The 67,412-nt window shown below is 49.4% G+C and overlaps 9 protein-coding genes across 9 annotated transcripts in view; 3 read left to right on the top strand and 6 right to left on the bottom strand.

The window, feature by feature from the left end:
* Positions 1–24,148: 24,148 nt before the first annotated feature.
* ETH_00017315 (uncharacterized protein) lies at positions 24,149–26,004 on the bottom strand (the record flags this gene model as incomplete). The annotated part of the gene is made up of 3 exons (XM_013378175.1): positions 24,149–24,805; positions 24,911–25,708; positions 25,816–26,004. 3 exons carry the CDS (start codon positions 26,002–26,004, stop codon positions 24,149–24,151), a joined length of 1,644 nt encoding a protein of 547 aa, XP_013233629.1.
* A 23-nt stretch (positions 26,005–26,027) lies between these two features.
* On the bottom strand, positions 26,028–26,375 carry ETH_00017320 (uncharacterized protein; the record flags this gene model as incomplete). The annotated part of the gene is made up of 1 exon (XM_013378176.1): positions 26,028–26,375. One exon carries the CDS (start codon positions 26,373–26,375, stop codon positions 26,028–26,030), a length of 348 nt encoding a protein of 115 aa, XP_013233630.1.
* Positions 26,376–26,501: 126 nt separating this feature from the next.
* ETH_00017325 (uncharacterized protein) lies at positions 26,502–29,491 on the bottom strand (the record flags this gene model as incomplete). Its single annotated transcript, XM_013378177.1, has 2 exons — positions 26,502–28,864; positions 29,032–29,491. 2 exons carry the CDS (start codon positions 29,489–29,491, stop codon positions 26,502–26,504), a joined length of 2,823 nt encoding a protein of 940 aa, XP_013233631.1.
* Positions 29,492–29,696: 205 nt separating this feature from the next.
* On the bottom strand, positions 29,697–34,346 carry ETH_00017330 (uncharacterized protein; the record flags this gene model as incomplete). The annotated part of the gene is made up of 7 exons (XM_013378178.1): positions 29,697–30,221; positions 30,441–30,570; positions 30,684–30,812; positions 31,010–32,362; positions 32,643–32,880; positions 33,070–33,286; positions 33,531–34,346. 7 exons carry the CDS (start codon positions 34,344–34,346, stop codon positions 29,697–29,699), a joined length of 3,408 nt encoding a protein of 1,135 aa, XP_013233632.1.
* A 549-nt stretch (positions 34,347–34,895) lies between these two features.
* On the bottom strand, positions 34,896–42,085 carry ETH_00017335 (uncharacterized protein; the record flags this gene model as incomplete). Its single annotated transcript, XM_013378179.1, has 6 exons — positions 34,896–35,245; positions 35,654–35,779; positions 36,213–36,675; positions 36,821–36,955; positions 37,284–39,545; positions 39,887–42,085. 6 exons carry the CDS (start codon positions 42,083–42,085, stop codon positions 34,896–34,898), a joined length of 5,535 nt encoding a protein of 1,844 aa, XP_013233633.1.
* Positions 42,086–42,182: 97 nt separating this feature from the next.
* ETH_00017340 (uncharacterized protein) lies at positions 42,183–45,412 on the top strand (the record flags this gene model as incomplete). Its single annotated transcript, XM_013378180.1, has 7 exons — positions 42,183–42,449; positions 42,769–42,921; positions 43,161–43,299; positions 43,846–43,994; positions 44,348–44,447; positions 44,665–44,782; positions 44,983–45,412. 7 exons carry the CDS (start codon positions 42,183–42,185, stop codon positions 45,410–45,412), a joined length of 1,356 nt encoding a protein of 451 aa, XP_013233634.1.
* Positions 45,413–46,325: 913 nt separating this feature from the next.
* On the bottom strand, positions 46,326–54,306 carry ETH_00017345 (kinesin motor domain cointaining protein, putative; the record flags this gene model as incomplete). The annotated part of the gene is made up of 8 exons (XM_013378181.1): positions 46,326–47,746; positions 49,465–49,711; positions 49,902–50,087; positions 50,576–51,306; positions 51,531–51,698; positions 51,917–52,426; positions 53,202–53,308; positions 53,666–54,306. 8 exons carry the CDS (start codon positions 54,304–54,306, stop codon positions 46,326–46,328), a joined length of 4,011 nt encoding a protein of 1,336 aa, XP_013233635.1.
* Positions 54,307–56,768: 2,462 nt separating this feature from the next.
* On the top strand, positions 56,769–60,444 carry ETH_00017350 (uncharacterized protein; the record flags this gene model as incomplete). The annotated part of the gene is made up of 7 exons (XM_013378182.1): positions 56,769–56,929; positions 56,988–57,290; positions 57,700–57,742; positions 58,007–58,088; positions 59,175–59,658; positions 59,860–60,024; positions 60,222–60,444. 7 exons carry the CDS (start codon positions 56,769–56,771, stop codon positions 60,442–60,444), a joined length of 1,461 nt encoding a protein of 486 aa, XP_013233636.1.
* A 3,255-nt stretch (positions 60,445–63,699) lies between these two features.
* The window catches only part of ETH_00017355 (uncharacterized protein), a gene marked incomplete at both ends in the record, with an annotated part of 6,718 nt that continues 3,005 nt past the window's right edge, over positions 63,700–67,412 (top strand). The window contains 4 exons of the mRNA XM_013378183.1: positions 63,700–64,545; positions 64,625–65,214; positions 65,384–66,664; positions 66,903–67,380. Of these exons, the coding sequence (XP_013233637.1) occupies positions 63,700–64,545; positions 64,625–65,214; positions 65,384–66,664; positions 66,903–67,380 (3,195 nt within the window). The remainder of the gene's footprint in view (positions 64,546–64,624; positions 65,215–65,383; positions 66,665–66,902; positions 67,381–67,412) is intronic.

Genomic DNA, 67,412 nt, shown 5'->3' on the forward strand with positions numbered 1-67,412 from the left:
TGCCAACTTTAGATCGCCAACGAAGACAACTTGCCACTCAATAAGAATGAAAGGGCATTGGTTCTTGCATAAAGCCGATGGATCGGCTCATCGAGCGCACTTAGAAAGCCATTACTTCGACGCTGCAGAGCTCAGCAAAGCCACGCGAAAACGCTACCTCCGATGACTCGTTTATGCAAATGTCTGCAGAAGCGCTCTGTGTTCCCTCGTAATCGCACGAGAATGAGGTACCCTAGGTATTAGCCGATTTCCACGTTGAAGCTAATCCTATCCAAACGAGCAAGAACAAGCAGACAGTTCCTTTTACTTGCAACTTACAACCTACTCATTGCCAAAAAGTTTGCTGCGCTGACTGTGAGAGCCATGCCTGCACGCAGGAATGCATAGTTAGCGCTCTACATTGAAAGTTAATAATGTAACATGCTTGTACTTCGCGCCACCCAGATATTGCCTGCAAATCAGGAACTTCCTGAAAGAAAGCAGGTATCCCCTAGCGTGAATGTGTCCAAAAACTAACAACTAACCCTTCGCTCCGTCCACTTGTTGCTTACAAGTCAGGGAGGTATGCCTCACTTCCTGAACAAAGGTGGGTAACCTTAGTGCAAATGTGTCTAGCAGCTAGAATTTGTTTGTATAAAATACTGCCTCCACGTGTTATGCCTCGGAACCGGAACACTACTCAATTCACAGTTGGAAAACTACAGCTAGAGATTTTTCAGATCTCGATTTAAACACTTTCCTCCGGGGTGCAACACTACTTCTGCATTTGCTAGAAACATCACAGTGCTCTGGAAACACACGTCCTTTAAAAAGCAAAAATACAGACTTCTCAATGCACAACGGTGTTGTTTTCTGCTTACGCAAATAAATACATGCTAAACGATGTAGTGACGACCCGGATAATGGGATGACGGCGCCAGTAACAATCGTGTCGCTTGCAGTGTTTATTTGACGTACTTTCTACCCACGAAAACTCAAAGCAGAACGCTCACTGACAAATACCTTTGGCATTTACGAATGTAGATCGTGGGAACCAGAACAGCGCTAACATGAAGGCTCCTGCAGAGAGGAGCATCCTAAGCAAGTGGCTAAACAGACGCTTCTCACATGCGCCGCTGGAAGCCCACGTCGTCGCGTAGATTTGGTCCAAAGGAAACAATTCTGTTTTCTATAGGGCAATGATGCCCCAGTCTGGTAATCACCTTTGAAAAGTGTCTTATGAGACGTTTTCGTGGAGTGCGCTGAGAATAGTAGCATACCTTTAAATGGACATGACACTCCCCGCATCCAAAAGCATGGCCCTGAAACGAACCTCAGTATGCTTTGAGCAAGCAACCGATGGCTTTCCGTGCCACTGTTGGCGCCTGATTACTATGTGCCTTACACAGGAAAGGAAGGGTAAACTTTTAACAGACGCGCGTTCCGCAACATGCTCTTTTTTTATGGGCTGAAGGCAAATGCAGAATTGCCTGGCTGTATCTGGCTGTATCCGGAAAGCAATCTATCGACTTTCCCGCTTGTCCTCTTGCTTTCAAACGCCTGAGTTTCACCAGTTACTCAAATGAACGTACCAGCTTCACGATCGGTCGGAACCGTCAAAAGACTTAAAGACAAAACACCGACAAATGCCTACATCGGGTATAGATGCAAAACACTGGAAAGAAATGTTAATAGATACAAGCTGAGGAGATGCCCAAGTCTAAACGGTAAACACTACCTGTGCAAAGTTACGGCTAACAAACCATGCGGCTTCTTACTCTCCCCCTTACCAGTGACTGCTTGAAACCCGCTTCGTTGTGAAACAAATTTTAGGACACGAAGCCATTCCTTCCCCAAAAGCCACTGGCATTACGTGCTGACTCGCAGGAGAAAACTTTCATTTGTCGTACCTTCTGGAAGTTTGCAGTCACTAGAAGAGTGTCAACTAGACCCTAACAAACTTGAGGCTACCTATTGACTCCAATGGCTTAGAAAGTGCTCAACTAATATTCTGATATTTAGCATTATTCTCTGCTCATTAAATCAGGCGACCTTATGAGCAGTAATTCCTCGCTATAGCCCAGCGCCAAGTCTTTCTCACTCATCTTTCCCTTCAACTGAACAGGAAATTCGTGCTATTTGGTTCAAATAGTGCATCAACTTGTGAACCAGATTCAAAACGAAAATATGGTAACTGAAAGCTCATGGAAACACAACTAAAACGCTGCCCTGGAGTGATCCTTGATCTTCTGGGTCGAAAGGGAAAAGCTATATGTGCTTAGCCGTCGTGTTTTTATTGCCACCCACTGCCTGTAGACGCCCTGTGCTTGTTCTAATGCGTATAGTTGCATTACGTCCTGTACCACCAACCAACATGCCACTCCATTTGTCAGCTCAGGTGATTAGCCTCGCACTAGGACATCTGCCGTTCTCAATAATTTTGCCCACTAGCTGCATCATCATGTAGTAAATCATGTAGCAAGCTAATCGGAGCTACGTTATCTTATGCCTGCGTGCTTTTCCGTCCCCCACCATTCTCTCAGTTCTAGTCTACCATAGAGAACCTAAAACAAAGGGCAGAACTGTTTCTATGCATTCCCGCTGCAAGCTGAATGGGACACAGAAGAAAAACCGCGCTGTGGTTTTCCTTTTGTCATTTGCAATAAGTGTACTCACTAACTGCACCGTCAGGTAGCAAACCGGAGAGTCAGGGAGTCCTTTATGCAACTTTCTTTTTGTGTAGCGCAAAGAAACATATTATGTTAAAGCGTACCACAAGAGGCTTCACTTTTCTCGAGTGGCTGCACCTTGCATTTGTGATATCACGCGCACTTCCTAGGGGCATGGGAATTACTGCACATCTGTTTTCATGTTTGCTGCATCGGCAACAGAGGCGACAACGTAATATCATGTTGATGTTCTGTTTCTTGCCGCTCACACATTGACACACGGGATAGCCTTTAGGCCTTCACACGCAAAAGGCCACCAGAATTCGCGCTGATTAGTTAGATGCATTGGCAAAAGCAGATCACCAGAATTCGCGCTGATTAGTTAGATGCATGGGCAAAAGCAGATCTAGTCTCATGCAAGTATAACGCGTAGTTTTGGTCTGTTTATGCAGCGCGATTTTGATTAGCTTGTTTGTGACTAGCGAAGAAGACGTAATGGACTCGTCTGTGTCATGTTTAGGTTGCCTGGCCAGTAAGGCAGCATTTCCCTCACTTCCTGTACGCGTAACGGGGAAGGGACGCTCGACAACTGGTTGCATTGTATTCTCACACCAATATTCACGATGAGCTACTTATTACGTCCGTGCACAACTTGCCAAGTCCAATCAGTGTCGCTGCGCCTTTTGCACCGTACATCCTGCACGCAAAGAGGGGACGCAACGGCAAATCGCAACACTGGTCCCGATTACACGTTAACATAAAGCGCTAGCCACCACCCTCTCCGTCACCTGCATTTCAGCACACCGGCCTTTTCACAAACGCACTTCCTGCGACCAAAGCATACTTTCAATGCTGCCAAGACATTCTTGATTCTCAAAAGCATGTCTCATATGCTAGCGTTTGTTTCATATCGCACAGATACGCTCTCTCAGTAACACACCGGCTGTTCATATAAAAATAAGCGCAAATCGCCTGCTTCAAACCAGCATTTTCTTTTTCGCAACGGACATGCAGCCTCCAGCACACCATCTACTGTCTGCACACTTGGCCATTGTTACGGCAGCAGAGCAATCCCTAGCAACAATTTCTTTGAAGAAATCCTCGGAGCCATTATCCACAGTTTCCAAAGACAACACTCAGTCCAATCATGCCGGCACACCTTTGATATTTGCTTTTAAACGTGTAAAGCATAAGTGCTTTGCTTTGGAGCCGACTGTTTTGCTTGGAAAGAAGACAGACCGGTAGTTGCGTAGAACACGTAGTTTTGTAGACTTCGTCTGGAGAAGCTTGTTGTGAAAACAAGCCGAGTCAACCTGACAACAAAACATATTAGCCATCTTCGACTAACGTCAGCTCAACAACGACCGAAATTTTCTTATGAATGCAAATGCTTTTATCTTTTTGCAACGCACTTCCTACGTGTGTCCACGGCCCTTTTATCTTTTTGCAACGCACTTCCTAAGTGTGTCCACAGCCCAAAGAAGTGTCATCCGAGTACCAGCCGTGTTCGTTCAACAGCTAAAACATGCCTATGGCCCAGAAGCGAATTGCTGAGTTGAGCACGTTCTTTTTGACAGCAGTGACTCACGTCCTGGGAGCACGGGAACTGGGTTCACAAGCTAGTCACCAATCTTTACTGCACGCACAAGCCCTACGTTGTCCGCTTCTACACACGCTGTGGATGCCGAAGTTCCTATAAACGTTCAATTCTTGAAGGCTTTTATTATGAGCTCATACACAACCTACTGTGATAAACGCAAAGAACCCTGTTGAGGAATCCAAGATGCAAGTTGATAAATCACGCTTTTGTTTCTGCGCGGCTTGTCTCTGTCATTTCACGAGGCAACTCACATGCTGCAAACCGACATGCAGCAACTTACAGCAATAACAGCACCAATAAAATTTCATTTTAACCATGAAACGTCCGACCCGGTTTGTCTCCCCAGAAACGACGGTCTTCTACACGCTCAGTTATTCGGCTTGTCTTCCATCACTTTTGGTACACAAATGCAGCAGCTCTAATGTAAGGTCAACACACAGCCTGTACCAGTAGTGAGGCTACGAAGAATCGGCATAAAAGTACAACGACGACTGCTGAGTATACAATATCGCTGTATATGTACCCGCGCCAACCAGCAGTGAAGTGCTTAAGAGCCTCTTTTCGATAGCCTATCGCTTCACCCTAGAAAAATTCCGTTCATAGTGCCATTAATGTGCCCCTGTCGATCCCTATACGTTCTAAAGATTTTAAAAAGCTGATAGTCTTGTTTCCTCTGGATCCATGATAAATCTCCCACTCTCGGCAAGCTCCATGGATCACTCAGCGCACAACCTGCAAACTCGCCGACCGGTTTTATAAGCCATAATGCCACCATCGGCAATGGATAGCACAATTTCACAAGCACTCTCGACTCAAGTCGTTCGCTGAAGCCGGCAGTAATGCTTAATGCAGCACCAGCAACGCACCGGCTACACGAGAGGGCATGAAGCTGTACACAAAAGGCAATATTTCCACAGACGTATGCTTGCGAAGAATTTGTGCGTGGAGTGATCGAATCAGGCATATCGCCCTTTGGAAACGCACGGGTCCTTCTTACCCAGTATTTATCAAGTCCGCAGTGTGCTGCTGCAAACAATTGCAATTTCGAAGTCCCACGCGCCATAGTAAACGTAGCGATCTCATTTCGTAAAGCTTTTGTGGAAAGCTTTGATGCTGATGTGAAAGACGGCAGCCAGCGGACAAATGCTTACAGAACAGCCTCCTATACTCGAACGATCAATAAATAGTACCAAATGAGAACCCAGACGTGCAAGACAAGCGAACCCCCACAGCACTTTAGCGTACAAACTGCAAGGTTAAAAGAGCGAAGCAGCCACTAATGAGTAACGTAGAAACATTTCTTCTATAGCTCTCGTAGATTCTGCGTTTGATTGATCTCTGGGCCAGAGCCGAAACAGACCAAGCCATTTGGAAATTACTACATGTATGCCTGAGTATGCTCCAATTACCACTGCGCTGCGCTTTGGTTAGTGCCTGACTGACCGGCAGCGTACTCCCTGAAGGTACGAAGGTAAATATTAGAAAACTCTGTTGCAGCTGTACAATGGTGAACTTGGCGGGCCTTGACGGTGCATCTAGCATTTTGCTCATTACCTTTGCACGCATGCATTCAACTGCACGACTGGAACAAGGCGCACTGCCTGCAATTGAGCACTGGCTGGGCAGGATAATTTGAGTAGAAGAGAAAATATCATGGATTCTGCGAAGTCGAAGTTTCAGAAGCCATATTACACTGATCTGCGGTTGGATAGACTTCTGGCTGACCAGCGAAACCAGCTAGCAGCCGAAAAAAAGGTTCCCCAGATACTGCCTCAGAAGCTGCTTCAGTGAAAGTGTCGTGTTGGTTAAGAAGCAACCAACTTTCTGAGCATATGCCAAGCTACTTGAATGTAAATGGAGCTTTCTGCGATCCCTCATGATTCACCGTAGAAAACTTTGCCAACACAGTTGAAAACCCTGACGGTAAACCACCGCTCACGTCCTGGCATTCGTGCAGCCTGTAAAACCCTTGTTCGCATTTGAAGCGTGGCAAGAGCATCGCGAGCCGCCAGTGTCCTGCTCAAATTCTGTCCAAAGCACACTAACAGTCCTTTTGCCGCCACGCCTTTGGATGCACCAAACGTCGTGCCGCCGTAGATTCGTAAATTTCCTTTTCTAGCACATCTCACGGCCTGTTATCAAAAATCATTTTCCTAAACTTACCAATAGCCTGAGGTAGCATGCCCCCAGTGTGGTGGCAGCTAAGAGATTTGCACAGGCATCAGGCCAGGTTGAAAGCATTTGCAAAATACATGCTGAGCAGTAGGCGGTGCATGCAAATGTCGCACGAAAAAATTACTCGACAAGAAAAATCGTCAGAACGCTCCTATTCTCATGAAAGGTTTTATACAATTCCCTCTGGGCGCTTCTTACTGATGGACGCTGTGCAGGTGATAAGCACTCGTAAAGAGATGAACAGAGAATGCAACGCACAAGCTGCATGTATGTTCGTATGTTCACTTGGGTAACGAGCTTCAATAATTTGTCACCCATCGCAACATGATATCTAACACGCAAATGCTTGGGGTGCATGCAGTCACCTTCAAAGAACATTAACACACAAAAGTTGTACTATCTGTAAATGGGCCAAGAACCTGAACCCGCGATGCTGGCCAGCCACAGCATGCAGGGAGGACTCCATGTTGAAGATGTCAGTTCGCTTATTTTTTCAAACACACCTCCTGAGTAGCGATTAGCCACGTAAGGCAAAAACGGAAGTTTAACGGCTCCATATTTCTGTTCCGTTGCACACAGCTGATGACTTCACTACGCCTGCGTAAAACGTACAGCCTAGAAATTCCAAGAGTATCTCTAATAGTTTTCATTCAGAAGTGTTAATCAAAAGTCAGCATTGCCGACATGCATACTCAGAGATCCAGTAGGCATAGACTCAGAAACACCTTGGCCAAAGCGCTCGATCGCTCACAAGCTAGTCGTACGCAGTGTCGCAGCACCAAGTCATGGAAGATTACAAGTACTGTCTGAGAAAGGTTGAGCTTCCTACCTGCGCTGGAAACTCGCACCATGTATGCTGCGACTTTCGCCCATGTAGCACTGTATAGTGTAATACTCATCCATGACTGCACACGAGTGCTAGAGCAGCGGCAATACTCTTTCTGGCCACTGCCGACGGTTTCGCAACTCACAACCTAATGAGCAGTGACCATCGCTCAAAGTTCCCACTACTTCATCACATTCATGTCTCTTAACATGAAATATGTAGCTTTCTGGCTACGGTGCAGATGTGTGAGAAATCACCCAAAGACAAAGCAGGGAGTACCCTGAGAACCCTACTCTAGCAATATCTTCTAGCTATTCGACTTTTTACCCACAACACACATTGGATGCATGATTTGCGTGCAAGCGAATTGCCTCTAGGAACGTCCTAAACTCGCAGTGGCGCTGCTCGAGTACTAGACTCCAAATGTGCAGGTCAGGCAACAAAACGGACTCAGCGATAAGGGCATCAGTTTCTGCCAAGCAGTGCATCTGCCAAGATGTTTTCCTGCCAAATTGCTCAACCTACTGCCTGTGTATGCCTCAAAGGGCTTGCGTTGAGCTGCCATTCTGCAGTTGCACAGGTCCACCCGGGCACATTTCGTGAGGAAAAATTCCTACCAAATCTGCGGGCGGGGGGTTTTCTTGACGGCATTTATAGTGTGCTGTGCGCACTCTCTGTCGAGCAGAGTGTTGCAGCAAACATCCTAACACTGAAGCGAGGCTTTCTGGCCAGAAGGTTTCGCAATTGTGCCAACTGTGGTCGAAGCACAGCGACAGAACAATAGGTCGTTGAAATAAATGCTGCACTGCCTTCCTGAGGATCAAGTGACGCACAAACTGCAAAGCCAGCCGCATACAGTGTCAGCGGGAGCCACTCCAAGAACCCACCGAAGCACTGAAAATCTGTTGCCGTTTTCCTGATGGACCTTGAAATTTTAACGCACTGGCTGTGAAGATGCCACCCCAGTCCACAGCGAGCCAGCACACACAGGCTTAAGAACAATCATGTTACACAATGCCATCATGATGTTTATCATAGCTATGCTTTCCTAGTTAGATCTGCCAGAGCATTGCCTGTAAGGACTATGCACGGAACGACGCACTCTCTGAGTAAAATGAAGAACTCCCGTTTCTGGAGATTCAAAATAGTATACTCTGAGTCCCGCCAAGAGCACGATACGCATCCAGTGTCCCGTGTATAAATGTAGGGATATTATATGCCCTTTGGCTTATCCTACGGCCTGCGTTGCCAGCATGGCTCCGATGATGGACGCTACAATTTACGCGTGCACCGCCAATGATGCCTCGAGTACGGCAAAGGTTGCAGTATTTGGTACAAACGAAGATTAAAACAAAATGCTCCCTCATTTTATACTTGGATGCGTAACCAGAAACGTACCGCCTGCAGTTTTACACATTCTCCAATGCTCATCTTCTCAGTTGAACGCACCGCAGGCTTCCGTGGCAAACGCAGCGAACACGCAACACGATGAAGACTTCCCATTTACTCGACGTTTTTTCCCGACTACGGTCAGTCCGATTAGTTAGTACGGCTGGTTTATCTTACCAACTGCAAATTATTCGGCGTGTACCTAGATCATGCAGCTTCCATTCTGATGTATATTTCAGTCTACGAATAATACAAATGACGTCTTGCAGCTAACGCTGCCTTGAAAAGATAAAGCTTTTTCTTCACCTGAAAAACTAGTCGGGCGCACTCTCTGAATGCAGCGACATTCGCAGCCTTCGATTTTGTGGGTTGCTGCATGTCATGGAAGATATGTTGACCCCGCTTCAATCGGGTTTCTCCCAGCGTCTGTTCCAAGCGCGAGGACAACGCGCAAAATTATGGCCTTAACGTAACATTGTTTTGCATTCTTATATTAGATCACGCACATCCTGTGAGTGAGTTGCGTGAAAAGTGAAAAGAAAGCAAGGTAGGCAATCGCACTGGGCGCAAACAGCACTAGCAAGAAGCATCATTTACCTGCTTCTGCCTACAGGTACCACTGTAGCATGCGATAACCTGTCTCAGAGCTACGAAGCCGCCCACTGCTTGGCGTCCAACTAGCTAGCTCTGTGCAGGGATCACAGTAACGTACAATCTGGAGGAAAAGAACCCCATCCTCAACAGCAACAAAAACTTTGCACGCCAAACATTTTCTACGGACTGTGGCCGAGACAGAACACCTTTCAGAGACTATTCGTGATGCATCGTTTCCCGTCCAGCAAAAAGCGCACGAGCTGCAAGTTCAAACAGCCGTATTTGCCATATGCAGCACGCAAGGTGCACTCCATAACTGTAGTGGTTTGCTGAACAGGGACCCGCAGTAACAGCTTTGGCGCTACATTGCTCGAATTAATAACTTACGATCTGCAGACATGGTAGACGAACTCGTTACTTGTGCTTACGAAGTGCGCTCGATCTGTGAGTAGGTAGTGAATTCGACCTCTTGCCCAAATGGACAGCGACCTTCAGCAAGTTACCTTTCCCTCAAACGCACCCACTGCGCATCTCGATCAAATTTGTCTACTAACTATCCAGGCCTGTTACCTCGAATATTACTTTAGTAGTATGTTCTGTTGCCGTAAAACGACACTTGCGATGATCACAACGACCACTCGAACCAGCCTCCACCTGTGGCAGAGTAAATGCGACAACGCAGCCTACTCTCTGTTTATTGAAAAAGCGACAACGGCGTCAGCTCCGTTTCTTAATGCACTGTCTAGAGATTGTCGGCTGAAATGTATGGCAGACAAAATGTGATGCTGCAACGTACTTGCTGTTAATTGAATGAAACGTCGCTAAACTTTCCACTTCTTCTACTTAGCACCGCACAGAATGTGGCACTTGCTCGGCTTGGAAATAAATTTGTATGGGGCTGTATTTGAGGGAAACATGATCTCGCGAGACCTCACTGACTAAACAATCAGATTTAAAGAACAATTCTGCCTCTGAGCTATCGTTTTCTTTGTATCGTATCGTTTTCAGTTTTGATGCGGCTTCCAGCCACTGCAGCGAAGATAAGTGCCGTTTTTCTTGTGGTCATGCCCTTTTACATACATGCTGAATGGCAAGACACACAAAGGCCATTCCCTGCAGCATTCTACATCTACAACCCAAGTAGAATTAGTATGAGAGTTAACGTGTCACTGTCATGCACACGAGATTTATTCTTTTCAATTAAGTCCACCGCACATGGAAGCAACAAAGTGCTGCACAACGCTTTGAGCAAATGTAGGCGCGACAGCGAGCGGTACTAAACAAATGTGTACATCTGGCTACGAAGTGCAATATTCTCTGAAATTTGCACGCTGCTTAACGGCCTGAGTAGCGCACGCCCTAAGATAGGTGTAGGTTTGTTCTGCCCACTGGCAACGCTCTGCTTTGAATTGTATAGTTTTATCCGCCCTCGTTGTTCCTCTAGGAAGCGAGTTAAGTCCTATTTAAACGCTATTCAGACAACAGCGAAACCATGTACCAGGTGACGCACATGCTGGACATATCAGTTCGGACGCCTGGAGGCCCAATCGCACATTGGCACGTTAGGTCTCTTTGTCTTACGAGCTGCTGACAGAGAACAGTAGAGGCTGCGTACTGCAGCTGCTCGCACGGATGAATCTTCGGAGGGTGACTTGAAGCGTACTCCCTGCAAACATGCACCAAATACATTCAATATCTGCCCAGCATTGTTCACCTTGCAGCACAACTAAGGTCATATTTCAGTTTCCATTTCTAAACCGAGCCACAAGACACACAATCTTGTAAATTCAATAGTGCGCAGAACGAATGGAATTGCAGTGAAAATATAATTGCCACATTAGTAATAGTATGTACTGCGCAACTGTTTGTCAAAAATTGCAACCTATGCGCTTACTTGCTGGCAGACGAACACCTCCTTGGTCCGTGGTCCGTTATTTTTGCTTTCTGGTATTTGGCATTTTCCGATTTTGCGCCTGTATCAAGGATTCTTGCAATTGTTGTACTCAGGCTTGCTGTTTAAACGGATACGCAGTGCGAATCTCACGAACTGAAGATGCAACCACGATTTCCCGGTACCATCTCTGTGTTTCGACACCACACACTCAGATTCAAGTTTGATAGCGGCACTGGATGCTTAGCCAACTCCTGTTGAGTGGCGTTCTCGTGGTAATAACACAATCGCCAAGGGCATTCTATCCATGTGTTAAACAAAGCTTTCCCAGCGCACTGGCTGCGTAACCCGCAAGGCCATCTGCAGAGCAGCTGGGTTGCAACCCATGCTTAATGCTACGTAAGGCTAAGGGAAAACTGGTTAATTTCAACTGAGACAAAAAACCATTTTTACGGGCTAAGCGACAGTCAGGGCATCGAATAAGTCAACATGTTCAGGCTGGTACCATTCAGCTTCGACAGTGCAAGGCCTTTACCATCAAGCGCAAAAACGGCCCGACTGCGACCTGCAGCGTACCACCTTGAAAAGCGTGGCAATATTTAAGTATCAGGCCTTTAGAGCTGGAGCCCTCGGAGCATATCTTTCTATAGAAGCGACAGGCAGGCCTTTTTCTCGAAGAGCCCTACTAGGCATCGACTGTTGGACACGGAAGCTACCAGCCGTGCCCATGTTCCAGCTTTTGAGCATGCTACCAGCCAAGAGTGAACCCAGAGAATGCCAACACTTCATTCCAAATGCTAGCAGACGAGCTTAAAAAGCCAGCAGATGAGCTGTCACCATAATGCAGGGACGGGCAATGCTAAACAAGAAACACACTGTCTGTTTTTATTGACAGTTGAGACTAAAGTACGTACTATGTGTGGTAATACGTGTGATGCAACAGTTCAGGCATTGGACCGCCTCTCGAGGAACTGGGGACATACTTCCTGCAGCCCCAAAAGGTGTCTCAAATTAAGAGCGATATTAACAGAAGCTCAAACACTCATTGTCCAGCTCAGAACACCAGGTAAAGTTTAAATCATCGTTTTATGTGCCTTGAGCATCCACAAGTTCACGCATCCAAGCGTCACTTATGCCGTGTAGAGGATGGGGCGAGCTATCAGCTTCTAGCCATAAGTTTCTGCATTCCTGGGACGCACGCGCTGTACTTGTTCTCGCGAAAACAGTCACGCTCCAGATTCAGAAGGTCTGCCATTAATCAGTGACTAGTGGCAAACGGCAAACCACGGCGTTAGCGTACCCGGACCCCAAAAAACAGACAACGGCCTTTTTCTTATCAACAGCTGTGCTTCACACAATAATGCCTAACAATTCTAGAGCCGCAGTGTCCGTTTCTTAATTAGTTGACCCAGCTACGGAGTTATCTCCCCAGCTTGTCCGGACAGCACAAGACCTACGTGCTGGTGTCATGTCAAACGTAGATAGGGCATTTCCTAGACGTCGTCACCACCAGTGGCGTATCCACGAACATCCTGTCATATTAGAGATGACGTACGTGCTATCGCCATATCCAAACCTTAATAACATACTGTTCTCAACATAATTTGCTCTTTTGGGGCTCAGCTGCATCTGCAAAATGATCCTGACACTTTCTACATACCCACTGCAAGCCAGCAAAACCTTTGTATTCTGTACGTGCACATAACGCACAAGCGAAAGAAACGGGCGTTCGAATCGAGCAGAAGCGTAGCAACCACACTTCTATGTGATCCCGAATTCTCTTTCAAGCACCACCCCAAGTTGCACACTAGGAGTACTTTTTGAGCAAGCGCGACATGCCACATACATGCTGAATGTTGAGAGGCTACAGATTCCATGGATTCTCTTATGCCGCGTCAGAGATACAGAGCATCATACTAAGACCAAGACTACTTGCCGCTTCGTAAACACAACTCGCAAATGATGAGTAATTTGCAGCCTCACGCAGGCAGCTTGCTGAACAACGCACTAGCTAATGGCAAAGGCAACTTGTAGCGTATCTAATATGGTGGAGACTTCGAAGCAAAAAACAGGGTCACAAAAGTACTCAAGCAGAGATTGGCAACTATTACACAGCTCACCCACTGCAGGTCCAGCAATCCTGCCAAAAGAGGCCGCGTGTATTATATGGAGCGATACTTACTACCCAGCACGCTACAAATGAAACCTTTACTCACAGGCTATGCGGACGCAAACAATTTTCACCTTTGACTAAATTGCGACAAAGAATAAATTCTGATTTAAAAAACCGTACATAACATCAAGAAAAACCACCCGCGCAAGTAATATCTGGTTGGCAGTGGGTCTTTGTCGCCTTTTGCTTATGGAGCGCGCTATCTTGCTCCAAGCGCACTAGCTGACAGAGCAACTTATGACCCCCATTGACGGAAGAATCCTTCCCTGTCAGGCGTAATCCACCTGCCGAGCGGCAACACAGTCGTCCTGCGAAACGCACTGTCTGCAACTCGAAAAGCAGTTGCACGGCTTCGACAGCATGATTGGTGCTTCGGGTGTACCCTTTGGTCAAGCGCCTAGTCTGTGGCTCTCCCGAAGAAACGTACATACTGCACGCCCATATTCAGAGACGTCTCTATGGATTTATCCACGTGCGCAGTTATTCGGCGAGTGCATTCTTACGAGAATGGGAACACGAAAAGATTGAGTGCCAGAACTACTGGAGTGCTGCTGAAACTCACGTGCTGTAGTTTAGAATCGTCTGATGAAAATGTGGCAGTGCATGCCACGCTACATTGTAAAGTTTGTCAGTGGCGTATTTTCAGCAGCACCAAGCTTGTTGTAGCAGCCAAAGCAACGCACAGACTAGAGGTGTAGGAATGTCGTCCACAGCGACTGGGTACTCGACCACATTGCTCCATCCAGATACGAGTCGTGTAAACGTTGTGGTAGAAGAAACTGTGTTTTCAACTTTGCACAGCATGCGAAAAGCGCACTCTCTAAATATTGACCGAATATTTGCAAAATCTGAGTGGAAGTTGCTTCCATCACAGCTGGGGCCGGTTTTATGATGAGTACGGTATCAAATGCCCAATGCCACGCGCAGGCGCTTGCTCAGTTTGTGGTAGGCACAGTCAGTAGCTCTTCACTTGGCGTTACATGGTAACTAAGGTCACATGACATCTGACTGTTGTTGAACAGCTCCAAATTGTATCGTGTTGAGGGTGTTCTAGACACCAAGGAACAGCGCACGTTCTAGAGGTCCAGCGAGCACCCTGGATGGATGGAAGTTGATAGTATTCGTAGTGTGTAAAGCTGTCGTCGCGCATGGGGCATTTCAAATCAGCGTCTCAAATTATGGCAGCAGCTGTGTAGAAGGTGCATAGGCCGGTGGCCTATGCAATGGGAAGAGGTCAACATGACAGAAAGCTGTAAATCCTTGTCTACCGACACCTCTAGGCTCCTAGTAGCTTCTCGTCTGCACCTGTACGATATTCTTTCACACTGAGTCTCTGACTTCCGGATATCCATGTTGATCCACTCGCGGCAGCCAAACTCACCATCTTTATACAGGCAGAACAATAAAAGGCAAAAATGAATGTCTGGCAAGCTTAGCGAAAACTTCGTGGGTTTGGCCTACAAATACGCAAAGTAGTGAAGACTTAACTAGACGGAGGCTTGCAAAAAGCGCAGTAGGCATGACTGTTGCCTGCCGGCACAAAGTCTTGCACACCGCTTGCACATGCAAAGGGAAAAGTGACCCAGCAGAGCAATTTGTGATTCTTCAAGTATATGTATCAGAATATCGGCGACGCTGCTGGGCACTGCGCCTGCACTCCCTGGATTCTCTCCCGTAAGAAAGACGATGCCGAGCCAAACAAGGCAACAACGAAGTTGCTATACGCACGAACTACATGGAGACAAGACAAAACCAGGCAGCAAGATAAATATTTTCTTAGTCCACTTACACAAGTAACAGTCTAGCGAAGACTTTCGCTGAACTGAAAATACGCAAGAAAATGCCTCTGCATCTGAAATTTCTCTAGCAGAACGCAACACGATAGATGTCTCTAGAAGCATTTCAGCACACCAGCAACAACCATAGCCTCCAGCTGTTTTGCTCTTGTTCTTTTCCAAAGAGTCTTGTCGCTGGACGTACCACCTTCAACGCCAAGCTCGCGAGACTTAATGTCTGCAGTTGTAGTTACGCTTTTCCCTGCAAGGAAAGAGCGCACAGGAGATTGCGGTCGAAAGCATGCGTCTCCTACCGCAAATGACGCACTCCCTGTAGTCCAAGTGCCAATCTGCAGGGCAGTGTTCACGAAGCTGCATAGACGGATTTTCAGCAAACACGGATTGCCCAGTCACATAGCTCTACTGAAATTCCGTCTATGCTGCTTCTTGGGCACTTCACTCCTGTTTGCCCTCAATATTCTCCAAAACATCAAGCGCAATTGTTTCTATTCAAGCTATGCTTCTTTCTCACCACCTGCAATTGCAGTTCTCCTTTCAGAAACTGCGACTTCCTTTATCTCGCGAACAGCAACATGCATAAGTATCTGTTACATGCCTTTTCATTCCAACGGCTAGCTGTGGGACTGGCGGCCTTAATCATGATACTTTGATGAGGACTGCCTTGCAAAAGATTCTGACGTGGCAACAACTTTTCACGCTACGCGCCAGTGAAACGCGGAACACCAAAACAGACAACGACCCAAGTCAGCCCGTGAATATCTTTCGGAACATACAAGCTGGGTTTCTTCAGACTTTCCACCTTGGCTCGATCCACAACCCGACAGATAAAATTTCTGGAGGGGGCTCACGCAGCAGCTCAGATTGTATCAGTTATGCCAGTGACTTGTGACGGCGCCTGCCCAACATGTGGAAGAAGTGTGCTATGTGTAACGCACAGGCTGTCCCGTTCCAGCAAGCGCGCTACACAAAATGCACAAACTTGAGATGCAGCACTAGCGGAAAAAGCGTTCTCTACAGATCCCCAAAAAATCGTGTGAACAGCTCTTTAATTTGAGACCTACAACTCTGCGCCCAACCACAGCACGCATTCAGCTCTCTCTGGTCTTGCCATCAACGCACTTCCTATGTGCAAGAATATCATAAAACGCAGACCTTGCCTTTAGACACAAGAAGGGCTCTGACGAAAAAGACATCTAAGAATGAACGACGAAAGCACTCATACGCTCCCGAAACTGCGCACTATCTGAAGTGGCAGGAAGTCCAGAAATCATTGAAATTCAAGGTTTCTTTACGCATAACGTTCCTCTGAAGCTTAATTAATGCGAAGGTTCGCAATACGTACGATCTGAAAATGCATTGTAGCGTATGCTAACCTAACCATCAGAATATCGCTAATATGGCAGAGGCAGTTCAAGAGCAAGCCCATACCACGGGACGCCCTTTGCGACTTACTTCCTGGGTCCCATTATATAAAACAACTTCTGCTTCGAATTGATGCACTTTGATGTCTTAAAGCTGCAGAGCATGTTCTATAAAAAGTGCACGGCCATTCCTGCTTGCACACAGGCAGCAAGATATTCCTTTAAAATTCAGAATTGATTGCCCGCTGCATTTAACTAAGCATACTCCCTGCATCATCGGCTTCTCGTAATTAAATCGCTCAGAACGTGATGCGTCTTGTGTTCCTGTAGATCCTTCGATGTAGTCAATCGTTGCACTCGTTCGCTGCAGTCAATGCACAACAGCCTCCTGCATGCTCATCAACTCACACTCTGTAGAGAAAGCCACCGAAAATACTACCCCACAAGATTTGCCCCTAAGCTGTATCTGAGACTATGTCATTACGTCACTGTTAGCACATAAGAGCAGTATCCTGCTAGGTTTAGGTAAATCGAGAATCACGTGATGATGGGGATTATGAAGCTGAGTGACGCTAGACTTGGCCACCACACAAGCCGCATATAATGTGAAACAAGCTTATGCACTCTAAACAGACCATTTTCTGAGTGCGCAAATAGTTCACTATCATACTGTCCAGAGCAATTTGAATCGTAGCCTGAATATTATGCCTAGATAGTGTGCGTTTTGCCTATTGCCGCAGCATCCACGATTTGACATGCTGCCTCCTACAGACCTACATCCTGGGTGCCCACCTCACTTCACTGCAGCACTTTAGCGATTCGTAACACCCAGGGGGAGAAACATCTACAAAGTTAAAATCACATGTTCAGTTTCTATAGAATCAACCGACGCACAGACTGCATGACAGCTCTTCTCTCCGTAGAATTTTCAGTGAGTGAACTGTTCCGCCTGTCCATCAGAACAGGTGCTTCTAAGCAAATCAGCCGATTGGTCTCCTTGTCTTTTATTATCTTACAACCTGCAGTGTGCACAACATTTTTACACAGTTGTATGTTTTATAGTTAGCGACATGTAGTGGACACAAGAAAAAGCGTATCCCTAAACTGCTGCTTAGCGCTCTAGCCAAACGTGTGTGACATCAGTTGCTGAGCTCTCCAGCCAAGCGTGTGTGCCATCAGTTGCTGATATGGCAGTGCTGTATGGCAGTTGCTTTTATGGCTACGAAGAAAATTTTGAACTAATTTTCGGACTCACCATACAAAAAGAGCCTCGAAAAGTATGCGACCACGACACCTAAATACTGGGATTCAATAAGATAAAAGTGAACTGGCTGCTTTATGTAGACGCATTGAAGCCGAAGATTATGAAGTCGCTGTTATCAGACATCCACTTTACACATCAAAAACCAACACTGCACATGCGCACTCTCTGGACCGAAATTTCCGCCTAACAAGGGTTACACCAGTCACATGCGAATTCAGAAATCCCAACATAACGCCCATGTTGTGCCCATTTTTGCTGTCTACGTCGGAGCTACCACTTTCACTGAAGCCACCACCAGCAACTGCTCTTAGAGCTTAGCACGATTGATGAATATTGTCTTGCTGCAGAAGACACTGCGATAAACTCACGAACTTTGCGGAATATCTAAAACTTTGAAGCATGGGTTCGCTCTCTCGTAGCGCTTTGTGTGTGGGAAGGCAGTTTTTATACTCATATTCAAAAGCAACGTCAAGTCTAAATCGCTTTACCTTGATACTTGCATCACGAGACTCACTGGCTAGCACCACGTTTGAACGCAGCTAGTGAATAGCAACAAGCATGCCTCTCACCAGTCTACGAGTCTGCCTGACGCTGAATGCATGCAAGCTGCCCGTGAAGGGCAAGGTACTCACCACCTGCGTACTCAACAATCCTTAATGTGAATGAACTAATTTGGCTCTAGCTAACTCACGCCTCGTGCTTCTCCGAGAAACTGCCACTCATGCGCAGGCTTGCACAGTGACAATAGTTTTAAACAATGCTTGCTCCACGTACTCCCTAAACAGCAATTCACCACGATCGCACCATAGGAACCTTCGCTTAGTATACCGAATACACAAAAACCTAACTCGGGGCAAGGGTGCACTTGTTGCAAAAAGGAAGTGCACCGCCAATCGGTACGCACGCCCTGAGCAATCCTCCCAAGAGATAAGAAACAGAAATAATTGTGTGCCAGTGGATACTAGTTGTTGTGAAACCAGGCCTCCGTTTGGGAAGTACAGAAGTACATGAGCAGTGAGCAGTATCAGTTACAAACAGTTTAAGCCGCTGCAATCCGCAGTTTGGGGCGTGCTACATACGATCTGGTTTTATTTGAACAGGATCACTTCAGCTGTTTCCCCTCTATCCCAGGCAAAGGCGCACTACGCAACAAGAGATTAAAAATATAGGTGTGCTCTTTTCTAATTTTTCCTTTCGCGCGCTTATGGTAATGTCCAGGTGAGACGGTCCTGGCGCTCACGAACTGTTTAGTGTGTGTTTGCTCATCTTGAATGGACCTCATTGGCTACTAGGATCCGCCGTCACAATGTCGCGAAAAATAATGCACACCAAATCTTTGTTAGTAGACGTCCTACTGCTTGACACGGCGCTGTTGCTGTGGTACCTGCCAAATCTAGTAATACTGCATTTATGTTTTGCATAGCTACCCGTGTACACAGTTTTGCATAGCCACCCGTGTCGCAATGCCGCTCGGTGACGCACTCGCTGCAATCTAGCACACATAAACCTGTATTTCTAATCAGAAAAGCAACTAGGCCTTCTTTTCTTAGGCTTCAGCTATGGGGAGAATTTCAGTTACACACTGAGCAAGCTGGTGGCGAGCTATATAGCTCAACAACGTATTTGGCTTTCACACCTATGATTCCAGCAGTGTGTTGTCATACGCATACTCGTGTCGTCTATAAGACTATTGATTCAATGATTGCCAGTGCGCCCCAACGTACGAGCTAGTGAGCAGCTCAACCAAACACGATAACGAAATGGGGTTTTCATGCCAAGCATCAGAAAAGCACGGCAACCTTTTGCACTGCTTGAATCCTTCTTTGTACCCAATTGAAAGGGCCATTCGAGACGAGCGCAGATTTCCTGTTGCCTCTTTCCAGCTCAGTGGTGCTTACATTCTGCACAGACACAGAGCATGGACTGGAAACTTAAACACACTAGAAAACTCTGTTTTAGGCCAAAAGAGACAACAATCACCGAAGTGCTCTCATCCACATGAGCATTCCCAGCATTAAATTACTGATTGTAACGCCTTCATCGAAGAACGTGTCAAGCACCGACATTGCGGGGCTTCTGGCAATATCAATAGTGCGGCGGTCATCTGAGCAACACACTGGCTGCAATCGCAAGCAAATTACATCTGACACAGAACCAATCGCTCTTTCGCGCCAAACGCGCGTATTTTCGCTCTTTCGCGCCAAATGCCCCTCTTTCGCCATCTGTGGATACCAAAGAAAGCGCGTGCTACAAGAAAGCTTGTGCAGCTCATGCCAGTGACTGTGTGAAGCTGCTTCAGAATTGTTTCTTCTGCAGTTGTCATAGTGGACCCAGAGTGCAAAAGAGCGTTTGCTCGTTTCATAAGAGGATGGAGTGCCTTAAAAATAGGACGCACATTCTGAGAAATTGCCTGCAGCACACGTGTTGATTACGGCTAACAAATCCCCACTAGCATTAGACTTGCAGTCAGAAAGATTTAGAGCTGTTGGCCTACCCAGATACCTCGATTAAGTACAGCACTGGGGCATGTGTTAAGCACGCAATGCTTAGGCTAATCGTGCCACCCAGACTGAATATTCGATGCAGCCACTGCCATGCCACAGATAAGAAGATGGAAGCCTGAGAGTGATAATTATTTTGCAGAGAAGCTCGTTGAACAATGTTGGAGCAGAAAGTGAAATAGTTTTCATCGAGCGCATCTTTCACTGCCTCTTGCGCGCTGCTGCGACAGCCACACCGTATGGCAAATTCCACAAGCTACCCACAGGCTGAGTATTGAACCCTTCAGTCTGCATATGTTCTTTAGGTACTTTCTAGATTCAATTTTGTCCGCCAACAGGCTATAAGGCGCGGAATCCGCTGCCCAAAACTAGCGGCGCTCGCCGTATTTACATGCAGCATCGCGTCGAGCACGCACATTTCTTCATAGGTACTCAGAACTCAAAGCTTTCTGTGCGAATGTACAAAGATAGCTTTGAAATAATATCTTGAACAGCACTGCCAGCTCCCCTGTGAAGTTTGCAGCATCACCTACGAAGGCCTTCACGGGTATAATAGGTAATGTAGAGAGCCAAGTGGCCGAGTCAAACATACTTCCTGAAAACAGCGTGGGCAACTCCAACATGTTTCCAGTATGCCCGAACCTCTGAAGCAGCGAGTGCCCTCAGCCGCGAAGGCTTTAGCGCTGTGCGTGTGCACATCGAAGATAACGGCCCGCGCAAGCAGCAATACGCAAGCTCTGCTCCCGTTCTACAACTTTAAGCCACCAATGCAGCACATATTGTGAGCGATTTCGTGCACTAGCCAAATGTTAGTGTGACACCATCTGCACGAGGCCCATTCCGCTGCCGATATGCGCATGAGACACGCAAATAGAGCAGCAAGTCATGCTTAAGCTTGTCATGCAGCTGCGAAATTGTGCAGGAACCGTACAACCGTTTCGTCTCACATTAACAGGGCGCTCCGAACCATGGAGCTTCCTTCAAGAAAGGCAACACACACCCCTAAAGTTCCCCGGGATTTCGCAAAATGTTACGTTGTGATTGTATCCCAGAACTGCCCAATCGAAGCTGCCGTTGGGCTGACCACTGCCATGTGATCGTAGCATACACCTGCCCAATCGAAGCGGCCCTCGGGCTGGTGAAGAGCCATTTAACTGAGTCAAAACATCTAATTCGACATGCGACACGCACAAGAAAGGCTGGTGAACTGCAACACCACTTGTCTTGGAACACCACTTGCCTTGGCCTAAGCACATAGAGCGTCTACCGCTTTCGCCTACAATTGCTTGCCTCTTTCCGGTTCGCGCTTTGATCTGGGCACGCGGCACAGCGCTCTCACAGAGAAGCGAGTCCAAGGAATCGACAAGTCTACACAGCAAGGCAGTTGTCCAAAAGTATCAAACGGTGTCGTCTGTGCCCGTTTAATTAGCTGATTATAAGGGACTGGTTTTGCACCGCCCAGATAGTAATGTACGCACGCCCTGCAAGACACCGATGTGTTTCGTTGTGCGATAACGTTGACGCGAATTTACGCGAACCGCCTTCCGCTACTCAGTGCCTCACTATGGCTCTTTTCTATTGTGTAAAAACATGCGCCGGTTCCGTCGTTGCCTACAGGGTAAGGTCGCGGCTGTTCTTCTGGAAGCGTCTTCATCTCTGCGGGAGGAACAGGAGCTGACTTGAGAAATTTCAGGCATTGCACAGCAAAAAAAGCGGCAAGCAGGATACCAGATAAAAACAGAAAAAGCTTATTACGCAAAATCCCAGGGCTCTTTGATGGATGAGCTTGCTGAACCTGAGGTGACGACATGTTTCGCAATGAAGTGGTCACCCCAACCTCTAGAGGAGATATTTCAGCAGCTTGAGCCAAGGTCCCTGCCGCCACAGCTGCAAAGGTGGCCAAGACAATTTTATAGAGACTGGGACGAGCCATTTTAAAAACGTGCAGGCAGATGATGGTAATCGTCTTCGCGGACAAGCGTCTCTCGACTCCCTACAGTCAAATGCCGTCTACCACCAAACGCGTTTGCTTCAAATAAAAATGGACTTGAAAGCTTGAAGCAGCTCAAGTTCTTCAAAAGTAAAGTGTGCGTAGGTACTCTGGAAGGACGGACTTACTACGGACTTACTACCCCTTCGAGTGATGGCGCATCCATTATGCATGGGGCTTATGTCCCCGCAGCCCAAAATTTATGGCTGCAAGCTTTTCCATAGCGAAAAAAATTAAATTAAGACGCGAGGATCCAAGTTTTTTACAATGAATTGGGGTGTAGAGGAAGATTTCCGTAAACTTCTCCCAACACCGCTCACGACTCCCCGAGGCGAACACAGGCTTCGACACAGGGTAAACTGGCCTTACCAGAACCTACATTTGTCGTATTGCAACGTCGCTTTTGTGGAGGCTTTTTATTGAAGGACCTCAAAGCTACGCAAAAGCAGACACTATCTGCTTCAAAAATTCGAAACCCCGTAATGTTCGTAACCGGTGATCGGCAAAGCAAGGGGCAATGCGCATTCTTTGCGATAATACAGGCTGCACAAAAACACCACACTGTGTACATAGCTATTTAAATGCATGTTAAACGCATGCTGCCATTTTGTGGCACCAAATCGACCGGTTTATTCTTCATATCCTGCTCTACTGCCACGCGCCGGCCTTCCACCGTATGCTTCTGCAATTAAAATTCGGGCGTTTGTCCCATATCGCTGCTGACAAATTCCTCAGATCCGTTAGTTTTAATTTAGCTTTTTTTAGTTTCACACTATTTATTCTGCCTGGAGCCCGGAAAGCCTGCAAGTCCATGAAACGAGCGCCACTGCTGGCCTTGAGAGACAACTACCGGCCTGTCTTCTTTCCAAGTGAAACCATCGGCTCCAAAGTAAAGCACTTATGCTTTACACGTTAAAAAAATATTAGAAGTGTACCGGCATGATCGGACCCAGTGTTGCCTTCGGAAAGTCCGCTGCAGTAGGCTTTAGTGGTGCGGCGGTGCGATCCTCGTGTATCCACACCAAATATCGTGTTCTCGCAGGAGGTACACAAAAGTAACCAGGAGGAGTAGCGCTTCCATCTTGAGAGTTCAAGAAGCAGCACAGAGGAATGTGTCCCTGCGCTTCCTCATATGATCCTTGGCCTGACTAACCTGCCCTGGCACTTCAAATCAGCGGCACGCATGAATTTCTGAGCTCCTGGAGCACCTGTTCAAAGCGATTCAGCGTTCGCTTGCGTTTCGATATGTTTAAACGTGGAAGTTGTTTTGATTGAAGCCGAGGTACAAGAAAGAAGCCTCGAAATCGGCTTCGAATATGGTGGGACTGAATAAGCAGCTACGAGGTATTATGGACTATTTGGAGGTGCGCGCATGCCGAATTCTTTCTAAAGCAGAACGAACAGCTAGAAAATTAATTTGAACCGGATTATTTACCGGCCATCAGCGTTTGCGCTGCTCCTCTACTATAGAATCGGTGAAAGCCGGGGGCACAGCAGCAAACGGAGCCGCAGTAGCGTAATGTGGGCTCAGGCTGCCCTCCCTTGGCACCGTAGTGCCGAGGACTAAGCCTTCTCGGGTTGAGCTTGAGAAAAAGCCTCGCGGCAAGTAGAGACAACTGTCATCCAACAAGCGGCAGCACTCAGCCGCGGATGCACTAAAGGAGGGCCCCAAGGACAGGAATAGCTGCATCAGGAGTCAGACAGAGCACACTAGGAAAGGAAAAAGATGAAAGAGAGGAAATCACAGTACCTTTCAATCTCCCTAAGTAACAACTCGGAATAGCGCAGCACTTCGAGGAGAAGTTATTCCACAACAGCAGTTATGTAGGCGGTATAGTTTGTATTGTTTGAGAAAGTTCGGAGGGAACAACTAGACGGCTAGCTGTGGGAGACGCAGTGCCTGCTTTTGATTCTGGCTGGCTAAGCATTAATGCACTTTTTCATGAAGAAAACCGTACCTCCAGTCGGACACGAATATCGGGCACGGCTTCTAAAAGCAGCCTGAGGAGGTTGCTTTCTGCAAAATCCTTCAGCGTCTCCCAGGCCTGCTGCGACTTGCTGAGTGCTTTTGCCGCTGCACCTGTGGGCTGCAGCAAATATGCGTCGGCATCTACAGAAAAATCCGCAGTGTAAGTTTCCGCGTCATGCTCCTCTATGCCGGGAATACGGAACGGTCTTCGAGTCTCAGTGCTGCTTTCCTTCACATTGTTGTCCCAATTGCCTTTGTTGCCGTTGCTGCAGGGTTGCTTCAGATTCTCGGTGTGGCAGCCCGACAAGTCAAACTCTCTGAGGTGAAGAGACACGAGCACTTTCAGTGCATCTTTGCTGAGGCTTTCACCCCACATCCCCTGTGGGAGGTTCGGCGGCTGCTGCTGGCGTGGGCTTTGCTGTGGCCCGCCTCTTAGCCTCCCCGCACCAATGTCTGCGCCCTCGTAGGACTTATGGAATGCCTTGTCATTTGCTGCAGCAAAACGCTGTTCGAGAGGCCGGCCCAAAAGCTGAGAGAGGTAGGACAAGCGGCCATTGAGAATGACCTGTCTATACACTGCGCGCGGCCAAGCTAGTTGCACAACACCACCGTATATGTGATGATAAGCCTGGGACGCAGAAATAGCAAAACAGCGGCAGCCCAGCACACGGACTGCAGGTCACAAAAAATGCACAGTGTTCTCCGGCGCAAAGGCAGAAGCAAGAGCCCCTACCCTGCACTGGAGAACAGCGAGGACAACATGCAAAAGCCCCAAGAACTTATAGTGTGAATCTCTGCACGCATGGCCGTGGTATGTGCTTCTTTGGCCCTGTGTTTCTGCTACTTCTCCGCTTGCCTGAGCAGTTAGGCCAGACACTAGGGCGTCGGGATGCAATTCGATAAAAAGCAGCACCTGAGAGACGGACAGGTGCAAAAATTGCAAATAAGGACCGGACAAGCCTACAGACAGTGCGGCGTCCTCCTCAGATTCCCTTACAGCTTCTGCAGCCGCAGCAGCTCCTGTTGTTGTTGCTGCTGCTGCTGCAGCATTCCCAAAGGGATCAGTCCGTTCTTCTCCATCCCTTCCACTGAACCACTTAAACGCAGACCTATCTAACGAAAAAAGGTGACTGCGAAACCAAGACGATCGTTGCTGCCTCATTGTGTCAACTGCTGCCGGATCACTAGTTGCTGCTGATTGCTGCTGTTGTGGAGAGCTCGCTGCTATGCTGGACGTTGCGAGACTTGGCAGCAGCAAGGGCAGCTCTGTGCCCTCTCTTAGAAATGCTTCAGCATCTTTAAAAGGATGAAGAACTCCTTGAAGAGCCGTGCCACAGTGCTGCAGCAGCTGAGACACCAGGAGACGACCTTGCTCCTGTTGCTGTAGCTGCTTCTGCTGCAGAGACTGCCGCGAGAGCTGAAGCTCCACAGCGCGTAGCTGCAGCGCCACAAGAGCTGCCTGGCGGCAGCAAGTCAAGTGCAGCGGCGTGCAGTCTGCTTCAAGAAAGAGCCGCGAGGCCTGGAGCAGCAGCTGCAGCAGCAACACGAGCAGCAGGACGCAGCAGCACACGAGAAAATGCCACTGGCCAAAATTAAGGAGCCAAACAGAAACTCAGGGAAGTGAAAGAGGCAACAAACCTGGAGACCAAGAGACAGACGGTCAGCGCCCCGTTCGCAATAAAAATCCTGCGGTGCCAATCCCATGGCGAGGCAACGAAAAGCCTCCTGCTGCAGGAGGAGACTGCAGCAAAGCAGGACTTGTACAAAAATGCACGCGTTGCAGGCGCAGCAAAGTGCGTCCAGCAGCAAGGTTGCAGGAGGATTCATGGTGCAGCATTAACAGTACGAGCTCATGAAAACATCCACAAGGCATACCCGGCTTCCTTTTTGAACCCCAGTTCCCAGTTCGCAAAAATCAGATTATCCAAGGAGACCTTCAGTGTCCTCTTTTCCCGCTCCTGCTGCGCGGAAGGCTCTGGCTGCAGCAGCTGCTGGAACTGTTGTTCATACTGGGAATACAGCAGGTCACAAACAGCGAGGGCGAGCGACTCACACACTTGAACTTCGGGTACAACGTTTGCCTCTAGCAGCAGCTGCTGCTGATGCAGCTGCTGCTGTTGCGTCTGCACCTGCTGCTGCCTTATACCCTTACGGCAGGCTGCAAGCAGTTGCAGCAGGTATCCTCCATCTAGCAACATCCTAAAAGCAAGTCAAGCAGTACATATCTAGTATTCATGTCCCCCAAATTGTATGTACAAAAAAGGCGACAGCAGCACCACCAGCAATGAAGACAGCAGCAGAAGAACCAGTGTCTACTGTGCTCCTTACTGAATTGCTGGCTTGAAATGTGGGGAGGGAGAGATGGTGGTGAGAACGCGCAGCAGCAAGTACGGTTTGCCGAGCTGCATATACATCTCAAGTCGCCGCTGTAGCAGTTGCAGCAGCTGCAGAAGCCCCGCAGCGTTGCATGCGCGCTCTAGGTCATAGAAAGCAAGCAAAGACACCTCGACTTCTTGCTCATGCAGAAGCGGCAAAGAAGCAGCACACGCTGCTGCAGCAGCACAAGAAGGGGCCACGTGCTGCAGCTGCAGCACCTGCGCCCGCTCCATCTCTTGCCGCTCTTGTTGAAGCAGCAGCTCCAACGCCTGTGCGCCAGCGAGACCTGGAGCTTCACAAACCCTCAGAAAGTCCTTTAGCAGCAGAAGTGGCCATTCAAACCACACTACCCGCTGCTGCTGCTGGGGCCCCTGCTGCGAGCTTGAACACTGCATGTGCTTGACTTGCGAGTGCTGCTTCTGATGGCCGATAAAGGCAGCAAGAAGGACAGCAGCAACCTGTTGCTGCTGCAGCTGGCCGTCTCTCGTTAACTTTGCGGCAAATCGCATGCACAGCGTGATTTTGGGCAAGTCCGAGGTGGGGAAGGCACACGCCAGCAGCAAGCGCAGCAATAGCTCTTCCGGCCGTTGCTGCTGCTGCTTCAGAACCGCATTAAAAGGTGACACAAGAACAAGGCTCACAGCGAAAACAACGAGGAGCTCTAGGCAAAATTCATGCAACCCCGGCTTGCAGCGCTGCACCAGCTGAGACAACAGCTGCAACTGCTGCCGGTGCATTTGCAGCGATAAGAGGCGTTGCTGCTGATTGGCGCTGTCTTCATGCTGCTGTACAGCCTCCTGCTCTTGTTGTTGCTTTCGCTGCTGCTGTTGTTCCTGAGCTGTAGGAGACCCTACATGTTCCTGCAGCATCTGCAGCAGATCTCTGTGGGGTTGCGGCAGAGAGCCAGAGTCGGGCCTGGTGCTGGCGCACGCAGCAGCAGCCGCAGCAGATAAGGTCTGCAGCAGGACTAGCTGTTGCTGCTGTGCCTTTAAAGGAATAGGTAGTGTGACCACGCGCAGCAGCAGCTCCGCGAGTTGCACCTCTTGAGACAGACTCTGAAGCAGCAGGAGGTGCTGTCGCTGCTGCTCCTCTTCTATTGACTTGGTATTTGGCGCACCACCTGCAGCACTAGCGGGATGAGGCCCTCGCAACAGAGTTAAGAAGCTCCCAACAAGAGACCGGGCAATGTGCGTGCAGCCAATTGATATGGAGTGGTGCACCGCCTGCTGCAGCTCGCCCAGCAGCACCGTGCTGGCTGGCTGCTGCTGCGTGGCCCTCCCTTGGGACTTTTTTGCAGGTAGCAGCGATAAACTTTCTTCTGCACGTTTCTCCTGGTGTTGCTGCTGGTGGCAAATGTCCTTCGCCTCCAAGTGGGCGCCAAGTGAAGGAGGCCATTGTGGGGCTGCCAAGTGGTGCAGAGGCAGCGCAGGAGCTTCAGGGTCCACAAGCTGCTGCAGACGCTCCAGCAGCCGCTGCACATTGCTGCTGCTGTGGCAGGCTGGAAGGGGCGTTGCTGTTCCGTGGAGCAGCAGCTGAGGCTCTGCTGCATGATGCTCCCACAGGCTTCCCGTGAGCTCCGGTGTCAGTGCAGCAGTGGCAGCTGCTACAGTGGATTGAGAGGTCAGCAGCAGCAGCAGCCGGCCTTGCAGCTGAGCAAGCAACTGCGGGGAAACTAAGCACCTGCAGCAACTTTGGTCGCTGGTGCGTATGCTGATTTCGTCGCTTTGAACAACTTTCTGGGTGTCCGTGTCGCTGCTGCACAAGCAGCAAAAGCTCTCATCATCTGCGTGCGCATCAGATGCAGTCTCTGCTTGCCTTACCCAAAACACAGAACGCATTTCCTCGGGCTGCAGAGGCAGGCAGCCGATCAATGTCAATCCCCCCGCCCCAGTCGCACCGCCGCAGCTGCTGCTGTTGCTGCTGTCGTTGCTGCTGCTGCTGCTTCTGCAAGTAGTGCAGCTGCCCTGCGCGCAGCTAATAAGCTGCTGCACGATTGCATCACGGGTAGTAAGCGCTGGAGGATTGGGGTGCGGGGCTCCCAGAAGGCTCAAGGCAGCAGCCAGCAGCAAGGCCTGCTCCGCCAAACTGATATCCCCCTCCATTTGAGAAGACACAGAAAGCAGAAAGACTGCAGCAAGCACCGTAGGGTACTGGTGAATAGCAAACAGCCTATAGCAGCGAGCCCAAACGTCCAGACGCTCTTCCACTGGACCCCTGGACTTCCGACCACTGGTGCTGCTGTTCCGAAGCCCTGTGAGGCACTCGGCAACTTCGTGTACTGTCACAAGCTGCAGGCAACTGGTGCCAAGGCCTGCAATGAAAAACGCAGGTAAGAAAGTGCCCCGTTGGCACGAATTTTGGACTTTTTGCTCCCTCTGCTGCTTCGCTTGGTGCCACAAGGGCTCGCCAGGGCTCAAGTGTCACTAGAAAATATGAATTCTACTCTATTAACATTAAGCGCTCAGCTCTGGACCTGACCTGCTAGTCTTGCCCACTGTCTTGCCTCTGCATACTTGCGCTGCTGCAACAACGCCAGCAAAAGCTCGCTGCGCCCCTCTTGCAGAGGCATGTCGACGGTCTGCTGCAGTTGCTGCTGCAGTAGCCTCTGCAACTGCTGCTGCAGCACGGGACTGTCCCCACTGCAGATAGCGGCAGCATGATGCAAAAGACAAAAGCACTGCGAGTAGCCTACTTCATGCAGCAGCTGCAGAAGCTGTTGCATGCAGGGCCCCTGGGCCAGCAACAGCATGCGCAGCAGCTCGCTGCTAACATGCCGAATGTCTGCTGCATGAAGCGTGTACCCTTCTGGCGGTACAGTGTCCCTCGCAGAAGCGTCTACATCTCCCGGTGCATCTGCGCCTGTTTCTGCTGACTTTGGCGCCCCCGCTGCTGCAAATGCCGCTGTGTCTGCTGCTGCTGCAGCTACTGCCTGGTGCATGCTGCGGCGGTAGAGCACATAGCGCTTCAGGGCTGTCACCGCCGTTTTAAAGTGCCGTTGCGAAAAAGCCCTGACGCCGGCACAGTGTGCATGCGCGTGTGGAAGAGTATGTGAAGCTTGTTGAATCAGTTTAGAGAATGCATGCTAGTCTGCCGCAGCAGCAGTATGCAAGTATTTTCTCATATCTACTTTTACGCTTGGGAATTTACCTCAAGAAATGCAAAACATGCATTAGAGGGCTCTTCGGGTCAAAGAGAGAAAAGCCCCGCAGCAGCAGCACGAAGCAACCGGCCTCCCCTAAACTCAGTACAAGACCCCAGAGAGTTTCGGCTGTTGCAGAAACCAGAATGCACTCATCACGAGCTGCAGCACCTGCTGCAGATGCTGCAGCTGCAGCGCCCGTCTGGACCAGCTGCAGCAGGCGAGGAAGCATTTCTTGGTGCTGCTGCTGTGTTGGTAGGACAGCTCCGTGCACCTGCATGCGCTGCAGCCCTGACTGACGCAGCAGCCCAGCAAGCTGCTGCTGCTGCTGCTGCTGCTGCTGCTTTTGATGGTGGTGGTGCTGCGGCAGCAACAGTGCAGCCTGGAGGGCCAGCCATATAGACAGGCACTGCAGCAAACTGCAGTCCGAGAAGCAGCTCGCGTACACCGCAAGGCGAGGGCGGCGCAGCCGCAGAGCCTCCCGCAGCAGCTGCAGGCCCAGCTGCCGCTGCTGCTGCTTCTGTCTCGCCTGCAGCACCAAAGAATCTTCTTATACTGAATTGTGTCCTAGTGATGTAAAGGTAATTAGTAAATAACAGCAGCAAAAACCAACGAAGTGGGAGCCGCAAAAAGCAGAAAAGTGGCAACAGAAACTCAGTTGTAGTGGCAAGCACTAGCAGCAGCGGAAAATTTTCACTGCAGCAGAAGAACAGCAACAGCAACAGGAGTGGCACTGGTCACATCGTACAGCAACAAGGAGGTAGAGAGGGTCTGAATTGCCCCAGAATGACTCCGGTGCTGCTGCAGCAGAACGTGAGTTGCTGCTGCAGCCTATCGCTCTCTTCAGGTGCCCTCGCAGGCAGGGGTCCGTGAAATACCTGCAGCAGCACCGGCAACAGTCAAACTGCCCAATAGTAGAGAGCAGCCGCAGCAACGGGAGCAGCCACAACAATAGCAGTAGCAGCAGCAGCAGCAGCAGCAAAGGGCTCACCCTTCTATGACCCCCCGCAAAGTGTCTTTGGGGCACCGCTGGAGTTCTGCTTCATGAAGCACAGACAGCCAGTGGCCCTTCCGTGCCAACTCATGCAGCAGCGTCAGCGAATGAGGAAGCTCGTGGGCCCTATAGCAGCAGCAGCAGCAGCAGCAACGAAGAAGCAAAAGCTGCAGCATGGAGCGTAGCAGCAGTGTAGCAGCAGCATAAAGGGGGTGTTGGGCTCAGGCAGTGGGAGCAGCAGCAGAGAGAGTTTCCAGCCTAGCATCAGCAGCAGCAGCGATGACATAGAGACTAGCCTGCAGAAATGTGCAACAAGATGCCACGGGTTAGTTGCCTGTCTCTTAATTGCAGCAGTAGCAGCTGCTGCATTCCCAGAAGCTGCCTTTTCTGGGGGGGCGCTGAGGGCCCAAGTGGCTTCTTCTAAAAGGCGAAGAGCTGACAGAAGGTCAGGGGAAGATATGCCCCGGCCGCTTCTGCTGCTGCTGCTCGCGCTGCTGCTGCTGCTGCCAGATTTGGATGAGGGGCGGGGAAAGCCCCGGAAGAGCTGTATGACTGTGGCTGCTGCAGCATCATCACCGGGCACTGCTGCTCTGCGGTTCGTCGCTTCTGCAGCAGAATTTTGCCGCTGCTGCTGCTGCTGCTGCTTCTGGTGCTCGTAAATGCGGCGAGCGGACTGCGCGTCCACTCGCAGAATGGTGGCGTCGATGCCGCATAACTCCAAAAAAAGGAGACAAGAAGAGACAACTCCTTCATCAAGTAAGTTGCACAGCGCCACGTGAACGGCTGTTTCCTGCAGCAGGTCTGCTTGCTCCGGGTCCAGCGGTAGCAGCAGCCCTTCAGAGAAAGTGTTGCCTTCAGCAGCAGGACATGTGCTGCTCCTGCTGCTGCTCCGCCGTGAGCAGCAGCAGCGGCAGCTACTGCGGCTGGCAAGCAGCAAATGAAAGGCAGCAGAGGGACGACCCTGAGAAAGGAAATATGCCACACTGAAGCCCTCGCTGGTGCTGCTGCGGCAGCTGGAGTCAAGAGCAGCAGCTGTAGTTGGTTTTGGCCCATGGACACGTTGCAGCAAAGAAGTAAAGGCTTGTCCATTCAAAAAGGACTGCCTAACAGCCAAAGGTAAGGCTTTTGCCTCTGCTGCTGTTGCTGCTGCTGTTTCTGCTGCTGATCCTTGCTGCTCCAGGCCATTTGCTACAGCAGCAGCCCCTGTCACTGCAGCACCGAGGGTGACACAGCCAGTGGCACTAAAGGAGTCAGCGCCTCCGCCAGAACCAGCAGCAGCAGCTGCTGCTGCAGCAGCAGCAGCAAATACCTCAACTGGCTCCAAAAGAGAACCCACATCAAGCGAACGAAAACACTCTGAGAGTAAATTTAACAAGGACAGGTCTTTTCGCCATGTCTGCATGTCCATTAAAAACCAAGAGGGGTTCTGCTGCTGCTGCGCCTGTTGCTGCTGCTGCCCTTGTCCCCCAAAAGACTGGTAATGGCGTATGCGCCTTTGCTGCTCCAAGACAGAAGCAGCAAAGAGGCAGGTTTTCAGGACCGCAGGCTTCTCCTGAAACCGCGTCTTCCCTTCCTGCTGCTGCTGAACCAGATCTTGCGTCTGCTGCTGCTGCTGCTGTTGCATGCAGTCCACAAAGTATGCCCTAGACAACTCCCTGAAGGGTGCCAGACCAAATCTGAGGAAAAAAACCGAAAACAAAGAGCTAACGAAAAGAGAAAAGAAAAGCAATTGAACAACGAAAGCTTTAGCCAGCAAAAAACAATGGCCGCAAAAGAAACAAAGAGAGCACCAGCAAACGGAAATAAAAGGAGAGAGAACGGAAAGACAAGCCGAGGATGAGAGAAAAAGATATGTCTAAATAAAAGAAGAAATAAACCTAAAATTAGAAACATAAAAGAAAGCACTTAAAAGGGAAGTACTTAGGGGACAACAAATGGCTGCTTGGTGCTGCTCACCGCAAGTCTGCAGGGGAAACAGAAAAGAGGTGCTCCTGCCCCTCGCTGCCACCCCGGGGATCCGCTGCTGCTGCTGCTGCTGCTGCTGTGGTTGCTGCTGCTGCTGTGGCTGCTGCTGCAGCAGGAGGCTGCGGGATAAAGGCCAGCAGTGAAACTAACATGGGCGGAGAGAGACGGGAGACAGCCGACACAGGCAAAAATGGTGTTCCCTCGGAGTCCTTGCAAACAAAAGAGTCCCCTAAAGAAAACGCATTTGCAAAATCATTCAATCGAAATGCTAATATTTAAATTTGAAGCCCTAGAGGAATACACGGAAGAGCTGCAGCAGGCTGCGAGCAGCTGCTGCTAGTTCCGCTGTCCTTGCTGCAGTTGCTACGGCAAGTGAAACGAAACTGCAGCAGCACTAGCAACAACAGCAGCAGCAAACCTCGGGGGTAAAGCTGAGCTGCTGCTTGATGCATTCCTGCTGCCGCCAGCGCGTGGTTTCCCAACCGGCCTAGCAAGGCCACAGTCACCCAGTGCAGGGTGCTGCTGCCGTTGCTGCTTGTGCTGCTGCTGCTGCAGCTGCTGCTATTGTTGCTTCTAGCTCGAATGCTGGCTTTTAAGAGCTGCTGAGCTTCAAAGTCATTCCCCAAACAGAAGTGCTGCGGAGGTGCAAAAGACAGAAAAAAACCATTGAATAGATGAACTTCACACAGACGAGGCAGAGCGAGAGCGGCAGCAGCAACAGCAGCAACAGCAGCAGTATTTAATGTCAGAGAGGCACACAACAAGAGCAAAAGATAAAACAGAAAGGAAGCTCACCAGGAAGCAGTTGCAGCAATTGCAGCAGCAACAGCAGCAACAGCAGCAGCAACAGCAGCAAAAGGCAGCTGAGGCCATTTTCACCTCTAGGTAGGAAAGAAGCAAAGAGGGAAGCGTGTTGGAGAGGCACAGCTGCATGACAAAGAGGTGAAGAGGAGACAGAGACCCCACAGGCAGCATTTCGGCCGCCGCCTCGAGCTGCGGCTGCTGCTGCTGCTGCCGTTGCTGCTGCTGCGGCGGCAGAGACTGCTGCTTCCTAAACAGTCGGCCAGCCTTCGCGTGTCTCTGGAGCAGCAAAGCCAGAACTGTGTCGTCATGCTCTGTACCCGCTGCTTCCGCTGCTGCTGCTGCTGCTGCTGTTGGAGCCTCTAAAAACAGACCTCGCCTTGCAAGCTGCTGCAGCAGCAGCTCGTCAAGGAAGACCGACTCCCCCCCTTCTCTGCGTCTTCGTAGAAAGGAAAGGATCCGCTGCAGCAGCGCGAGCCTCTTTACCTTGCCTTTGCTGCTGCTGCTGCTGCTGCTACTGGCAGCAGCAGTAGCCAGTTTAAGGCGCCCCAAAGGGTCGCAGGTAACAGTGGGTTGCAGCGGCAGCTCAGCCACGCAAAGGGCCACCCCCCGCCAATCACAATGCGCCAGACAAAAAGAGAAAAGACATTTCCAGACCAAGGCACTCTTGATGCCTTCAGAAATGCCGAGATACCGAGCAGCAACCTCCCACAGTGTGTGTAGCCCTTGCTGCTGCTGCTGCTGCTGCTGCGGCTGAGGCTGGCGTTTTTGGCTGCAGCTGCGGCGCGAGGGAGACCGCAGATTGTGCACGAGCTGCACGTGCCGCTTCTCAGCAAATATGCGCAAAATGCTGCTGGGTTTGAGAAGAGACAACTCGTAAAGAGACAGGCTCATGTAGCCGCCAAGAGATGCACTGGCAGCAGCAGCTGCTGCTGCTCTTGCTGACGCACTTCTCCCGCCGGGGGGCGCAGCAAAGACAGACAGCAGGTCCGGCTCGCTCGCTATCAAGCGGCTGCATTCTGAGCAGGTCCCCCTGAAGGCACGCAGCAGCAACAGCAGCAGCAGCAACAGCAGCAGCAAAAGCAGCAGCAACAGCAGCAGCAACAGCAGCAGCAGCACAAGGCAGGATACAAGGGGCTACAGAAGTGCACCGGCTGGTCAAGTACTGATACTTTTGTCCCTCATTTATGTTGTTGTTCAAACAAATGCAAATAGGCAAAATAACTTGCTCAAGAAAGAAAACGAAAGCAGCACAGTACAGACACTGACACGGGCGCTGCCCAAACAACAGCAGCAGCAACAGGAAGCAATTCGGGGGCAAACAAGGAGACAAAAAGGGATTTTTGAAAACTAATTGTAATCGGAAGAACAATCTAACTGCTATGGGATTGTGTCTTGCATTTATTTTGAAGTTTCTGATGGTTTTTTCTTGGCAGCATATATTTATCTGGTTTGTTGCTGTGTCTGTGCTGCGCCTTGCCTGAGATTCGCCCGCAAGAGGAAACTGTGCTGTTGCTGCTGCTGCTGCTGCTGGTGAGAGTCCGCTGCTGCAGCAGTTGCTGCTTGGTGCAGCTGCAGCACGTCAGCCTCTACTTCAGTTGCGGCCTTCCACTTGCGCCCTCCGTGGAGTGTTGTATTGCTGCCGCCCGGGCTCTGGGACAGCAGCAACTGCTGCTGCAGCAGTTCCTGCTGCGGATGCAGCCCTTCATGGCCAACACTGCAGTCACGGCTACAGCTCTGGGCAGCAGCAGCAGCAGCAGCCGCGAAACCCGAGAAGCAGCACTCGGCGAGGTCTGGTACCTCCCCGGAGCCCATATGGGCCCAGGCCTGAAGCACAGAAACAGCAACATTGGTTGCTGTTGCTGCTGCTGCAGAGGAGCTGCAACATGGAGTTGCAAATGCCTGCAGCGCTGCTGCTCCAGTTTGTAGTCAGTGCCTGGCGATCCACTGCAGCACGCCTGTAAAGGCAGCGGCAGCAGCAGCAGCAGGACAGCCACCCGCACCGCCACCACCAATAGCAACGTAAGCAGCAGCAGCAGCAATGTGGAAAAAGAGGAGAGTGGCAACATATTATTGTTTATGATAGATCAAGACGAAATTGAGGCGAGCTGCACACTGCTGGTAGCCAGTCTAGATGCCGGCAGCAAAACGTGACAGCAGCAAAAAGTAGCAAGCAAACTGCATCACGCGGGAAACAGCACCATCAGCAGCAGCGGCTGCTGCAGCAAAACAGCAGCACCAAGAAGTCTGTACCCTGAGAGCCTCTTTAGGATATCTTTCCGGAGTGAAAACAGGAGGTGCTTCTGCTGCCTCAGCTTTGCTGCACCCTGAAGAGGCCAGAAGCAGCAGCAGCACCAGCAGCAGCAGCACCAGCAGCAGCAGTTACGGGGCGGCGCGCCTCAGAACCCACAACTGCATGCAGAGAAACCCCCAGGCCGTGTGGGCGTTGTATGGCAGACTCCCTGCTGTTCCCTCCATCTTCCATGTTTTAAAATATATTAATTATCCTTTTCTGATAACTGTTTTTGTGCCTGCGCTAGTTGATGCGTCTTTATTTCCTTTGCTGCTGCTGGTGCTGATTTAGCAGCAGCAGCTGCCGCTGCTGCTGTTAGCTTTTTTGTCTCAGCTGTTCGTCTATCGCTGCGACTGCGCGCATCTGCTGCTGCTTCCTTTTTCAGGTTTTGTGCTTTTTGCTGTTTGCCATAATTTATCTTTGTGTCATTTTCGCTCATAATTTCTATCTCCGAGGGTCACTCTTGCCTGTGAAGAAGCTTCTGTCGCCGAGCGTCGTGTGCTGCTGTGTCTGCTGCTGCTGCTGTGTCTGCTGCTGCTGCTGCTGCTGCTGGAGAATTTGCCTCCGTACTCGCAGCGAGACATAGCCCTCACACAGCGCCCCAGCAATGATGGCTGCGCTGCCCCCGGCGGGCCAGCAGTCCTCTGGAGCATCTGCACCTGCAGTAGGGAACTGGCTGCTGCTGTTGCTGCTGCTGTTGCTGCTGCTGCTGCCCAAGCTCAGCGTATCTCTTGCTGTGTCTCTGCTAGGACCTTCAGTTGGAAGTGCCACGCAACTTGCATCATCTTCTGTTGCAGCGGCCCCTGTGGCTGCTGGTGCAGCTGCTGCTGTGTCTGCTGCTGCGGCGTCTGCTGCTGCTGCTGCTATGGAGGAATATCTCCTGGCCAGCTCAGCCTCGTAAGAAGGATTCGTGAAGAGCAGCTCCAGGACCTGCAGCAGCAAACACATCGGTGCAGCAGCTGTGAGATGCGGGCGTTCCTGGCTACTTGCAGCAGCGAATCGAGGAGTAGCGACTGTCCAGTTACCGCACGCAGCAGCAGCAGCACCAGCAACAGCAGCAGCAGCAAATCAGGACCTGCATAATGCGGATCAGCTTCATGTGCGCAGGCTGCAGCTGCTTCTGGTGATAAAGGTGTCGCAGCAAACGGCAGCGAACAGGGGTGCGCGTTGTCAGCAGTGCAGCCCGTAGACAGAAGCCAGGAATGTCCGCCTGCAGGAGCAGCAGCAGCAGCAGCAAAGACAGAAACAGAGGATGAAAATGTAGTGAAATGAAAGCGACCGCCCAGAAGTACCCCGTGTTGCTGCAGCGAAGTGGCAGCGGCAATAGTGGCTGCAAGCCGCAGCACCGGCGAGCAGCAGCAGCAGCAGCAGCAGCACTGACGAACAGCAGCACCAAAAGGCAACTCAGCTCCTATAACTGAGGCCGCCTAACAGCACTAGCAACAGCAGATAAGAGCCGCAAAGAATAGTACACCAGAAACGGGAGGGGGCAGCAGCAGCAAAAGACAGCAGCGGCAGCAGCAGCACCTGATGCTGACCCCGATTTGGCGCAGCATTTGCAGCCCCACGAAGAATAGCTCCGCCTGCTGGCAGCAGAAGAGCCTGTAGGCCATTCGGTTAGCCACTTGCTGCAGAAGGTCCATCGCAGATACACGATGCTGCTGCTGCTGCAGCTGCTGCTGCAGCCACAACAAACCTGTGCTGATGCGTCCACTCAGCAGCGTTTCCCTGACAACAGTTTCTATGGAGGCTTCAGGGCCCCATGGCACTTCGGAATCTTTTTGAGTCACAGCGAATCTTTCTTGTTGCTGCTGCTGCTGCTGCACCATGTCTGTGCGCAGCAGCGTCACCTGCTGCTGCTGTTGCTGCTGCTGGATTGACTGCTTTTGCGCATCGGCAGCTGCCGATACGCGTTGCTGCAGCCACCTCAAAAGCTGCACGTATAGCGCAAGTTCTGAGAGCTCGTCAGTTAGCTGCTGCTGCTGCTGCTGCTGACTGTTGGGTACAGCAGCAGCTGCTGCTGCTGCAAGGTCAATCTTCGCCAGCACCCGCACGTCGGTGAGTGAAACAGCAAACCGCAGCAGCCGCAGCAGCAAACGCGAGCTAAAGCCTATATCTAGCATTGATGCTGCTTCGCACTGCAGCAGAACATCTGCAGGGGGTCTTGCTGCTACCACTGCTGCTACGGCTGCTGTTGCTTCTGTGTTTGTTGCTGCACGCCAAGGAACAACCAAAGACACCAAAGACGCCGGGAAGGCAACGCTGATCTCGTTGCTGCTGCTTCTGCTGCTGTCGCTGCTGCTGCTGCTGTGCACTTGCCTTACGTTGCGGCGATCCCTCAGCTGGTGCAGCTCGGCCGAGCACTGTTGCTGCTGCTGCTGCTCCTGATACCGGTGTAGCGTCTGCAGCAGCAGCAGCGCATGCTGAGCAACAGCAGTGGACTCATAGATGAGAGGCGCAGCCGCAGCAGTGCCGGCACCTGCTGCAGCTGAAGTGGCGGCAGCAGCAGCAGCAGGATCAGCGCGCAGTTCTGCTGCTGCAAATGCCAAAGGCAGCGCCTCTGCGCTGTATCCATTGAAGACAAAAACCATCAGCAGCCGCATGGCTATCATTTGCTGCTGCTGCTGCAAGAGAGCTAGGGCCTCTTGCATGCGCTTGAGGTCTCTGCAGCGGAGCGACAGCTGCAGGAGCAGCAACGCGACTTGACTGCTATCAAGGCCATTCTGCATGCAAAAGGCTGCTGCTGCTTGTGGCCCTTCCATCAGCAGCACACGAGACAGCAGCTCCAGCGTGCTGCTGCTCCCCACAGCAGCAAACAGCAAGCCGCTGGGGTGCCGCAGCAGCGCAGCACGGCAGCAGCAAGAAACGATCCCCAAACCCCTTCCCATAGAGACGCACAGCTGCACTGGCAGCTCCCCGCGGGGCAGCTCTTGCTGCTGCTGCTGCTGCTTCTGTCTGCCGCCTTTGCTGCTTTCTCGCCCCCACGGCGAGAACGGGCTGCTGCTGGGAGCGCCCTGTGCAGCAGCAAGTGCAGAAGCAGGTGAAGCAGCAGCTGCAGAAGCAGGTGCAACAGAACCAGATGGTCCAAAAAACGCTTTTGTGCCGCCGTCGCAGCCAGAAAACGGCCACTTGATGAGCCAGCACCTGTACGAGACGCTGCAGTAAGAGCCTCTGCTGCTGCTGCTGCTACTGCTGCTGAGTTCCCAGCTGCTGCTGGGCCTATTGCTGCTGCAGCAAGAAATACCTTCAACGAAAATGAATGCATCGCTTGGAAAAATGCGCAAGCGTGTGGTACGATAGCAGCAGCAATGGTGGCTGTTGCTCTCTTCAACTCCGCGGTTGCTGCAGCTGCTGCTGCACTTGCCGTCGCCGTTGCTGCTTCTGCTGCACTCGCCGTCGCTGCTGCTGCTGCTGCTGCTTGGCGGACCACCTGAAGCTCCGCGCTGACCGGAGCTCCCCGTAGTCTGCAGTGACAGGACCTCATCAAGCAGCAAAGGCGTGTTGCTGCTACTGCTGCTGCTGCTGCTGCTTCTGCCGCAGTGGAAAGGCAAAACTGCTGTGTACAGCCAGGGGGGCCGCGCCTCCATCATTGCACGCTGGCGCTGCGCCTGCTGCAGCCTTGCAGCTGTTTCATGAAGCCGTTGAATCCGTGTTTGCCGCTGCTGCTGCTTTTGGTGCTGCTGCTCGTGTTGCTGCTGCTGCTGCTCACTGGCAAAGGAAGCCAGCAGCTCAACGAGCTCCCCATCGCCGCAGCAAGAGAGGCCGCCAGCTGGCGCGTCATCAGCAGCTACTGCAGCACCCTGCATACAGCAGCAGCCCCAGCAGCAGCAGCAGCAGCAGCAGCAGCAGCATATGCAAGCATTGCTGCTCTATACGGCGACTCGCTTATATGAAAACAAACTCCCTGTGTCTATGTCTTTCCTGCCGCAGAAGGAGCAACAGCTGCTGCTGCCGCTGCTGCCGTAGCAGCAGCAACAGCCTCAAAAGCTGCAGTGGAAGCGGCATCAGCAGCAGGAGCAGCAACAGGATTTCTAGCACCAACTGCAGCACTGGCAGCGTAGTAGCAGCAACGGCAACAACTGCAGCAGAGTCAGCAGCAGCAGCAGGAACAGCAGCAGATTCGACATCAGCAGCAGCTTACCAAGGCGCATGCATCCATCAAAGTCTCAAGCTCAGCTAGAAGGGGACTTGCATCTGCTGCTGGGCCTCTAGTGCTGCTTCTGGAGGGCTGCAGCTGCAGCAGGTGCAGCGGGAAGTCTTGCTGCAGCAGCTGCACCTCTCGCCACGCCTGCTGCCCGACAGGCTGCTGCTGGAGCTCGTAGGGAGGCAGCAACCAAGACACTTGCTGCTGCTGCTGTTGCTGCTGCTCCTTCAGCTGCTGCAGCTCTACCCTTGCTGCAGGCCAGCTAAAGGCTTTGCTGTTTCCATTCGCTGCTTCACTGCTGCGGCAGAACCCTTCGTACTGCTGCAGCAGCTGTTGCTGCTGCAGCAGCAAAAGCGCGCGTGTCTCTTGCTGCAGCAGCGCTAGCTGCAGCTCTTCACAGAGCTGCTGCGCCGCCTGCTGCCTGTCTATCTGCTGCTGCTGCTGCTGGTGTCGGTGCTGCTGCTTTTTCACGACAACCTGCTGCACGAAGCGAAGAGCCTCAGGGGAGACAAATACAATGGCACTCTGTGTGCTGTTGCTACTGGTGCTGTCGCTACTGTTGCTGCTGCTGTTGCTGCTGCTGCTGCAGCTGCTGTTAAGTGACGAGAGCCCAGCAGGCAAAATGGGGTCCCCTCGTCTTACTGTTGCTGAGATAAAGGCGCATGCCTTGAGCAGCTGCTTGTACACTTTCGCAGGCGTCGCAGCAGCAGCAGGTGCAGCAGCAGCCGATGCAGCAGCAGCAGATGCAGCAGCAGCGGGTGCAACAGCTGCAAGCGCAGCAGCAGAAGCAGCTGCAGGTGCAGCAGCTGCAGCAGCTCCAGCAGCAGGAGATGCAGCAATTGGCAGGCGTAAAGCCAGGAGGCCAAAAGCTGCTGGGAAAGCAGAAAGCGCAGCAGCAGCTGGCAGCAGCTGCTTCCTTAGAGGGAGCCCTTCTGCTGCTCTCTCCCTCTCGCCGCAGGGAGCGCCTCCCATGGTGTTTGCTGATGCGTTGCCCCAGCTAGCTGCTGCTGCTGCTGCAGCTGCTGCTGCAGCAAAGTAAACCCTCAAAGCAACAACACGAAGACAGTTTCTGCTGTCTCCAACGACCAGATAAAGAGAGTCTTGGCTTACGCGCACAGACAGCAGCACCACCGGCAGCTCTTCTGCTGCTGCTGCGACGCAGCAGCAGCAGCAGCAATGGCAGCAGCAGCACTGCTTGCTGCCGACGGAGTTTTTCCCCTCGCCGGTCAGGCGTTCACCGCTATTTTGCTGAGATAGCCGTTGCTGCTTTTTCTGCTGCAGCTGCAGCTGCTGCTGCTGCTGCTGCTGCTGCTGCTGGGGGTCGTAGAGAGGCAGCTCAATTGCATGCACTGCCACTCCTGCAGAAACACTCCAAATGAGGACTTGCTGCAGCGGCGGCGCCGTTAGGGCGTACAGGTAAAAGGAGCAGCAGCACACATCGACAAACCGCTGCAGCGGCAGCTGCCTGCTGCTGCTGCTGCTGCTGCTGCTGCTGCTGGAAGCAGCAGCAGCGGGAAGTAACACAGGCTGCTGCAGCAAAAAGCGGCGCCTTAGAAAGACGCCAGATGCGCCAAGCTGCAGCCGCAGACACACAGCATCATTTAGCAGCAGCAGCAAATCGCTGCGCCCGCTCACCAGCAGCCTCCAAGTCTCGCTGCTGCTGCTGCTGCTGCTGCCATATGGTGATGCCGCAAGATCTGCTTCTCTCTGCTTCTGCTGAGGGGGGCGGGCGAAGGGGTCTGCGAGGGCACTGAGGACACTGAGGGGAAAAGAATACATTAGAATGCAATTGCTGCTGCTGCTGCTGCTGTTGCTGCTATCGCCGTTGCTTTTACTGCTGCTAAGCTCCTTCTCTAAGTCCCACTGCAGCAGCAATAAAGTGTCTCCCTGAATATCTGTAGCATCAACAGAGGAAACTCCCTGCCAGAATCTGCTGCTGCTGCTGCGCCTCTCCCTCTCCTGCTGCTGCTCCTGCTGCCGCTGCTGCTGCTGCTGCTGCTGCTCCTGCCGCTGCTGCTGCCGGTGCTGCTGCTGCTGGCTCCTATCCCCCCAGCCCTGGCTGGTCCTGCCGCCGCTGGTTCTGCTGCTGCTGCTTGCTGCTGCTGCTGCTGGCTGCTGCTGCAGCCCGCCGCGAACGAGTCCCCAGTCTTTCTGAGCCTTGAGTTGCTGCTGCAGCAGCAGCTGCAGCAGCAGCATGTCCGTTTCCTTGCTTCCATTTGTTCTAATTTTTGTTTCTTTTTAAATTATTTTTCCCTTTCTTTCTCCCTTTGTTTCTTTATCTCTTCAGCCCGTTATGCAGCGTTTCTTGGGCTCCCACCTTTCCCCCTTGCTGCTCCCAGCAGCAGCTGCAGCAGCAGCAGCAGCTGCTGCTGCAGCAGCGGGAGCTCCTTCTTCGTGTCCCCACCAGCGCCATTTTGCTGGTGCCAATTTCTTACAAAAGTTTTCTGCTCTGGGGGCCCCCCCACAGTCCCTGAAGCCTCCAGGGGTCCCCCAGGGGGCCCCTGCTGCTGCTGCTGCACCTAAAGGCATATTTGACACTTTGATGTCCATAGAGCGCAAGGTATGTCTTGCTGCTGCTGCTGGTGCAGCTGCTGCTTTCTACTACTGCTACTGCTGCTACTGCTGCTACTGCTACTGCGTCCTACTACTACTGCTGCTGCTGCTGCTTCTACTGCTGGAGCTGCTGCTGGTTCTGCTGCTGCTCCTGCTACTACTACCACGGCTGCTGCTGCTGCTTCTGCTGCTGCTGGTCCAGGCGCTGCTGCTGCTGCTGCTGCTGCTCCTGGGCTTCTGACCAGTGGTCACGAGGCCATCGTGGCCGTGGCTTTCATTTTAAAATCTTTTTATTTTTATTTTTAAATTCTTTTTTAATCTTTTAGGGAAGAGAGGCTGTCTCTTCTTTGGTGGACCGCGAAGGCCGGCAGCAGCAGAAGCAGCAGCTGCTGCTGCAGCAGTTTTACGTCTATTACATTAAGCAGCTGATGGCCAAAGAAGGGCTTTTCGCCCTGGAGGACTTCCTCACACTCAAGCGGGTGCTGCTGCTGCTGCTGCTGCTGCTGCTTCTATCGTATCGTTGTGGAGCCGCGTACCAGCCTATGCTGCTGCAGCAGCAGCAGCTGCTGCTGCTGCTGCCAGCCCATCTTCGTTTACCTCCTTGATAATTTGCCTGTTCCCGTGTGCCTGTTGCTGCCGCTGCCGTGCTGCCCTCGTCGCTGCTGCTGCTGCTTGCGCCGCTGCTGCTGCCACGCTGCTGCTGCTGCTGCTGCTGCAGCGGCTGCTGGCGTACCTGGAGGCCTGCGAAGACGAGCTGGGGGGCCTCCGGCGAAAGGCGGGGAGGAAGCTGGAGGGTTTAGGAATGAAGAGGTTTGGGCCTGCTGCTTCTGCGGAGGCGCAGCAGCTGCAGCAAGAAAGTAAAAAGCTCCTAAAAGCATCAAATAAAAGCCTTTTTCAGCAGCTTTTTAGACACTTTATTCGACTTTTCCTCCGCAGCAAATGGGGGCAAACTTTCAAGGAAAGAAATCCCAATTTTCTGCTGTTTTTCCGAAAAAAATACCCTGGGAGCGACTTTTCGGGGTTTTCCAGCAGCAAAAGAATGCCCATAAACCATTTTTTAGGGTTTTCGAATTTAAATTAATTAATTAAATTAAATTAGTTATATAAATAGAGTAAGATGATTCAAATTTCCCAAGTTTTGCAAGTTCACAAATCATAATTAACTCCAATTGATGCGCGCTCGCGGGCTCCCCTGCTGCTGCAGCGCGCAGCTTAAACCCTAAACCCTAAACCCTAAACCCTAAACCCTAGCTGAGGAGTCCAGGGCCTGCGCTGCCTCTCTTCTCCGACCCTAGTGCTGAACCCCACCGCCAAACCTCAAACCCCAAACTCCAAACCCTGAACCCCAAACCCTAAACCCCAAACCCTACACCCTAAACCCTGTGTGTGTTTGCTGCGTGCAGTTGAAATCCTGGAGTGTCTGTCTCCTTCGGAGTTGAGTCTTTGCTGCGCCTCTGCGCTGTCCCCTTTCAGCCGCAAAGCAGTAGCAGCAGCAGCAGGAGTGTCTTTGAAAAAAGTTGAAGAGTTGCTGCTGCAGTTCGCCACCATGCAGGTCAAACCCTAAGCCCTAAACTCTAAACCCTAAACCCTAAACCCTCGTTATTGCGGATCCAACGCCTCCGGCGTGGACGGCGCGGAGCCGGTGGTCGCGCTTGTACAGCTGCTCCTGTTGCTGCTGCTCGTGTTGTTGCTGCTGCTGTTGCTGCTTTTGCTGCTGTTGCTGCCGTTGCTGCATGCGTCTTAGAACACTTGGCTTGGGTAAATCCAATAGGGCTGCTACTGCTGCCACAGCTGTTGTTGCTGCTGTTGCGACTAATCCTGCTGCTTCTGCTGCCCTTGCTGCTGCTGCTCGGGAGAGTGCTCGTGTCTCTATAGCTCCCGCTGCTGCTGCTGCTGCTGCTGCAGGGAGATCGCACTTGGTTTATGCGCCTACTGGAAATGCGCCGCCCGCTGCCGGGCTCTTTTGAAGACCGGCATCTTCTAGCAGAGACAGACAGACCCTACGGTCTGCCTTTGGTGCTGCTGCTGCTGCTGCTGCTGTGGCTGCTGCTGCTGCTGCTGCTGCTGTTGCTGCTGCTGCTGGCCTTCTTGTGGGTGCGGGTGCTGCTGAGTGCACCGCGCAGCAGCTAGCTGGGCTCATTGCATAGACAGCTAGCTGCAGGTCGTTTGAGCGTTTGGCGCTGCATGGGATCTTGCTGCTGCTGCTGCTGCTGCTGCTGCAGAATTGCGGCTGCCTTATGGTGAAAAGTTTTACAACTATGAAGTGGAGAAGACGCGGCGGCTGCTGGGAATGAGGGGAGATGGCAGAGGAGACTACAGGAGATACAAAAATGAAAGAAAGTACACAGCTGCTGCTGCTGCTATTGCTGCTGCTGCTGTTGCTGCTGCTGCAGCTGCAACTGCTGCTGCAGGCAGCGCTGCTGTTTATTTCCATTCTTTGTTTGTCTCCATCTTAGCGTCTCTTTTGGACCCCATTTCAGCTGCCACGTGCCTCGCCCTCATCCCCTTATCTGCTGCTGCTGCTGCTGCTGCTGCTGCAGGCTGGCTATTCGGTGCCGCCTCTACCACCCCAAGCCGCGGCTGTGGAGGGACCGCTGGCTCTTTTTTGGGGACTTCTTTGCGGACCCCTACAGCAACTTTGCTGCTCGGAGGCAGTACCTGCAGCAGCAGCGGCTGCAGCAGCAGCAGCAGCAGCAGCAGCGCCGACAGCAGCAGCTGCAGCCGCTTCCTAAAGGAGTAGGCATCAAGCGGAAGCGCACGCCACTCGATGAGCTGCATGCAGCCTTTGTGCGGCGGCTGCCGCAGCATGACCCGGAGCTGCTGCAGCTGCTGCAGCGAGCTGCAGCAGCAGAGCAGCACAAGAGGCTGCTGCTCACAGGGGAGAAGAGACAAGCTGCAGCAGCAGCAGCAGCAGCGGACCCAGACAGCAGCAGCGAAGGGCCTGATCGAACGGACAATTACTTGCTATAAGCAGTGCAGCCAGCAACAGCAGCAGCAGCAGATGCTGCTGCAGCAGCAGCAACGGCAACAAGTGTCGAAGCTGCACCATGAGGTGGTGCTCTGTGATACACGTGAAAATGTTGCAGCAACAGCAGCAACTGCAGCAGCAGCAGCTGCTGCTGTTGCAGCAACGGCAGCGGCAGCAGCAGCAGGAGTTGCTGCTGCTACAGCTGCAGCAGGAGAGTCGTGTTCCTTTTCGTGTAGTATGTGCTGCGAAGCAGCAACTCGGGATCTGGCGTAATCTCTTTTTTAATACTTTGCTGCTTCACTGTTTCTAATTGTTGCAGCAAATGCAGATGCAAATAGATACTGCAGCAGCAATAGCAGCAAGAGCAGCAACAACCGCAGCAGCAACACGCTGGCAGCAACGGCAGCAGCAACAAGAAAGCAGCAACCACAGCAGCAACAACGCATTAGCACCGTGAGCTGCAACAGCAGCAGTAGCGGTAGCAAGACTAACAGCAGCAGCAGCAGCAGAGGTAGCACCACTAACAGCAGCAGCAGCAGCAGCAGTAGCAACCTTAACAGCAGCAGGAGCAGCAAAAGAAACAGCCGAAGAACCACAGGCCAAATTCAGTTTCCTTAATCAAGTTGAAAGTATGTAAATAAACAAATAAGCGAATAAATGAATAAATAAATAAATTGCTTTACTATTTATTTATTTATTTATTTATTTATTTGTATTTTAAAGATGCAACAAATAGCCCTGCGGGTCTTTTCGGGTGTCTTTACAGCAGCAAGTTCTTCATTGTCTTTTTTTGCTGCTGAATGCACTCAAGTTATTTATTTTTATTTAGGTTATTTACTTTATTTATTTTATTTATTTTATTTATTTTGTTTATTTTGTTTATTTTGTTTATTTTATTTATTTCATTTATTTTCTTTATTGAATTGTGCAGCAGGCATTCTGGGGGTGTTTGAAGAGGTGGATCTTTCGCTGCTGCTGCTGCTGCTGCTGTTCTTCGTCGTCATGCGGCAGCTGCTGCTGCGGCGTCTGCTGCTCGTTCCCTCGCTCTTGCTGCTGCTGCTGCTGCTGCTGAGGTTTTTTCTGCTGCTGATCCTGCGGGCCTGCCTGGCGCTGCTCCTTCGCCTTTTCTTCCTTTGGCTGCTGCTGCTGCTGCTGCTGCTGCTGCTTGTTGTCCTTGGGTTTCTGCTCTGCTGCAGGACTAGGGCCTTTGGCCGCTGCTGCTGCTGGCTGCGCAGTAGCAGCAGCAGTACCAGGCGCAGCAGCAGGTGCAGCAGCAGCAGCAGCAGCAGCATTGGGTGTTGCTTCTGCCTTTTGCTTTTCCTTAGCTCCCCCGCTGGCGCCGGCGCCCTGCTGCTTTGTTTCATTCTGCTTCTGCTGCTCCCCCTCAGCAGCAGCAGCAGCTGCTGCTGCAGCAGCAGCAGCAGCATTTTCTGTTGAGGTCCTGTGGATCTCTTGATTGCTTTTGCTGCTCTGCTTTCTGCCTGCATGCGCAACTGTCTTTCCCCTTGACCAGCGCCGGATGCTGAGGCTAGGGTTTTTGTGGCTCTCTTTTTCTTGCTGCTGCTGCTGCTGCTGCTGCTGCTGCTGCTGTGGCTGCTGCTGCTGCTGCTGGCTGAGTGTTTCGTATCCATTGTAGACATATTTGCCTGTCTTGGGGTCTCTGCCCACGGCGTTCTCGAGTGTCTCCTTCTTCCCCTTGTTTGCTGCTGCTGCTGCTGCTGCTGCTGCTGGTTGTCTCTGCATGCCCGGCAGCAAATCGAGCACGTTGTATGCAGCATCTGCTGCTGCTGTTTTATCGTATCCGTTGTACGTATATCTGCAGCCGCCTCCGCTGCTGCTGCTGCTGCCGTTGCCGTTGCCACAGCTGCTGCTGCCACTGCTGCTGCTGCTGCCACTGCTGCTGCTGGTGCTGCTGCTGCCACTGCTGCTGCTGCTGCTGCTGTTTTGCTGCTCCTTGAATGCTTGTGCTGCCTTTTCGTCTTTTACCCAAACTTCGAATCGGAGTGTCTCTGTGTTGAGGTAGTCCAAGAAATCTGCTGTTACAGGTTGCTGCTGCAGCAAAGTGCAGTATTTGAAGTCGACTTCTGCTGTTGCTGCTGCTGCTGCTACTGCGGGCCGCAGCGTTGCCGTCGCTGCGGCCCTCGGGGTCGTCGCTGCTGACGAGCCTGCCCCTGCTGCTGCTCCTGCTGCTGCTGCTGCTCCTGCTGCTGCTGCTGCTCCTGCTGCTGCTGGAGTCTCGTAAGGCTCTTCGGCAAGGTATGGATAAAAGCGCACAAAAAGCTGCTGCGCATTTTCTACGGGGAGACCAGTGGCTTTGCCTATTTTGACTTGATAATCTGAAAACAAATAAATAAATAATAAATAAATAAATAAATATATAAATAAATACATAAATAATAAATAAATAAATAAATACATGAATAAATAAATACATAAATGAATACATAGATGAATAATAAATAAATAAATAAATAAATAAATAGTAGCGAATAAACAAACGAATAAATAAGCAAACAAATAAGTAAATATATGAACAAACAAACAAATAAATAAATAACAAATAAATAATATACAAATAATAAATAAATAATAAATAAACAATAAATAATTAATAAATCTGGACTTGCATAAATTGCTGCCGATATACACTAAACTACGCAAATAAATAAGCAAATAGATAATAAATAAATAAATAAATAATAAATAATAAATAATAAATAATAAATAAATAAATAGATAATAAATTTGGACTTGCATAAATTGCTGCCAATTAGGTCTTGGGGATTTTCTTTAATTTCTTCATCTGGAATTTCCTGGCCTTCGCGAGTCACTGGAAAAACCCCAACTTCAATCTGAAAATTAAAATCAAAATTTATTTATTTATTTATTTATTCATTTGTTTATCTATTTGTTTATTTATTTAATTTGTTTGTTTTTTGTTTAATTTGCTTTGAATTGGGTCCCTGCGAGGTATCTACCAGAAACGGCTTTCCAGCGATCTCCCTAAACCCTAAACCCTAAACCCTAAACCCTAAACCCTAAACCCTAACCCCAAAAACCTACCCCCTAAACCCTAAATTTCAGCGCTCTGCCCGTAAAACCTAAGCTCCAGCCCTTAGTCCGCAAACCCCAGCTCCCAAGCCCCACCCTCTAAACCCTAAACCCTAAACCCTAAACCCTTGCCTGTCCAGTTGGCCTGGCCTCTGTGTCGAAGAGCTTGACAGTGGCCTCGTTTTGCAGCTGCAGCGCCAAGGGTTTTAAATACAAGTCCCCAGCCCCCACGAGGGTTGTTTCTGGAAAAGGTTCAAAAAAAGGGTTTTCTTCGTCAGTTAGTCCTGAAAACAAATACATTTTAGCTCACTTTGCTTCGCTGCACCAGCACCAGCAGCAGCTGCTGCTGCTGCTGCGCTGGCAGCTCCAGCTGCTGCTGCTCAGTAGTTTGGTCGGTTTTGTTTCGGTGCTTCATCTTTGCTAGCGCTGCAGCAGCAGCTGCAGCAGCTGCAGCAGCAGCTGCAGCGGCTGCAGCGCTGCCAGCAGCAGCAAAGGCAACATAGGCAGCAACAGCAGCAGCAGCCGCACTGCAGCAGCAAAGAACCATATGGCAGCGACAGCTGCAACAGCAGCAGCAACAACAGCAGCAACAGCAGCAGCAGCAGAAGCCGAGACAACTACAGCAGCAAGAAGCAACACAGCATCAGCTGCAGCAGCAACGAACCACGTAGCAGCAGCAGCAACGACAAGGCGCGTTACAGCTGCAGCAGCAACAGCAACTACAGCAGCAAATAACTAAGGGGCAGTAGCAACAAACTACGCAACAACAGCAACAGCAAGAAGAACTGCAAATAATGCAGAAGCAGCAGGAGCAGCAGCAAAAGCAGCAGCTGCAGCAGAAACCACATCAAAACTAGCAGCAGCAGCAGACGCAATAGCGAAAACAAAGCATCAACACCACTAGCATCCGCAGCAGCAGCAGCATCCGCAGCAGCAGGAACATCCGCACCCGCAACAGCAGCAGCAGCAACAGCAGCAGCAGCAGCAGCAGCAGCAGCATTACCTGCGAGGAAGGCGTTGGGGTCTGGGGCTTCGAGCCACTTGTCGAAGAGTTCCCTCATGAGGATGAGGCGGTCTTCGAAAGCAGCAGCAGACCAGCAGCAAATTCGAAAACCCTTCAGCAGCAAAGAGACACTCACGACTGTCTCCTTTTTCTTCACTGACACGCGAGTCTGCAGCAGCGGGCAGCACTCGTAGCCCAGCCCCAGCTCCGCAGCTATCACGTTCGCCTCCCGCAGCAGCGGCAGCAGCTGCAGCACAGCAGCAGCAGCAGCAGCAGCAGCAGCAGCAGCAGCGGAGGCGCACGCGGTTCAGCTTCTTTCGCCACGCGGCTCTCCCAGAGCGCCCCAGGACCAAGTGGAGAACCCGCCTTCAAAGATTTGCTGCGGCCTAGGGTTTAGGGTTTAGGGTTTAGGGTTTAGGGTTTAGGGTTTGGGGTACTCTGGCGAGCTGCTCGTTGAGCAGCATGAGGTCCCCCTCCTCTTGTCGCCTTTTGAGTTCTTTAATTTCAAGTTGTCTTTTTTCTGTCTCCAACTTTTTTTGTTCATTTAAAAATTCTTCTTTTACTTTCTGCAGCTGCTCCTCGTTGTTCTTCTGCTCAAGAGCCTGCAGCTTTGCTTCGTACTCCTGCAGCAGCAGCAGCAGCAGCAGCAGCAGCAGGGGTCGCCGTAGCAGCGCAGCAGATTACTAGCAGCAGCAGCAGTAGCGGAAAGGACACAAGTGGCAGCCGCAGCCGACACGGAAGCAGCAGCAGCGGTAGCAGCAGCGGCAGCAGCAACAAACAGCAGCAGAAGCAGCAGATAAGGCAACAGCAGGAGCAGCAAGAGTGGAAAACGCAATCGCAGCAGCAGCAGATAAGGAAATCGCACCAGCAGCAGATAAGTCGATCGAAGCAGCAGCAGAATGAAAAGCCATCACAACAGCGGCAGCAGAGATAGCAGCAGCAACGGCAGCAGCAGCAGACAAGGAAGCAACAGCAACAGATAGAGCAGCAGCAGCTGCAGCGGCAGCAGAACGAGGAGAAGAAGCAGCAGAAGCAGCGGCAGCAGATGCACCAGCAGCAGCGACAGCAGCAGAAAGAGGAGCACCACCAGCAGCAGCAGCAGCAGCAGCACCTCCTTTTGTTTGAGGAGGGCCTCGTCGGCCTCCTTGAGTTTTTGTTTGTACTTGGACCTTTCGAGGGTTTCGAGTTCGATTTGTTTTCCAGAGTTTGTTGCAGTGAGGAGTGCGCCTTTGCTGCTGCTGACTTCCTCCATTGCTGCAGCAAAAGAAGCAGCAGCAAGAAGTTTGCTGCGTGTGGGGCCCCACACCTGGGGTACGTACACCAGGAAGGCGTAGCTGTGGCCCACGACCACGCGGTCGCCGCACTGCAGCAGCACTTTTTCTCCTTTTTGCAGTTCTTTTCCGTTTAAAAAAGTGCCTTTTTCGGCCTCCAAGGCCTCGATAAATAGTCCATTTGAGTCCTCATTTCCATTTGCTGCTGCTTCCGCTTCGTTTGCTGCTGCTGCTGCTGCTGTGGCTGCTGCTTTTCTGGGACTCCCAGCAGCTCCGGAAGCCTCGAAATAGATGCTGCAGTGCCTGCTGCTGACTGTGGGGCCCGACAGCAGCAGCACCGCGTCCGCCTGCTGCTGCTGCTGCTGCTGCTGCGCCTCCTGTGCTGCTGCCTGCTGCGCTGCTGCTGCTTCCTGCTGCGCTGCTGCTTCCTGCTGCTGCTCTGCTGCTTCTTTTGTCTTTCTTTTTATCAACAACTTCCCAGGAGCAGCAGGAATGGCCATCGAAAAGGACCCCGAAAGAAGAGGGTCTTCATTCAACAAAGTTATGTGACACACCTTCTCCCAGTCAGGCCCTGATCTCACACACAAACCCTAAACCCTAAACCCTAAACCCTAAACTCTAAACCCTAAACCCTACAAACCCTCCCTCTCGCTCTTTGGCACGGCTGCAAGCCGCAGCAGTTTCGCTGCTGCAGCAGTTCTGCCGACGCCGCTGCTGCTGCTGCTGCTGCAGTGCTGCTACCGCCGCCGCTGCTGCAGTGCTGCTGCGGCTGCTGCTGCTGCTGCTGCTGCTGACCTGCTTGCTGCTGCTGCAGCTTGGCGTGGGCCTCCTTCAACTTGTCTTCCCAAGACTTTTGCATTTCTGCAATTGCATTTTCCATGGCTTTTATTTCTTCTTCGTGGGCCCTCTGCAGCGCGAGGGTTTCTTCAGCTGAAGGCGGGGGCCCCTCCAGAGGGCCCTGGCCTGAACCCACGCAAACCCTAAACCCTAAACCCTAAACCCTAAACCTTAAACCCTAAACCCTAAACCTCAAGGCCCAAACCCCAAACCGCAAACCCCAAACCCTAAACCTCAAACCCTGCACCCTAAACTCTAAACCCCAAACCCCAAACCCTGAACCCCAAACCCCAAACCCCAAACCCTAAACCCCAAACCCTAAACCCTAAACCCGTTGGCTGGACCATCGAGGAGTTTCTTGAGTTTGGCGTTTTCTTCCTGGAGTTCACGGATGAGTTTCTGAACAGGATCTTCATTAACAACAGCTTTATTTTTGATGCTTTTTGCTCTATCTGCATATCTCAAAGTACTTAAACTTTCTTCATAATTGCTGCTCGCCGGAGACAAAGCACAAAGCATAATAGTTTTGCTGCTGCCCCCGAGAGCGTTCTGCAGCAGCCGCGTCAGTTTGCTGTCTCTATAGGGCACAACGAGGGGGGCCCCCCTGGGGGCCCCCCGGGGGCCCCCCGGGGGGCCCCCCGGGGGGCCCCCCTGGGCCTCCGCGAGGGCACTAATTACGTTCCCGAGGGCCGAAAGGGACTTGTTAATTGCGCAACCTTCCTTGAGTCTTGTGCCCTCAGCTCCTGTCTTGTTTGCTTTTTCAGATCCTGCCAAATCGACTAAGTTGATAACACTAAGTTGGCGGCCTTGGTGGCCTTTGAAGGAAGTGAGCTGCAGCAGCTCGATGCAGGTCACTGTGTGGGCCTGCAGCAGCAAACAGTTTGCTGCTGGTTTGTTTCGGGATTTTGCTTTTTGCTTTCCACTTCTTTGTTATTTCTTTTTGTTTTTGGTTTTTTTTGCTTTGGTTTTGCTTTTGTTCTTTGGGTTGGTTTGGTGTCGGCGAGTTTGTTTTGCGTGCTTTCGTGGCTTCTGGAGGTTTTTAGGGTTTGGGGTTTGGGGTTTAGGGTTTAGGGTTTAGGGTTTAGGGTTTAGGGTTTAGGGTTTAGGGTTTAGGGTTTAGGGTTTAGGGTTTTTATGTTATTTGGGTTTAGTCTGATTAATTGTTTAATTGCTTTTAGTTGCGAACTGCATGCAAGAGGGTAAAAGTCCCTTCTGGGGTTTTTGAGGGTTTAAGTGGATTTGTGGAAATTGAAATTGCAAATTAGAAACAATTCATTTTTTAAAGTTATAAATTTAAAATAATTCTTTTTTATTTTTAATCAAATTAAAAATAATTCTGTTCTTCTAAAGAAACCCACGCGGCTGCTCGTCGCATTCATCAGCGTCGCGCCGACTGAGACGCAAACAAACCACAAATTAGGGTTTAGGGTTTATGGTTTAGGGTTTGGAGCTAAGAATCACAAAAGGCGCTTTTGCCGATGGATGAAAAAACGAGGAAAACCGCCGCCATGCTCACTTCTGCTAAAACAAACCCTAAACCCTATACCCTAAACCCTAAACCCTAAACCCTAAACCGTAAACCCTAAAACCTAAACCCTAAACCCTAAACCTCAAACCCTAAAAACGAACTTGTTCTGTTTGCAGTTCCTTTGTCAGTGACTGCTTGGATTTCTTCGTAAGAAGAGACTGCAATCTTTGTCAAGCCCTCAACATAAACTCCGAGCTGCTTCGACTCTCTAAAACACAAACCACAAATTAGGGTTTAGGGTTTAAGTTTAGGCTTGAGCAGCAGCTAATGAAGCCGGCCTGGCGGCTCCAAAAAGGGAGCCGATGAGAGAGGGAGCTAAACCCTAAACCCTAGACCCTGAACGCTGAACCCTAAACCTTAAACCCTAAACCCTTAAGCCCCAAAACCCCCTAAACAAAACCCCAAAACCCCTAAAAAGCCCTAACCCCCCTAAAGCGCCTCCGAAGCCCCCCAAACCCTAAACCTCCTCAAGCCCTCTCAAACCGCTCCCCGCAAAACCCTAGAAGAGCGAAAGGCGCGCAAACCCTCGAAACGGAAACCCGCGCAAAACCCTAATTGAGAGTACCGGATGTTGAGCCCGGCCTTGGGCCTCTGGCTGGGGCTGATGAGCAGGTCCTGAACAGTTTCATTATAAATCTCCAGCAGACTAACAGTAACCTCAAAACTCGTACTCTGCTGCTCCTCCCCGCCGCTGCTGCTGCTGCTGCTGCTGCTGCTGCTGCTGCTGCTGCTGATGCGGGCGAAGATCTCGCGGCAGGCCGTGGGGACGATCCCGGGATCGTCTCCGTACCCCACAATGGAGTAGCTCTTGCCCGCGCCCGTCTGGCCGTAGGCAAACAAACAAGTGTGGAAACCCTCCCAAGCTGCTGCCAGCAGCTGCTGCCCGAGGGCCTCGAAGACCCTTTTTTGGTCAGCATAGGGGGCCCCCCTGAGGGCCCTGCGGGCCCCCGAGGGGCCCACCTCGAAGCCGTCGTGGGACCAGAAGGAGTAGTCAAAGGTGAAGGTCCGTGGCTCTCTCCCGCTCCCGCTGCTGCTGCTGCTGCTGCTGCTGCTGCTGCTGCTGCTGCTGCTGCTGCTGCTGCTGCTGCTGTCGAGGTCCAGCAGCGTCGTGCTGCTGCCGCTCATCGAGATGCAGCAGATGCTGCCCATCGCCTCTTCGCGCGCGTTGAAGGGGCGCACCCGCACGGCCACTTTCACGCGACTCATTCTAAAATGAATAAAAAATAAAAAACAATAATTAATTAATTCATTAATTGATTGGTTAATTGGTCAATTAATTAGCTAATTGGTTGGTTGATTCATGGTTTGCTTAGTTAAATTTGGTAATTCGTTGTTTGGTTTTATTTGGGCGTTGGGCGGGGTGGTGGGTGGGGGCGGGAGAAAAGAATTGCAGAGAATAAAGTGATGTGTTTGTTTGATTAATTCAATTTGATTTAATTTAACTAGTTCATTAATTAATTAGTTTAGTGATTTCATTATTTATTCAATTTAATTAATTAATTCGAGTAATTAATTATAATAGGTTGATTAAGTGCATTACGTTGAATAATTAATTACAGCTAATTCATCAAATAAGTTGGAATGTTTAAATGCACGGAGGTAGTTGAAGAAATAAAGGATATTAAATAAGTAGAAATTAATTTAAAAGAGATTAAATCAATAAACACTAATTTAGTGAAAAGAATAAATAAATAAAATGAAATGAATCAATAAAATGAAATAATTAATTCAATAAAGCTAATTAAATCAAACTAATTAAACAAAAGAATAGGTAAATAGAATAAGATCAATTAAATGGATATGGCTAGTTCAACAAATAGTAATGGATGAACAACTAAGATTAATTAAATGACTAAGATTCATTAAATAACTAACATTAATTAAATAACCAATATTCATTAAATAACTAACATTAATTAAATAACCAATATAAATTATATAAATCATATTTATTATGTAAATATGATATTAAAGGAAATAAAAAGGAAGTAAAAAGGAAGTAAAAAGGAAATAAAAAGGAAATAAAAAGGAAATAAAAAGGAAATAAAAAGGAAATAAAAAGGAAATAAAAAGGAAATAAAAAGGAAATAAAAAGGAAATAAAAAGGAAATAAAAAGGAAATAAAAAGGAAATAAAAAGGAAATAAAAAGGAAATAAAAAGGAAATAAGAAAAAAACAAAAAGAAGAAAAAAGGGAACTAAACAGATACAAAGCTGCAACAAAAAAGCAACAAAGAGGAAACAAAAAAGAAACAAAAAAGAAACAAAAGATAAACAAAAATGAAACAAAAGAAAGACAATAAAAGGGACAAACAACAAAATAGGAACCAGAAAGAAATTTAAAAAATTAAAAAACCGAAAAAATACGAAAAGAAAAAACCATAAAACGGAAAGTTTTTTTAAAGGCCTTTAAAGAAATGCCTTGGGTGTACGTACACCTGGGGCCTTTCCACCGCTTCTATCTTTATTAATTCTTTTCTAATTATTTTTTAATTCCTTTTAAATTATTTTTCAATTCTTTTTTAATTTCTTTTAATTCTTTTTAATGTTTTTAATTCTTTTAATTCTTTTAATTCTTTTAAATTCTTTTTTAGTCGAAGGGCTGGTAGCAACTCTTCAGCGCCTCCTTTTGTTTTCTCTTTTTTCTTTTTTTCTCTTTTTATTTCTTGTTTAATTATAATATTTTATTCTTTCTTTTCCTATTTTTCCATTTTCTTATTTTCCTATTTTAATTTTTATGATTTTGTCTTTCTTTTAAGGTTATTATTTTATTTGTCTTTTCAGGTACTATTAATTCTCCTAATCTCCTTTAATTTCCATTTCACTTTTTTTTGATTTAATTTCATTTTCTTTTTTTTAATTTCATTTTATTTCCTTTTATTTTTTTTTCATTCTTCATTTGTGTCTTTCGTCTGTTTATTTATTTTTTAAATTTATTATTTTCTTTTCCCTTTTACTTTTTATCTATTTACTTTCCAAATTCTCTTTTATTACTTCTTACCTTTTCTACTTTTGCTAACGAAGTATATTTATTTATTTATTTGTTTCTAATTTATTTACTTCCTAACTTATTAATTTTTTTCTTTTTTCTTTTCTTATTTAATTTCATATTCTTTTTCTCACTTCAATTCTTTTCTTCTTTTTCTCCTTTTATTTCCCTTGTTGCTTCTGGAAGCAAATAAAGTCTCTTTCTTTTTTCTTTTTTTAACCTTCTTTTAATCTTCTTTTAATCTTCTTTTAAACTTCTTCTTAATCTCCTTTTAGTCTCCTTTTTTATCTCCTTTTGTCTTCTTTTTAGTCTCCTTTTACTGTCCTTTTTATTTCCTTTCTTATTTGCTTTCGATCTCCTTTTTGCTTCTTTTTACTCTTCTTTTTGTTTCCCTCTTTAATTTTTTTTAATTTTCTTTTTTCTCCTTTTTCCTCTCTCACTTGTATTCCTTTTTTTGTTTTCTTCTTTGTCTATCCAGTGTCTTGACTTGAAAATGTTTCTTTTTCCTTTTTAATTCTTTTTAATCTTTTTTCAATTCTTTTAATTTCTTTTTTTATTCTTTATCTTATCCTTTTTGTCCTTCTTCTGTCTTTCTTTTTTTCCCTTTTCTTCCTATAATGGACTTCTCCTTTGTGTCTTTAATTTAATTCAAATTCTAGCTCTTTATTTTGCTGCTCGAAATGACGCATTTGCTGCAGCTAGCAGCAGCAGCAGGTGCAGCAGCAGCGGCAGCAGCAGCAGCAGCAGCAGCAGTTAGAGCTTCTGATGGAGCAGCAGCCGCTGCCGCATTTGCTGCGGACGTGGAAGCAGCAGAAAGAGAGAAAGAAGAGGACTGGAGCGGGTGAGCTAGGGTTTAGGGTTTAGGGTTTAGGGTTTAGGGTTTAGGGTTTAGGGTTTAGGGCTTGGGGGGTTTGTGCTGCAGCGCGTCTGCTGCTCGCCTCCCTCTGGTCTCTCGGGGGCCCCCTGGCCATATCTGTTGCTGCTGTGGGGCCCCTCGATCGGCTGCGCATACTGCAGCAAACCAGCTGCGCAATCGAGCAGCAGCAGCAGCAGCAACAGCAGCAGCAGCAACAGCAGCAGCAGCAGCAGCAGCAGCAAAGAGCAGCAAGGGGTCTAAGGTGTTCCTGGGTGGGCGCTGGCATTGGGGCTTTCAGTTCTCTTTCTGCATGCGCCATCAGCCTTGCCATCAACCTCGCCGTCAGGTTTGCTGCTGCTGCTGCTGTTGCTCCTGCTGCTGCTTCTGCTGTTGCTGCTGCTGTTGCTGCTGCGGTTGTTGCTGCTGCGGTTTTTGCTGCTTGCACTGTTGTTGCTGGTGGTGCTGCTGGGTCATATATGCCTGAGGCCCTTCTGCTTCTTCTCCTATTTCTGCTGCTGTTGCTGGTGCTGCTGGTTCCAGTGCGCCTGCTGCTGCTGCTGCTGCTGCTGCTGCTGCTGCTGCTGGGAGTCGCTTGTGACCAGTGGTCTTCAGGCCGACCTCTCCTTTTAAATCTTTTAAATTCTTTTGAGCTGGAGCTTTTTGAATGCAGCAGCCGGGACTGCCCACACAAAGTCCAGGGTTTAGGGTTTAGGGTTTAGGGTTTAGGGTTTGGGTTTTATGTGTGGGTGTCTCAGGGGACCTGACGCGGGAGATGGCGGCCGCCGCATATTTCAGGAGGTGAGGCTCAAAGGTCCAGAACAAAGGGTTTAGGGTTTAGGGTTTAGGGTTTAGGGTTTAGGGTTTAGAGTTTAGGGTTTAGGGTTTGGGGTCTAGGGTTTGGGGCATCCCTGTTCCGCGCGCAGTCTGCGCAGCTCATTAAATAGCTCTCCTTCCCTATCATTTTAAATAAATAAATAAATAAATAAATAATAAATAGTTTATTTATTTATTCATTTATTTATTCATTTATTTATTTATTTATTTATTTGTTTATTTTGTCAGGGCCTTTACTTATCCCTCAATTGCCTCTTCGCCTCTTTTCTCTGTTACCCTCTGGAGGTCTCCAGAACTCTTTTGACAGCAGGTAATTTTATTTATTTATTCTATTTTATTTTCTCTGTTTTATTATTTTATTTTTTTTCAATTTTATTTGTTTTATTTTGTTTTAGTTAATAAATTAAGTAATTAATTTATTTATTTATTTATTTTTGTTTTATTTTTATTTCCTCTTTATTTGTTTTTTAGTCCTTTTTCTTTTCGTTCTTCATTTTGGTCTTTTCCTTCTTTTCCTCTTTTTTGCTTTTCATTTCTTTTAATTTCTTTTTCAAATTCTTTTAATTTCTCTCCTAAATTCTTTTATTTCTTTTTTAATTTCTTTTAATTTCTTTTATTTCTTTTTTAATTCTTTTAATTTACTTTTGCTTTTTATTTTATTCTCTTTCTTTCCTTTTCCTTTTTTCGTTTTTTTTCATTTTTGTAAATTTTGTAGATTAATATTTCATGAAACATTTAACAAGCTTTTTGTTTTTTGTTTGTTTACATCTTTTATTTATTTAATTTGTTTATTTATTTATTTATTTCTATTCATTTATTAATCATTCTTTATTCAATCTTTACTTGATTACTAATTATTATTAATTTATTTATTTATTTATTTATTTATTTATTTATTAATTTACCTAATTATTGCTCGATTTTAATTGTGGACGTATGAACTAATAAACAAATAAATACACAAATAAATAAACAAACAAAAGACAAACAATTAAACATTTAAATAATATAATATATAAATAAATACGTAAAAAAAATAAATAAACAAATAAATAAAAGAAATAATAAATAAATAAATAAATAAATAAATGTTTGTTTTCTTTTTGCTGCAGCAGAAGAACACAGCGGCCTAAAAAGCGCGAAGGTTTGTGTTGCTGCGGTGTATCGACACTCAGGTGTGCAGCGCCTTTATTATCAATCGATTTATTTATTTATTTATTTATTTACTTATTATTATTTATTTATCTGTTTATAATTAATCTATTTATTTTTTTATTCTTAGTTTTAGTTTTATTTTTTGAAGCAGCAGCAGCGCGAGGTGCATGCTCGTAGCACCATTAGGGTTTAGGGTTTAGGGTTTAGGGTTTAGGGTTTAGGGTTTAGGGTTTGTGTGCAGGGCTGCTGGGCTTGTATCGGGGCTTTGCCTACAGCTGCCTGTCTGCTGTTCCTTTTTCCTTTTTTGCTGCTGCTTTTCATTTTGTGTCTTTTCCCCTTTTTGCTTCTTTTGGAAATATAATTAAAAGTATAAATGACAAAAAAGAAGAACAGCAGCAGTCAGCAGCAGCAGAAACAGATGCTGCTGCTGCTGCTGCTGCTGCTCAAGGCGGCGATCCGGCTGACGCTGCTGCAGAGCCTGCTGCTGCTGCAGAGCCTGCTGCTGCTGCTGCTGCTGCTGGTTGTGAGGGCGAGTCTGCTGCTGCTACAGATCTTGATGCTTCATTTTCCTCTTTTTCAAACGACAAAGAAGCAGCAACAGACCCCAAAATCAGCAGCAGCAGCAGCAGCAGCAGCAGCAAATGCTCGTTTGCTGCTGCTGGGCTTTCCGCCTACTTCGCCTCGCGAGCAGCGCAGCTTTGCGTATACCCACTCGAGACTGTCAGGTACCTGCTGCTGCTGCTGCTGCTGCTGCTTCTGGTCGTGCCGCTGTTTTTGCTGCTGCTCCTGCTGCTGCTGCCGTTGCTGCTGGGCTTTTTGCTGTGCTCCCGCTGTTGGTCCTTGAGCTGCTGCTGTTGCTGCTCCGTGTGCTGCTGCTGCTGCTGCTGCTGCAGTACCTGCTTCTTCATGTTTGCTTTTGTTTGCAGGCGGAGGAAGCAAGTGTCTCTTTTGCCTGCTCTACTAAGTGGCCCTTCTCTTGTTGGCTCCAGCAGCAGCATCAGCAGCAGCAGCAGCAGCAGCAGCAACAGCAACAGCAGCAGCAACCGAGTCTTGTTTGTGGGCAAGCTGAGACGTCGCCTGCAGCAAGTGTTGTTTGGAGTGTCTGTACAGCCGCCTCAAAAGAAAACAATTTTCACTTTTTTTAAAACAGCTGTTAGCAGCAGCAGGAACTGCAGCAGCAGCAGCTGCTGGAGCGGCAGCAGATTGCTGCTGCTCAAGACAGCGCCCGAGGCTCTCGTCTTTATTTTCGCAGCGCGGCTTTTTGCCATCAACTGAAAGCCATATGAAGGCAGCAGCAGCAGCAGCAGCAGCAGCAGCAGCAGCTGGTGCTGCTGCAGCGGATGCTGGTGCGGCTGGTGCTGCTGCAGCTGGTGCTGCCGCAGCAGCTGATGCTGCAGCTGGTGAAGCTGCAGCAGCTAATGCTGCAGCCGGTGCTGCTGCATTTGGTGCTGCTGCAGCTGGAGCCGCTGCAGCTACCGCTGCTGCTGCAGCTTGAACAGTGCCAGCAGTAGCAGCAGCAGCAGGAGCAGCAGCAGCAGCAGTAGTTTGAACAATGCCAGCAGCAGCAGCAGCAGCAGGTGGACCAATGCCACCGCCTGAACGGTAGACACGTTTTATTTGGAGCTGAAGCAGCTGCTGCTGCAGCTGCAACAGCAGCAGCAGCTGTAGCAGCTGCGGCAGCAGCCCGAAAGCGCTGCTGCTGCTGCTGCTGCAGTTTTGCACAGCAGCAGCGCAGCAGCTTTATCGAGCAGCAGCTGCTGCAGAAACGGGAGCAAAAGTGTAAAACAATTAAAATTTTCATTTTCATTTTTTGCAAAAATTAAAAAAGAGAAAAGGCATTTGTGGCGCAAATATGAAAAAGCAAAAAAGCAATAATGCTATTTACGAAGCAAAATAAGAATTTTAAAAAAAGAAAAAATAAAAATTGAATTTTTATTTTATCATTATTTAGGAAGCTTTTAAATTCGAAAATAATCATTTATAAAATATATTTATATATATTTATGTCTTCTATGTAATAGTATGTATAATATAATATATAAATGCTTACAGTACATATAATACATATATATAACAAAAACATATTATTCATGTATATTTATATATTTTGTATGTATATTTTATATATATATAATAAGCATAAATTATACATATGTATGTATATATTATATATACATATATATGCTTTATATATATATATTAAGATATATACATATATAATAAACATATATATAGTACACATGTATATTATATATATATATATATATTTTGTATATATATTTCATATATACATAATAATCATATATTACACATATACATATTATATATATAGATATATATGTATATTTTATATATATATTTTACATTTGTATTATATATTTAAAGGTGTTAACTATAAACGCATTTTCTGTACAAACACATTACCTCAATCTGGATATAATCTAGTTATTAATGATCTATTTTCGAAAAATCTAAATAAGTTTATTATTTTTTATTCATTATTTTTACACTAATTACTTAACTATATTTTATTCACTAACTATTATTACATTATTCATTTAAATACATTTTCCATCAAGACAGTAGATAATAAAAGAGATAAAAGAAATAGAATGAAATGAAATAATATGAAATAATGTGAGATAATATGAAATAAAATGAAGTAAAGTAAAATAAAATGAAATAAAATGAAACAAAATCAAAAAATATAAAATAAAATAAAATGAAATAAAATAAATAAAGTGGAATGAAAGGGACAAGAAATATCCAAAAAGATGCAAGATGCATTTTTAATTTACATTAAAAAAAGAGCAGGTGTACAGACAGCTGCATGCAGACGCACAAGTAGTCCTCAGGTGTACGTACACCTGAAAAGTAAATAAAAATAAATAAAATAAAATAAATAAAAATAAATAAATGAAAGCGATCAAAAATAAATAAATTAAATGTTTATTTAGTGGAAATCTATCTGTGCAAATATTAAAATAATAGAAAACAACACTTCTTAAATTATTAAAAGTTTGTTTATAATAAACGAATAAATAAACAAATAAAAGGACACATTTGTAAATGACAAAAAATTAATATTTGATGAATATAAATAAATACAAATAATTAACTTACAAATATAAATAATACTCTTGTCTTTACCTAATTAAAGATATATGTCTATGCATAAATATCTTTAATTTAATGAATAAGTGTAAATAAATAAATAAATAAATAAACAAAATAATAAATAGGTAAATAAATAAGTAAATAAAATAACTAAATAAATAAATAAATGAGAGAGGTCTATAAATAAATAAACTGATAAATAAATAATAGTTATATTTGTAAATAACTGATGGACATATATAAATATGTGTTGAAATAAAGATATTTAAAAAGCACTTTAATCTGCAAATAAAATAAAACTAAATTTTTGCATTTAAAACAAAAAAAAATGAGTGGAGGAAAATTAATTATTAAAGGTGCGCTTTTCTGCGGTGTACGTACATACACCCGAATAATTGCATGCGCAGCAGCAGCAGATTTTTGCAATTTTGAAAAAGTAAATAATCCAAAAATAAAGAAGTAGATTCTAAAATAGTAAACCATTTTGGATTTATAATAGCAGCAGCAGCAGCAGCAGCAGCAGCGACAGCAACAGCAGCGGCAAATGCTGCTTGTATTGTTGGTTACTGGCAGCGACTCGTGGTGGTCGCAACCGGCAGCAGCAGCAGCAGCAGCAGCAGCAACAGCAACGGCAACGGCAACGGCAGCAGCAAAAGGAGCAGCACCCGTCGTTCCAAGCTCTTGGCTTTTTCTAGTTTGATATGTAGGGCTAGGGTTTAGGGTTTAGGGTTTAGGGTTTAGGGTTTAGGGTTTAGTGCGAGTGTTCTTGCGGATAGAGTCGACTTTGAGCATCTAGGGTTTATTTATGGCTAGGGTTTAGGGTTTGGGGTTTAGGGTTTGGGGTTTAGGGTTTGGGGTTGAGGTCTCGCGGCTGAGGGCCTACGGTCCGTCCTAAATCTTAAGAAGCAACGATTGCGGAGAAATTATGATTGTTTAGACCCAATTCTTGAGTTTTAGCGTTTAGGGTTTAGGGTTTAGGGTTTAGGGTTTAGGGTTTAGGGTTTAGGCTCTAGGGTTACCTAGCGGGGCGAACCTGTCCTTCGCACTTTTGTGTCTGTCTTCCTCTTATTGAGTCTGAAATGCATTTAGCTTTTATTATTTAAAATCCTAGCAGCAGCAACAGCAGCAGCAGCAGCAACAGCAGCAGCAGCAGCAGCAGCAAGAGAGCATCGCCAGCTGCTCGTCCCGCCCCGCCAAGAGGCCCTCCGGCTGCGCTGCTGCAGCAGCAGCAGCTGCTGCTGCTGTCTCTGTTTATCTCCTTTGTTTATTTTTTAATTTACTTTTGTCTTTCTTTATTTTTATTTTCAAACCAGAATCACAGCTCACAGCGGCAGCAGCGGCAGCAGCCGCAGCAGCAGCAGCAGCAGCAGCCGACCAGTGGCCTTAGGGACTCAACCGCCTCAGCAGCAGCCACGACAGCCGCAGCAGCAGCAGCAGCAGCAGCAGCCAACCGATTTGGATTTTTGCTGCAGCACAAATTTAAAACTGTACATACACCCCAAGTATAAAAACACACAGCGGCCCCTTGCTGCTGCAGCAGGCCTCCCCGAGGCAGCAGCAAGAGCCACGCCGGTTGTTGCTGCTGCTGCTGCTGCTGCAGCAGCAGCAGCAGCTCCAGCAAACTCCATCTGTTTGAAACATAAGGCAAAATGGAAGCTAAACAGCAGCAGAAGGAGCTGCCTGCGGGGCCAGCAGCAGCAGCTGCAGCAGCAGCTGCTGCTGCTCCGGACAAGCCTCAGCCGAATTCGGTGTCCCCAGTCTCAGAGCAGCAGCAGCAGCAGCAACAACAGCAGCAGCAGCAACAGAACCAGCAGCAGCAGCTGCTGCAGCTGCATGGGTCAGTTCCCGCTGTGCCCAACGCGCTGCAGGGCCCTCTGCTGCTGCAGGCAGCAGCGTTGCTGCTAGCTGCGCAGCAGCAGCAGCAGCAGCAGGGAGAACAGCCAAGTGCAGCAGCACTACTTGAAGCAGCAAGCAGCTACCCCAGTGGCTATCTAAGCAACTGCAGCAGCAGCGGGAGACTCACCAGCAACTGCAGCAGCGGCAGCAGCGGCAGCAGCAAAAGCGACTTGTTGCGGCTGCCCTCCATCACCCTCAACCTTTCTGGCAGCAACGAGCAGCAGCAGCAGCAGCTGCAGCAGCAGCAGCAGAAGCATTTTGAAAACGCAGCAGCAGAGGACACAGCGGGCAGCAACGCCAGCAGCCGCTTCATCAGCATCAGCTGCACAGAATCGCCCAGAAGTACGCAGCAGCAGCAGCAGCAGCTGCTGCAGCAGCATCTGCAGCAGCAGCCGCAGTTGCTGCTGCCGGGAGCATCGCCTTCTGATCGAGATGGCAGTATGGGGCATATGGAGCTGCTGCGGCTGCAGCAGCAACTGCAGCAGCAGCATCAGCTCGAGCTGCTGCAAGGCCCCTTTTCTGTTGGCGAGAAAGCAGCAGAAGTCCGTGATATCAGCAGCAACTCCGCAAACAGCAGCAGCAGCAGTAGCAGCAGCAATGTGAATGCTGACAGGTGATCAAAGTGTGTGTGGCTGCATTCCGCGTGTGCTGCAGGTGCTTCCATCTTTGCTGCTTCAGACAGCTGACCAGGAGCAGCAGCAGCAGCTGCAGCAGCTGCAGCTGCAGCAGCAGCAGTTGCAACAGCAACAACTGCAGCAGCAGCAGCTGCAGCAGCAACAGCTTCAGGAACAAGCGCGTTTTGCTGCTGCAGAGGATGAAGCCCTCGAAGCGCTGCAGCAGCAAGAGCAGCGTGAACGAGAGGAGTCGCAGCTCCTGGAGCAGCAGCAGCAGCAGCTTCTGCTGCAGCAGCAGCAAGACTTTGCAAGCCAGTGGGAACAGCAGCAGCAGCAGCACGAGCAGCAGCTGCTGCAGCAGCAGCAAGAGTTCTTCCAGCAGCAGCAGCACCAACATCAAGATTTTGATGACCACGAGGAGCTGCAGCAGTGGCAGCTGCAGCAGCAGCACATGCAGCAGCAGCTGCAGCACGATCACGAAGGGCAGCAGCAAATGCAGCAGCAGATGCAGCAGCAGCAGCAAGTCGAGGATCAGCCAGTAAAGGGCATAGAGAATTTTGAGGAGGCAGTTGAAAGGCAGCAGCAGCAGCTGCTACAGCAGCTGCAGCAGCAGCAGCAAGACGAAGAGTTGCAGCAATGCTGCTGCTGTCTCAGGTTAGCTAGCTAGCTAACCTCATACAGCTAGCTGGCTAGCTAGCTAGCCAGCAGCAAGCTCAGAACCCACCGTACCAGCAGCAGTGGCAGCAAACACAGGATCAGCAGCAGCAGCAGCAGGAGCAGCAGCAGCAGCAGCAGCAGTGATCATGTGTCTTTGTGTCTGCAGAAACTTTGCTGCTTCTCGCATTGAGAAGCACATTAAGATATGCGAAGCAGCTCAAACCCAAATGCTGCTGAAGCAGCAGCGGCAGAGGCAGAAGCAGCAGCAGCTGGAGCAGCAGAAGCAGCAGCGGCTGCGGCAAGAGTTGCAGCTGAGGCAGCTGCAGGAGGAGCAGCAGCGGGAGCAGCAGCGCCAGCTGCTATTGAAGCAGCAAGCAGTCAAGCAAAGGAGAGATGCTGCAGCAGCAAAGGCTGCTGCAGCAGCACGTTGGGCTGCTGCTCGCAGTGGCAACAGCAGCAGCAGCAGCAGCAACATCAGCAGCGGCGTCGACAGCAGGCAGCGCACAGATGAGACCCGCAGCAGCAGCAGCAGCAACAAAAGCAACACGAGCAAGAAACTCCCCGATTCTGCTGCTGGTGCTGCTTCTCGTGGCTCTGCTGCAGAGACAACGAAGCAAGAGGAGAGCAGCAGCAGCAGCAGCAAAAGCAGCAGCAGCAGCAGCAGCAATGGCAGCAACAGCAAAAGGACATTTCTTGCAGGAGACCGCCGAGCTTCCAAAGAAGACAAAACAGCAGAAGCACCAGAACGGCCTTCCCGGGTAGCAGCTGCAGTAGCGGCAGCAGCAGCAGCACCAACAGCAACAGCAGCAGCGAACGTAGAAGGCCGCAGTTTAGCTGCTGATGCTGCTGCTGCTGCCGTAGCTGCTTTGCCTGGGCCCTCTGCTGCGGCTGTTGCTCCCACTGCAGCAGCAGCTGCCGCTCCAGAAGAGACAGCAGCGCACACTGCTGCAGCAGTAGCTGCTGCTGCTACTGCTGCTGCTGCAGCAGAGGAGGAACCTCCTCTGGGGATTAGCTGCTTAAGCAGCTCCCCAGGAGATCCACCTCCGCTGCAGCAGGGCAGCAGGAGCAGCAGCAGCAGCAAGAAAAACAGCAGCAGAAAAAGTAGCAGCAGCAGGGCAGCCAGTAGCAGATTCACTAGCAGCTGCAGCATAGACCTAGAAAGTCTGCGCGAGCAGCAGCAGCGGTGTCAGCAGCAGCAACAGCTGCAGCAGGACGAAGAGCTGCAAAAGCAGCAGCAGACCCATTTGGAGCAGCAGAAGCTCAAACAGCAGCAGCTAGTTACAGAAGACACGAGACTGCAGCAGCAGCACGTCCCTCAACAGCTGCAGCCGCGGCAGCAGCAGCAGCACGAGCTGCAGCAGCAGCAGCAGCACGAGCACGAGCAGCAGCAGAAGAAAACATCTACCTGCGGACGAACTGACCTACAGAGAGCAAAGCCTCAGGACAGGTAATTCATTATGTTCAGCAGCAGCAGCAGCAGCAGCAGCAGCATGACTTTGCTGCAGCGCATTCTGTTGCTGCTGCTGTTGCTCATGGTGGCTATAGGCGTTTAGTTTTGACCTCAACGCACTCCTGCTGTTCTCACATTCTCCCCCAAGTGTCTCACGGAGCCCTCGTTTCTGTGCCTCCTGCTCCTGCTGCTGCTCCTGCTGCTGCTGCTCCTGCTCCTGCTGCTGCTGCTGCAGGTGGCGCCTAATGCCCGCTGAGCGCTGCCCCTTGTGCTCGCGGCGCTTTTGTTTGAAGTCGGTGGACCGCCACATAGAAGTTTGTAGACAGAGGCAGAAGGAGATGGGGCACAGGCTGCCGCAGCAGGCCCAGCCAGCAGCAGCAGCAGCAGCAGCAGCAGCAGCAGTGGGGGCAGGTGGGGGCTTGCAGAGGCAGGCCTTGAAGGTCCCCGCCAGGCGAGGCCGCAGCGCCGGGGGGCCTGCAGGCGCTCAGCCTCTCGCGCTCCCCAGCAGCAGCAGCAGCAGCAGCAGTAGCAGTGATCAAAGACTCGCAGCAATGGGGCAGTTAGCTGCTGCGGGGTCTCGTGCGCACCTGCAACAGAAGCACCGAAGGCAGCAAGTGCTGCAGCAGCAGCAGCAGCAGCATGGCGGCTTCTGTACACGCACAAGCTTCAAACAACAGTTGAAAACGCACTCCTTTTCATGCGATAGCTACAGGGTCAGCAGCAGCAGCAGCAGCAGCAGCAGCAG

Source organism: Eimeria tenella, genomic scaffold, assembly GCF_000499545.2.
Source record: "Eimeria tenella Houghton genomic scaffold, Eth_scaff77, whole genome shotgun sequence".
NCBI classification, from domain to species: Eukaryota; Apicomplexa; class Conoidasida; order Eucoccidiorida; family Eimeriidae; genus Eimeria; species Eimeria tenella.